Genomic DNA, 72,089 nt, shown 5'->3' on the forward strand with positions numbered 1-72,089 from the left:
ACCAAAAGGGACGATTTTCGAATATATCCAAAATTTGCCTATTTACTCCCCTTTAAGAATTAACGGGAGTCATTATCATTTTAAGGACATCTTGGGACTATCATGATGAGAAAACGGAGACGATTGAAAATTTTCATTTTTTGGCAATAACGATGAGCTAACCCCTTGCCATTTTTGCCAAAAAGGGGCAATTTCGAATATATCCAAAATTTGCCTTTACTCCCCTTTTGGAAACGAACGGGAGTCATTATAATTCTAAGGACATCTTGGGACTATCATGATGAGAAAACGGAGACGATTGAAAAATTTTATTTTTGGGCAAAAACGATGAGCTAACCCCTTGCCATTTTTGCCAAAAATGGGCGATTTCGAATATATCCAAAATTTGCCTTTACTCCCCTTTAGGAAACGAACGGGAGTCATAATCATTCTAGGACATCTTGGGACTATCATGATGAGAAAACGGAGAGGATTGAAAATTTCATTTTTTGGCAAAAACGATGAGCTAACCCCTTGCCATTTTTGCCAAAAATGGGCGATTTCGAATATATCCAAAATTTGCCTTTACTCCCCTTTAGGAAACGAACGGGAGTCATAATCATTCTAAGGACATCTTGGGACTATCATGATAAGAAAACGGAGACGATTGAAAATTTTCATTTTTTGGCAAAAACGATGAGCTAACGTACCCCTTGCCATTTTTTGCCAAAAATGGGCGATTTCGAATATATCCAAAATTTGCCTTTACTCCCCTTTAGGAAACGAACGGGAGTCATTATCAATCTAAGGACATCTTGGGACTATCATGATGAGAAAACGGAGACGATTGAAAATTTTCATTTTTTTGGCAAAACGATGAGCTAACCCCTTGCCATTTTTGCCAAAAAGGGGCCATTTTCGAATATATCCAAAATTTGCCTTTACTCCCCTTTTGGAAACGAGGGAATCATTATCATTCTAAGGACATCTTGGGAATATCATGATGAGAAAACAGAGAGGATGGACAATTTTCATTTTTTGGCAAAATCGATGAGCTAACCCCTTGCCATTTTTACCAAAAGGGACGATTTTCGAATATATCAAAATTTGCCTTTACTCCCCTTTAGGAACAAACGGGAGTCATTATCATTTTAAGGACATCTTGGGACTATCATGATGAGAAAACGGAAACGATTGAAAATTTTCATTTTTTGGCAAAAAAGATGAGCTAACCCCTTGCAATTTTTACCAAAAGGGACGATTTTCGAATATATCCAAAATTTGCCTTTACTCCCCTTTAGGAAACGAACGGGAGTCATAATCATTTTAAGGACATCTTGGGACTATCATGATGAGAAAACGGAAACGATTGAAAATTTTCATTTTTTGGCAAAAAAGATGAGCTAACCCCTTGCAATTTTTACCAAAAGGGACGATTTTCGAATATATCCAAAATTTGCCTTTACTCCCCTTTAGGAAACGAACGGGAGTCATAATCATTCTAAGGACATCTTGGGACTATCATGATGAGAAAACAGAGAGGATTGACAATTTTCATTTTTTGGCAAAAACGATGAGCTAACCCCTTGCCATTTTTACCAAAAGGGACGATTTTCGAATATATCAAAAATTTGCCTTTACTTCCCTTTTGGAAACGAACAGGAGTCATAATCATTCTAAGGACATCTTGCATGGGACTTTAATGATGAGAAAACGGAGACGATTGACGATTTTTTTTGGCAATAATCCCTTGCCATTTTTGCCAAAAACATGTGAATTTTCCCCAAGTTTGGTTAATCTGGGAACTTACGGGGATTAATATAATTCTGAGAGCAAGTTGGGACTGATGATGATGACCTACCCCATTTTTGCCACAAAGTGGCGATTTTTTGAATATTTCCTATTTTCGCCTGTCAACCGTGACTTAGGCCTAAAATAAAAACTTGTTGCATTGCCCTTTGCAACCGACTCACAAATCTGAAAATCTACGGTCGGCATTTTAAAAAAGGTTTTTTTTTAAACCGTTTTTTAGATTTTTTTTTTATTAATTAATACAAAAATATGTATTTTGTTTGTGTAAATGGGATATAAATGCATAAAATAAAATTATTACAAAATTCTCACTCGTGCAAACCATGGATGATTATGAGGTGAAAAAGATATCGACATCGAATGATAACGTTAAAACACATGTATTAAAGCATTAAATACTGAGAATATCAGCCAAAAGAGAGCGGGACAAAAAAACATTCAAATCTGAAAAATATCGGCCCAAAGAGGGCAACAAAAAAAAAGTTTTAAAAAAAAATCTTTTCCGACCGACCGACCCATGTTTTGGCACCTAAAGGGCAATGCAACAAGTTTTTATTTTAGGCCTTATAACTAGACATGTATATATCAGCATTCAGGATGTATATTGCATACATTGTGTGTTGTTACATCAGGCAAGCGACAGTTATTATTTTGAGATACAATACATAGCTTGTGAATGCAGTGGTTCATCGTAAGGTAAACATATTCGATTTTGAATATGGCCTTTTGAGATGTAAAAATTTAATGTGGGTTGGTAACATGTCGATTCATATTATATTGCTATCATGTACTCCGGTATTGGGTGCTATCTAGAACAACAAAAAAGTGATGTGTTTGATTGAAAATATGTGTTGAACAATCTTCTAAAGTGAGTTTGTCATAAATCGTGATGATGCGATATCACTATCTAAATCACACTATTTAGAGAGAAGTGTAATACACAATGCTTAAAGGAAGCTTCTAATTAGAGACATCATGCCTTATCTCTTATCATAGTCTTCATTTTATAATTGTTAAACCTATTCACAGTGTTGCTCATTTCTCGGAATTTAGGTGCACAAAGTAATTTTTTAATTCAGCAATGTATTGTATTCATTGGTTTTTCTATTGAAGATTATTTATGCGTATATATTTTATGCAAACTAGTATTGCTCTTAATACTCCTACACATTTGACTAAATATAATTTGTTTACCCCGAGGAGTCTGGGCTCATATGAAGGTGTATTGTGTATGGAAAGGTTGAAACATATTTGTTTATAGAGATATAATGAAGTGGTGATGTTGACATACAATGGTTTTGGCTCACAGTGAATATTCAATTACAATGTATACAGGGTGTCCCTGAAAAATTACAATTATGACCAAATGAAACTTGCCACTGCGAGCAATAGATTAATATCATTTTTTGACACAGCTGTGACCACAGAACTGTTTACTCTGCAACTAAACAACAAACCTTTAATGAGGTCACCATCTGATAAATAAGTAGAAGCCTATGATATCACTTGATAAGAGCAAACATTTGTTTAGGCCAAAATGATTTTCATGCACTCTTTAGTGTATTTTTTCTCACATGTTTTCAAGCCATAGTTTATCAATGAAAATATCACAATTTGTGCAACATTTAACGCTTAATTTACCATATATCAAGACCATGGAAATATTTCAAAATGTTGGAAATAAAAAAATTAAAGATCCCAACTAGCCAAGAGGTAATAGACTAGCAATTCAGTCCAATTTGTCACAATTATGACCATGTGAAACTTGCCACTACGAGCAACAGATTAATATCACTTGTTGACACATCATGCATGTGACCACAGAATTGTTTACTCTGCCACACTAATATAAACAATGAAACTTCAATGAGGTCACCACCTGAACAATAAGGAAGTAGAAGCCCATGATATCACATGATAAGAGCAAACATTTTTTGAGGCCAAAATGCTTTTCGTGCACTAAATGGTGTATTTTTTGTTCCCACATATATTTTTTTTTCAAGCCATTTTATATCATCTAATACCCATGTTCAGGAAATTGAATATTGCACACAGTCTGTGAAATAAAGAGATTCCGATTCTTTTTAGACAATTTCAATTACTGGTAAACAAAATAATCAATCAGTCTGAAAAGTCATAAAGATGAATAAGAATAAAACAAATAATATTTTGTTTACCCAGAGATAACCTATTACATCAATGCTGTTCTTCATGCGGGCCAGGCTAGAATATAAAATGTATTCTTTGAACACTTTGTTGGCAAGATTGTTTTGCAATCACAGATTGATTAACTCGACTTGAACTTATATAGGGCTACAGGTATCATTTCCTCAATAAAGAGGGAAGTTTTCATAGTTTGATAGATAATATCTCTCTTGTCATGGGATCTTTATCACTCTGTTTCAGTAGTATTTTATTCCTGGTTTATTTCCTCTTTAAAATGATGCCAAAAATCAAGTTAAAATCATTCATTTTGATAAGTATCAAATTGTACCAGCAGAAATTGAAATAGACTTGTTGAACAGATACATAGTCCCACCTGCATTTCTAAACAGAAAAACCCTCTCATGTAGACGAGTATTACAGTGGCAATGATGTCATATACTGTAGAGGCCGATTCCGTCATTATGTTAATGTTTCTGCTGGACTGTATTTACAGAAGCAAAATGAAAGTTTCCCATACTTGAGATTTAACCAAAACAAAACATGCTTAAACCTCAAATGAGTTTTGATACCATTGTTCTAGACATCTCAACTCTGTAATAGGAGTAGGACCAATTTAAAATGCAGGAAAACTGTGCATTACCGGGTGCATTATAAAAAATAAAAAAAACTTTAAAAAAAAAGGTCCCTTTAAAACTTTACTCCTAAAGACAGTTGGGTTCTTAATAATAGTCGATAAAACATTTACAAGTTAAAAAACTAATGGCAATGTATTTTACTCACTACCCATTCATCAATTATTGTTGATGACATTGAATCATTTATAAGATAATCTCTATGGTTATTAATGGCTCATCCTGCTTTCAATTGACACAAAACCAAAACCTCAACCTCAATCCTTTTCATTTCATATAGTTCCCACGAATCATGACATATACATGTATATATGGCAGCCAAAAATGATCCTTACAAAATCCCCAAAATGAAACGCAAATTCCCGTGATGGAAAATCATGCTAGCAAAATTATTCCCTGATGTTAAAGCTAATCTTGAGCTCTGGTATAGAAATCACATTTTGAGAGAAAATTGTTATCATTTATTCCGGATTGTTTAGCCTGCAGTAGATTGGTTGTTTGAACCAGTGAAATAAAAACAAACTTTATACTGGGCATCATCTTCGATAAAAAAACAAAACTTCCCTTTGCACTACAGTATCTATAGCATAGTGACATGTGTTACTACCCATATTTCCTTATCTTTCTATGCTCATTACTCAGCCACTATACATTTTCTACCAAAATTGTTTAGCCGCATCATTTATTTGTAATCTTGAACATTCAGTATAACTTTCGTCGGATTCTGTGAGAATTTATTTTTTACATTCACCAGAACTCAAGTTTATCTTTACAAAATGCAATCACACATTCCTAACAAGAAACATAAACAGTCATAAAATAGGTGTATAAACATATTCAGAGATACTTCCTTGTTTATTAGCATAATCTTTGCATTTCATTTTAATGCCCTGCAATAGAGCTCTCATAAACTATATCAAACTAATGTAAACACAGAGAAGGAATACAAGTACTTGAATATTTTGATCAAAATCGTGTAATCTCCTGGCAGTTGCAGCTAAGCCATTCAGTTGAATGTAAGAGTTCAATATATATTTGGAGAACATGATTTTTCTGCCAAATTTCATACATGTAATCATAAAGCTACTGTCAATGAGCAACTGAACTTTATTTATTATTATCTGCTTAGAAAATGAAGGCATGATTTAAGCATATATTTCATCATTACAAAATAATTTGCATAAAAATTAGTCAATTACCCCTTGATACAATTGTACATAAATTTATAAATTTCTCCATGTAGGCTCCTAAATCATTAATGTCACATTCCTTCTCCAAGATTAGGAGAATAATAAACATGAAAGAATCACACATTCTAACTTTTAAGTCAGAATTACAGTATTAAAACAATAAAATATTACTCATTCCCCACCCCTCTCTCGCTCTCTCTCTCTTCACTATTATTCAACCTCTTTCATTTGCTATCCGTCTATTTCTTTCTCTCTTTCCCCTTCTCTCTCTCTCTCTCTCTCTCTCCCATTTTGTAATATGAACATGTCAGAAGTTTGTGAAAAGTTACTATACCAGGAAACAATACTTAAACACATGATGAATTCTTCCAGACCTTATATGAATCAAATAGCAAATTGCAGTATATGATAATCAAAATATTAAGATACCCTAATCACACATAGAATTGCACAGAATTACGTATATATATAATAGCTAATAAATTAAAATATGTACCCCTGTGTGTCATAACTGTTTTGACATAATGGTATCCAGGAAGTACATGAATCTATTAAGGCTCCTCCTAGCCCTTTTTCATATCCTGTATCACTACCGGTACCTCTTAAACACATGATTGGATTACACAATACTAAATCACATGACCAATCACATGACTGAGTTCCAATAAGAGCAGGTAATAAATATACACCTTGAAAGAAAGTCATTACAGTCTCAAAGATCGCTTACTGCGATAGCTAAAGGCAAAATGGATTCTTTTAAATTACACAAAAGCTCGACATGATTCTAAAAGTTCAGGCAAGATGTATTGAAAAGTGGACTGTAGAAGACAGATACGTTCATAAATGTATGTCTCATTCTAGATTAACATCATGACAAGGGGAAAACTAGACACAATAGGGCTGTTCATGCATGGTAAGGCAACAGTGGAACGGGTGAAAAGGTGCCTCTCAATTCACAAGAGGATAGAAAATGAGCTTATCATTTGCACAGCTCTCTTCCCCCAGGCTTGATTTCCGCATTGAGTTAAGTCCGACGCAGTTAACCGGGTTGAACTGTTTGTCCAAACAGATTTCAACTTGCGATAGGTACACGAGTTGAGTCTTCTACAGAGTAACAACAAAGGAGAAATGGTTGAATGAGTAACAGTTTTAAAACTGAAAGGGATAATGCAGTACGGTAGACGAACTGAAATTAAGCCACAGCAAACTTTCTTAAGTCTAAAATGATTTTAGGTAAAAGCTGACAGTAGTTTTTGTCTTACTTTGTTATCAGCGAGAAATAGTACTGAACAACCCATGCTCCGGTGACTGGATGAATTCTTCACTTGTACCCTGGACACAACCAACACATGCCTCATCCTACCCCTACCCCTAACCTGAAACCTAACTGCTTCTCATTTGAGTTATGCACCACGTAGACGCAATTAACTTTGATTTTTCGTCAGCTTTCAGTTACAACTGCTTGTAAACATACAAAAGTGTAGCCAATATCTAAGCAATATGCTTATTTGAATAGAAGATGATATAATAATACTTACATGATCATATACACAGGTGACAGTAGGATCTGTACCAATCGCACCCTTCACAGCATTAAAAATCGTTGGGTAGTCATAGCTATTTGTTTTAGAAGGGACAATCGCACTAGCTTCAAGCATCCTGTAATTGTACAGTTAAGAGAACAAAAATAAAACAACTTTACTCATTTAAACAAAAGTAATACACTAGCTATTCAAAAACTAACTCATCATGTATTTATCATATGTCTATCAACTTTGGGACACTTTATGACACATTTATATTTCTAGCTATTTGTACATAAATGATGATAAAGAAGATGATGATGATGATCACAACAGAATCAAACAAAATAATGTACCGGTAGACATGATTGTGGAATGTGATAATCACCACATACATTGCATGGGACACATCTATTGAACTAAAGGGAGAAGAACAAAATCCTGAATCCTGGCTATTTAAACTTTAAGATCCTTAGCTAGATACAATGGCAGACCAAATTTGCTTACATGTATATTTGCATTGTTTTTATTTCCAGGAAATCACACACATTTCATGATCTATGAATTTCCCTGATTAACAACCAACAATCACAATGCGACTCAGAATGGAACATGATACATTTTACTTCAATTTCTTTCATTGAAAACCATGGAAGTACAGTAATATATACATATCTGTCACAAGTACCTTTGATTCAAGTGGAAACTAGGAGATCAAATTTGTCAAGTTGCATATCTACTTCCTTGATATCACCAATACAGGGCATCAAGGACATTCAACTTTTTTAAGATAAGAAAATATATATATATAATATACAGTAGGCTTGCGGTTACACCACGTGAGAGAGAGGGAGGATTGGGAAGTCCTGAAAAGGATTGTTGGTGTAGTCTTGAAATAAAGACTGTTGGTTATCTTTCTTAGCTTATAGTTCTAAGGAGAGCCGGTTGAAGAGGATAGGTGGCAGGAGTGGTACCTACCCTTTGATGTCAAACTGTTTCCTAAGAGTGAGGGTCTTTTGGAAGTAATTGTGCTCTCCATAGAGAGCTGGTAGCAACGAAGCACATGTGCCATGCTTATCCCATTCATGTGACCTGATAGAGGAAAACAAAAGACATCTCAACTGTGAGAGAGTGGTACAGTGTATACTGCCTAAATTTGTAGTAAAACATGAAAATAATTTGGAAGAATACCAAGAAAGAAACCTGCCCCTGAAAAGTTTCACTTTCTTTAGATCATGAGCTTTCATTTGACATGCAATGTCTATTTTAAAAACTCGATAGGATAGCAAAGTTCAATTCAGTACTCCCACTACTATTTCTACATGTACTTCAACTACCCGGTACCACTTCAACTAACCAAAACTACTTTAGATACAATTAACCGCAACATGCCCCTGACATCATGCTTTTGGTAATAAATTCCCAACACTCTTTTAGTCAATCCTTATCAGTTATTGTGAAACGGATTCTATGGATTTGGGGATTATTATGTTGGATATTTTGATGCCATTTGGTATTATGTCAGTAAGTCAATCACCCTGACATTTGTAATAAAAGAGGATAGACAATAAACCAAACTGAAAAATGAAAGAGAGCTTTCACTACATTGCACTTTCAAAAAATTATGGCAGGGGGGGAGTCCACATTTTCTCGAAATCAAAACTATGATGCTGTGTTTTTTAACTATGATTTTGTATAAGGATTTTTGCATGAAAATATAGAAGTTGGTTTTAATGCAAACTAAATACATTGGAGACTGGGTACATGTATTTTCACAGGTAAATTACTCAAACAGGAACTATGAACTTCAATACATGTGGCTAGAATGGAATTTTGGCACAATAACAACTTTAAAAAAAGGTGAAAATGAATTAAATTCTCCAATGATCCTATTATTCAATTGTTGTGCATCGTTTCTGTAGTACTGTACATGTAGTACTGTACATGTAGTATGTAGTCATTGTTAGTTGAGGTGGTAGAAGTACTAGTACACCATAGGTGTACCATGTTTTATATATAATGTTATCAATGTCTATATAAAACAACTCCTTATCTCTCTTCCCTACTTTCCTCTTTCTCTTCTTTTCATACCTTACATTTATTTGTCATTTTCTTTGTTATTTGTATCTCTTCTTTCTCCACTTCTCTCTACTCCCCCCCCCCCCCCCCTCTCTCTCTCTCTCTCCCATTTTGTCACAACCATTCTCTTTCCTCTTTCAATTTATCTCTTAGTGAAAGATGCTTTTCTTTCTTTCTATTTTTTTTCCTTATTTGTATACAATCTTAACTGAGAAGGGCAACTGAATTTACAAGAAGTGTTTCCTTAATCAAGCTCCTGTATCAATAAAGAAATAGGGAAGTAAGCTAAGTATATCAATATCTGTAAACAGCATACCCTTTATAGATTAACCTTTGAATACTAAAGCAATAATAAAACCTGGCTGGGTTATAAGGAAACTGCAAGATATACAGACAAAAGGAGCAAAACGTTGTACTTAACAAGTCAGAGGAAATTGAAGATACAATCTTGAAAAAGAATAACTTACCACAAGCTATCATATGCCTCATCTGTAATACAGTTTGGCCAACTTGCATTCATCTCAGCTACAAGGTCCTTTCAAATCAAAATAATATGTTTAAAATGTTAAATCAATGAAATGTGCATATCCAACTTTTGATCAGACACCTGCTTGGGGCTGTATTGCATCAGAAATGTACATGCAGGATAACCAGTAGGGTTGAAATGAGGTTTAAGGTTAGATTTAAGAGTAGGAAATAAGGTTGAAATCTTGGTTGAAGAGCAGAAAATTGGATTACATGTAGTTTATTAGAAATTGAACACAGGCAATTGTTGCCAAAACATGGGTTGTATTATCCTTCATTTACTGTACATGTACATGTAGATATTACATGTCATCCAACATTCTCTTGATATTACCAGCATGTATTTCAATTACAAACAGGTGTTAGATCCATATGAAAGGTGTCTTGTATCAAACGAAATAACATTAGTCAGAGATAGTTAAATCACATTTATGTAAAACATAATCTCACATTCAATCCTTTTCTCTTTCGGCATATTCACAACCAAATCTACACTTTGGTCAGTTTGGTGGTTAATAACAATTTCAATACCTGTGTTTCATTTATTAACTATCATGTCAATTCATGGTATGAAGCTACAATGTGTTGCTTCATTAGTTATATAAATTCATGAAAGGGGGGGGGGGGGTCAATATCTTGTTTCACTTATCAATCATGTAAATTCATTCATATTATCTTCTAAATTCAAGGAAAGGCGATACAATATTTGACTTTCAGTAATTAATCATGCAAATCGTTAAAGGAATCTTTAATGTCTTGTTTCAATTATTAATTCACATATTAAAGATTCAAGATCATAACAATTGAATAGATGATGAGGTTTTGAGTAGTTAATATAGTTTATAATGACAGTCTGGAACAATTTGAATACTTTCTTATAGTGCAATAGATATTAATATGGAACAACTAAAGTTGATTTCTATGGAATACTTACTGATATTTTAGTTACATCAAACTTCCATGTACTGTTGCAATTTTCAGGACCTAGTTTACCAGGATTAGATGGCCTAGTTGCATGAAAGGAAAAATACATATATATTTTTTTATAATGATTTCTTATATTCTTAGAGAGAACCAATCAAACAAACAAAAATGAAGACCAATCAAAGCAACACAGATAAACTTGCTCTGTGTGGTTAAGGTTCCATGTTGATCAAAAACGTTATTCAAAATATCAGCTCCAAATGAAAGTCTGTAAACAGATATTGCAGGGTTCAATACACTCTAAATTTAAAGTATAATCCAACTCTGTGTAGAAATTAACGAAAATTCATGCAGGGTTAATAATAAATCATTTTATCCCCTTAACCTCATTAACATTTTACCATTTCTCATAAAGTATTTACGGTGATATTATTATTTTTGTGAATGTTCCTCCATAATGTCACAGGCAATTTTTACATGTAGATATTAAAGATGAATTAAATACTAGAATTTATAAATCAAATATCATAAATCCTTGCATGAATATACTGGATCAACTGATACAGATACATTTAACAGTCATTCATCTATCATCAGACTACACAAAGATAGCACAATTCAAGGTTACTTATCTTATTATTTAAAAATTAATTGAAATTTCTCCCAGGAAGCATTACATTTATTATCAAAAAATACTTATCTCATGTTTTCTAAATTTCAATTTCACATACATGTATATACTTGATAGTTTTTCCTGCATTTCAGAATTCACAAATATTGTCCTAAATTCTGAATCTTGACAGAATAAATAATGTTAGCTTCCAGCCAGAACAAAATGTTCAACATATAAGACCATTCCAAGACAAAATGGGCCTTGACCTGAGAAACAATGCTGTGTATATATTACAGGTCAATGAACATCCTCATCATCGACAGTGTCAATGCTGCTGTAGCCATTTGCCTTTAAAATTTAAATATGATAATTTTTTTTGTGTGCACTTGCAAAGATGCCCATTAACATCAAAACTTACCATAAGCCATGAATCGTCCAATCATCGATCCCTGCAGGAACTTTACATTCTCCTGCTTCTTTATAATCACGGCCGTCCTTGAAGATAATAAACAACAAAAGCAAACAAAAATTAATATACTATGCGTAGCACAAATCTACCAGGATAAAAAGTATTTTTCTTACATAACAAAGTCCATTATTTGAAACCCACCCTATTTTCATAAGAACCAATGCATTCTGTATTAAGAAACTGTTCCAAATATAATATGGCTCTCTACGCATACCCTGGCTTGCATAAATTACATGTACCTATAACTGCATGATTTAAAGGCTTGTTTGCAAAAGATGCAGTAAACAAGTTTTGTTTTCTATGAAAGTGAGTGTAAAGAACGGTGAGAACAAAATTGCAGCTGTTTGCAACAAAGATCCTACTTGAATCTGAACTCTCTTATCTGTGTGTTGTAAGATACAGAAATGTGAAGCGCACTACATCTCATTTTATTTTTAAGATAAAACCTCAGTAGAAATCCAGTTTATGGCAGAATACGTACATCTATGTATTTAAGAGAACAAGGCATAGATTCTACAAATCCCATTTGTATACAAACTGCTTCTTGTTATTATCTATCAAGATTTGTTGACATGAACGATAAAGTGTGACAAAACTTAACTTGTTTCTCAATATGAAAGATATAAATATTAGAGGCTTGTTTGTAAATAATGATGACACCTTGTGGCCAATGTTTACATTTACATGACACATGTTATCTTGCTGATAACATGCCAGTGTATTATGTTTTAACTTCTTATCAGTGTGAACTGGTGGTAATGATTTTATGTACAAATAGCTGTTGGTTTGAAAATGTATCATAAAAACCAAGTCTCATAACTCTGGTAAACATACATATAAGTGATGACCCACTCATTCACTGAAAATATACATTACAAAACATACTGTATGGTGGTGTGACCAAAGTTCACGCGTGACCTAAGTTCGCTATCTCCAAAAACCAGTAAGATTTTGAAAATCTGATTTCACCAATGGAAAGAGGAACATAAAATTACCCAGATATGAAATTTTCTTTGGAATTGGGTACGAAATTGTGAAAATATTGACAAAAGATCGGCAAATTTTGCAATCTTTTGCGTCCGTTCCGAAAAATTATCAACTTACCGATGAGGGTCTGAAAATCTTCAATTTGAGAGCAGATTTCCTCAATATTGTAAGTAAAAAGTGGTACCAACCGATTGTATGATATCTTGCCTTGTAAATTACGATATTACCTTATTTTTGATGGATCACATTATTTGATAAATCAACTGTAAACCCCCGTGCGTGAACTTAGGTCTCTTTGTTTTTATGACTTTTTTAGATGCAGCGCGCACGCACGATCGGACATCAAATTTTTAGACCACGATATTCCCAAAATCCTTCGACGATAAATTTTCTAGTTGAACCAATCTGTAGTAAAAAAAACTTTGCCCTTCATTTGGTAATAATTGAAATAAATTAATTTGTGTAGAATATAAGAAATCATAGATCGAATATCACATTTTGTAATACGTTCTAAAATGTCCGCGAACTTTGGTCACCCCTTCATTAACCCAAGAAAAATTCACCCCAATTATCTGAGTCTACTTCCTTTAATTTGAAACTAATCTGTGTAAAATAGAAGGGGTTAACCATCCAATTTCTATGAGAACGACTAAATTGTTAGTTTCTAATCTTTAAAAACTACTCTTGTTCAGAGAAGGGAAATAAAAGAAAGAGTGTTACCGTACATTATAATCTAAGCAAAAGCTCTGCGGCCACTGTATTGTCAGGATCAACTCAGTCCAGGTGTCATTTGAGCTGAAACAATAGAGAGAGAAAATAAAAAAACATAAGTGAACACTGAATCATCTGAATGCATCAATGGTAGTCAATGTTACCATTCACTCATAGAAATCTGTATGTAATTTTTTCAATTTTTTTAAGGTTAATCACTAAATCTTTTACATTCTTTCTATTACAGTATGTAGGAGCTAGGCTTGCGCTTGTGTTTCTCAAATTGCTTTTTTTGTTTAGGTGATGGGAACACTTTACCTTAATTGTAAGCCAGGCCAAGGAAAATAAATTATGTTATATCAAATCATGTAAAGAATCTATATTACAAAAATGGTCTAGACGTACTGTTAAGTTTAGTTTTAATGTTAAACTTAGTAGTCTTAAACTTAAAGAAATCCTCCAACAAAGAGTCGAAGACTAGATCTAACTTAGAGTCCAAGGCCAAACAGACAGATTTTTCTTTCAAATTACTCAAATGAGGTTTAGAGTAGACTTTTCTCTTAAGTTATAGGCCTATTATAGACGTACAACTGTAACCTGACAAAGACCAAAAGATACATTACCAATATATACCTTTGCTTGTTTAGACTTAGACGGTCGAATATGAATTTTCCTTTGTCGACTTCAGCAGCACCAGGCGCAGGCCTTGTATTTGTAAACACGGCATTTTCCTGAACGTCCCGAGCGCTCGGCTGCTTGGCCACGGGAGACTTGGGCGACGATAGTCGAGAGACAAGCTCTACCACGCTCCACGCAGAAATTTGCCGGGAGTTCAATAGGCAGAGTGTTATAATTATCGCTGTTACCAGAACGCGGATACCCATCTTGGTGATTTGAAAATCGTTCATCAAATAATGTTTGTGTCACGATACAAAGCGAACAAAATAGACAATACCGTTGTACTTTGCCCCTTTGGAATTGGCCTTGCTCGGTTCCGCATGTACAGTACGTAGTTGGAGAACATATTATTCAAAGATAATTAAATCTATCACACTTTCGTAGTACAACACTTTTGTAGTACAACGTACGTTGGACATGGGGCCCGTATGGATTGAGAGCGTACACATAAGAAATTCCCTCAGTTAATTCTTTGTTGTTTTTAAGTCAATCTGAGTTTTGCACGAAATGAATTAGGTTGGAGAGTTCAGACTCATTTCTAAAGCTTAATTTTCAAGAAATTCTATCACGAATTCCTGAGACTCTTCATGATTTTGAGTTTGACTAAATATCAGCTGCTGAAACAGGGACATGACACGTTTGTGTGTTTGAGTTCGTTGATGTACGTGCTTGCTAAGCTAAGTAATTCATCTGTGTACTAAAAGCTCTCTGACACAAGTCAAATTGTTGGGACCGGATGAATATCGTTTTCGTATAAAGGCACCGTCCCCTGGTGTGGAGCGGCCTACGTTGTGAACAAAGTACGTATAGGACCAGTGGCGGATCAAGGGGGAGGGGGGGGGGGGCGGGAAAAAAAAACGTGTAAAAACACGTTAATCTTATCTTGGCGCTCAAGGGGGGGGGGGTCTGGGGGTGCGATTTTTCAAATCAAAACAAAAAAAATAGTGCTCACTACCCCCCCCCCCCCCCGATTTTCAAATTTCAGCACACTAAATTTCAAATTTGCCCCCCCCCCCCTTAGAAATCCTGGATCCGCGCCTGGATAGGACCTATATACATGTACCTTTGTTTCAGGTATTAAGCTGACGGAGAAGAACAGATACTTTTCTTTCAAGTTTATTGAACATAAAAACTTAACAATTGAATATTTACAATATAACATGGTAGGCTAATACGGTGAAAGGCTAATACGAAATATACTTTACATGGCAAGTTTACATACTTCTCTTTCCTAACTCTACATAATGTAACGAGGTTATAAGGTAAAATGTTAAAATAAGATATGCTTAACATCCCGTTAACATCAAGGTTATATTTGCCTTCTTGGCAAGCATGCATAATTTACTTTTTCAAAACTCAACTATAGGGTAATTACAATGTAACAGTGCATTAAAGGAATGAAATTATTCAAACAAAATGTTCCCGGTAGCTGGTGTATCATTCCAGATTTTATGAAATGATCATACAATGTATATTCTATGTTCCGGGCAAATATAACTTTATTTCTTCCCCAGAGATCGAACAGAATGTTTCCCCCCGAGTCCATATCTTCCTGAATTTATATAGACTATCTCTTATTAGATCGACTACGAGACGTATTCAGATTTCTTCTTTAACTTTCAATAACAACGTGTCTATCAGCGGCCATCTTGGACGCCATCTATAAGAATAACAGCTTTCTGAACCTTCGATTTATACTTTTAGCATGTTATTCCTGAGGTCAAATACTACTTTTAAAAAAATGAAAAACCTTATTTTGGGGGGTCAAACCATATCTTGACCCGACTATTCTATCTTTCCTTACGTAGGCTATTCTTTGTTGTTATTCTTCTTTCATTTCCTCTTCCTATCTACAACATAACACCAGGAATTAAAGAATTATCTGGTGGCCGCACGATAATTCTATATTTTTCCTTATCATGATTATGTTTTACTTTCCACCTTCCTTATGTTACTCTTTGTTTTTATCCTTTCTTCTTTTTATCTTTCTCTTTTTCCGTATGTTACGCTTTCAGGCGCGCCGGAAGCAGTTTGGGATGGGGGGGGCCGGGGGGGGACATTCCAGGGGCAGTGGCGTTATAGCAACAAAAACAATTGGGGGAGGGGGATCGGGGGAGAGCAGAAGAAAGATCTGCACCACCACCACTCTTACGTGTTACATGCAGGGCCCAGCCGCGGAACGGTTTTCAAAATGGAGTATTAGGGTGCGAGAACAGGTTTTCCTGACACCCCCTAAACGTGCCCCCCCCCCCCCCCCGTGGCTACGTGCCTGTAGAAATCTTGATAAGATGTTAAAAGGTATCTAGGCAACTAGGCATGAGCCCCTGGGTAAGAAGCAATTTATTTATTTTTTTCACATTTTTTAGGAAATATTTTGCGCCGAATCATTCAGGCGCTATATAACTATTATAAGCGTGGGGCTGCATGGTGGGGGGGGGGGGGGGGGGGATGGTAAGAAACAATTATGTTGTTTTGATCCAATTTTTTAGGAAATATGTTTAAAAAAATTTCAATAAAATTATGCTTTAAAAAATTATGTCAGGCATAATGCCAGATGCTCAAAGGATCAAAATTATGCCAGAAATGCCCCGAAGCACTGAAATCGTGTAGAGTTCAGTGCCTAGAAGTTGTATATCGCCATCTATAGTCTGAAACGTTATAGCAAAGTCTTAGGCAAATTCTTCAAGATGGAATATCGTTCTGCCTTCACAATTTATAATTTTCAAGTTATTTTTCTTTCTTCCTCTTTTTTTCTTGTTAAGTTCTGATTTTTGTTACAATATCTGGCGTGGGGCTATCTTTAAGGGGGGCTCTAAGTAGAACTATATGTGGATGATGCTGGCGAGTAATCAAGTGACATGAGGCAAAGCAGGGGTTGATGGTTCACATATTGATGACAGTTTTTCTCACAGCTTAGTGGTAATGTATCAGTGACGTAGGATAGATGGAAATAATGTATATTAATAGTATTAAGGTGAACAAAATAACAGTTGCGTAAGTCATACACGGGCGCTGTTGGGGGGCGGGCGGGGCGGAGGATCGGGAGGCAAAACATCCGGGCCAACATGACAGGGCCATGACAAGAAAATAACTTTTCCATGCCTTCATAAGCAAAATGGCTGGTAAGTCGCAGAGTTATTTTCGTTTATCATTATTTAATTTCATTTAGTCATTCATTCAATATTTACCGAATACTGTTTTGTCATCAGTATATAGCTAGCAAAATTATTGACCACTCTCCGTTTTAAACAAAGGTTGGACATTTGCATTGCGATACACGCAAAACTAATTGATTTGTATTATCAGAGTAAAGTTCACTTTTGATCTGGTAGGTCTTTAATGTGAGATGTGCCTTCAGATTCCCTCCTTTTTATTTGTATAATTGGCTTCATAACTAATATGATATAACTATATTGTTATAATAACCGTTGTGCGTGGTCTCATTGCGACCGTGTTGAAGATTTTCGAGATAGTCATAATCACTTTGATAAAAAATTATAATAATTACCTTCGTTGCATAATATTTTTTGACTTGGATGAAAAATTAAGTTACCATGTTTTCCTTGTTGGAAAACCCTCGCCCCTACAAATAGGCCAATGCCAGTGCATCTCACTAAGCGAGAGAAATGTGAACTGGATCGAGGCCCACTGGACCGTGATGGAAACGGACAAAGTGATTTTGATATCTGTTTTTAGAAAGGGCTTTTAGTATTGGCCTTCACCAAGATTGCAAGGTGAGATAAAACATTAACTACAATTTTCATCAAAACAATGCAAATCTTCATCACAGTTACCTTTTAAATCAACACAATCTAGTTATTTTCCCGTATCGACGCTGTAGAAATATATTTCGTTAACTCGTGTATGAAAATAATTCCCCAGTCACACAAACGAGTCCGACACCATGACGACAACATACTGAGAGAAAAAAAGAAAATTTACTCGAAAGGCAAGGAATGTGAATTAGCGAGGGATTAGTTTGACGGTATGTCTCAGGAACAAAATCATTTCCAAAGTAATAAGTTAAATCACAGCAAAAATATGCATCCAGCAATAAGGCCGTAGAAAAAAAGATGTTGTGTTGCCCTTTAGGTGCCAGCACATAGGTCGGTCGGGGGGGGGGGGGTTGCTTTTTCCTCTCTTTGGGCTGAAATTTTTCATTTTTAATGCTTTAATACATATTTTTGGATTCATTAATAATTTTTTTCTTCTAAAAAACGGTTAAAAAAATAGAATAATAAAAAGCAGACCGTAGATTTTCAGAATTTTAGGTCGGTCGCAAAGGGCAATACAACAATTTTTTTTTAAAGCCTTAATGGTCTGAAGCTGAAGGCACTGGTTACATAAGCACAACGTAATTCTGTGTCAGAAGCTTGATCAGGGGTGCTTGAAAATGTGCCAGGCATGCCTTTAAACTTTAGGCGTCGCTTACTGACATAACGAACTATATCAGCGACTTAAAATGTCTTTGACGCGCTCTCAAGTAAGCCACGTCATAGAAAAATAATTATTCTCAAAATCTAAATGATTTTTGAAGAATACGAATATTAACCTGTTTTAGAATTCATTACATTGATAACTTTGTCTTCATTTATCATGATGCATCTTAGTTTGTGTTTATCATTTCTATAGAGGTTGAATCAAGATTTCTCTTTTTTTTTGGGGGGGGGGGTGGGGGGTCTACTTATTTTAAAGGACAATTTTGGGATGAGAAATTCTTCCATGTTCAATGAGAAATTCACCCTGTTTTTGTGTTCAAAGTTCTTTCTGTCAAAACGTACGCAATTTTTTTAACAAGAGCATAAACATGTATTATTCTGTAAAACACTTTACCTAAACTGTGAAGATTTGAACGCAGACGAAATTAAGTCATAGATTAATAATTATGTTTACTTTTAAAGTCGTCTAAATATCCGTATAAGTACTTTGAAAAATTTATTTTATTTATTTATTTTAAATGTACACGAAATTAAGTCATAGATTAATAATTATGTTTACCTTTGAAGTCGTCTTATATATAAGTATACTTCAAAGAATTTAGTTTATTTATTTATTTTAAATGTACTTTGTATCTAATTAGGTCATCATTTAAATTTTACTAAGGATGTCTTTATAAACATGTTTCGAGTTTAATGAATTTTAATGAATAAGTGATTCCTTTGGAAGGCTACAAATATGCATGGTATATAATTTAAGGGCCAGAGTGAATTGTAAAACATTTGGATACAAATTACCATGCAACCTTATCATTCAATAAGTACAAACTTAACAAGGGGAATTCAGAGTGGAACAAATAAATAACTTGTGGTTTTCTGTTTTTATTCAGTGTTTGAGCTCCTCAGTTGTTTGAAACTTTTTTTTGTATTATTATCTTACTACCTTGAATGTTGTTGGAACATCTGACAGCCATTATAATTTATATAGAAACAAATATAATTTTATATAACTTATAATCTCTCTCTCTCTCTCTCTCTCTATTCAGTTCCTAAACTTTCTGATAAATTACATAACTCGGTTGCATATTTTCAATAATTTCACCTATCTACTGCACACTCACTTTTTCAAAGAGGAATAAAAGAAGAAGAAAAGAAAGATAAAAAACAGAAAAAGAAAAAGGAGATGCTAGTGATTTAGACTTTCTTGCCAAACAGGTGCCAATTTGAATAACACCTCTATACAGGTGTCGGATGGTGAGCTGGTATAGGTGCGTTTCAGTTCTATATTAAGTTTTTATTTTTCATATTTATCTCATCGCCATGACAATCTGACTGCCAAATTGAATGACGTTACAAAATCACGTAAGGTGCCAGCTACATCTTCGTTAATTAGGCCATCTTCACACAGTCAAATGTTACACCAGCACTCAATCAAGGTGTTTATCATTTAATGGTGAGAGATGGGAAGGGAGAGAGAGAGAGAGAGTGAGTGTGTGTGTGTGGGTGTGTGTGTGTGTGTGAGAGAGTGAGAGAGAGAGAGAGTGAGAGAGTGAGAGAGAGAGAGAGGGAGAGAGAGAGGAGGAGCTATGCCTATCTCTCACATTCTGCTTTCTTCCTTTTTTGAACTTTTCATTATTTCATAAAATTAATAGCTATCCAACATGAAACACCTTGACCTAAATAAGGTCTAAAATAAAAACTTGTTGCACTGCCCTTTGCGACCGACCCAAAAATCTGAAAATCTACGGTCGGCATTTGAAAAAAGTTTTTTTTTAAACCGTTTTTTGAGATTTTGTTTTTATTAATGAATAAAAAGATATGTATTTTGTTTGTTTAAATGGGAAATAAATGCATACAATCAAATTATTCCAAAATTCCCACTCGTGCAAACCATGGATTATTATGAGGTGAAAAAGATATCAATGGAATGATGACGCTGAAACACATGTATTAAAGCATTAAAAACTGAGAAATATCAGCCAAAAGAGGGCGGAAAAAACGGGAAAAAAACAGGAAAAAAAAACTAAAACATTCAAATCTGAAAAATATCGGCCAAAAAAGGCGACCAAAAAAAAGTCTTTAAAAAACAAACTTTTCCGACCGACCGACCCATGTTTTGGCACCCAAAGGGCAATACAACAAGTTTTTATTTTAGGCCTAATCATGATTCATATCAATTAAGTCCTTCACTGAATTAAAAACATTTTCTGACACAACATCAAACAATTGCCCTTAATAAAACAAAAAACCCTAACCTTTCAAAATAACTCATAATCAAGAAGAAATACCAGCTAAAGATATCAATCTGGTTTCAAAGTGTCATTGAGTAGTTTTTTCTATGGTTTCAATTCCCTGAAATACAAAATCTCCTAATGTCAATGCATTTAAAAAAAAAGTATATTTGGAAAGAATGCAGACGGCGAAGAGGGACATATCAGCACAACCATCTCAATACTATTTACAATTACATCCGAACGTTGGACACAAAAATCTACTCAAAACACTTAAAATCTCAGTGTCATTGCAAGAGTGAATTAAAAAAAAAAGATGAATTCTTGGCCACTTGAGGTAATGTAGAGTTTTGTTCAGTATGTTGTCAGTGTGGTGTGAGTTTTATTGGTGTGTCACTTGGGCTTCAGATACTGCTTGCAAGGACATTGAGTCTCACTCTCATTCATTTCTTAACAATAGGTTTAATTCTGTTCTGGTATGAGTTTTTATATGATGTATTTTGTACTTCTGGGCTGTAGCCACAAAATATGTATCAGGAAACAAATACTGTCATGACGGCAAACTGCATCAGAGAGAATCGGTGACCTTCTCACAGTGTTTTCAGAATTGTACAAATTAATCTGTTTCTAATTTCAAGATGAAACGAATGACAAAAATACCATGTCCTTTATCCCACATGACCACTGAAGTATTATTATAGGTGCCTTGTATTTGCAGCTTGAAATATCCATACCTTTTTTTTCTTCTATGCACATTATAGTTTAAGTGTTTTTATCTTGAAGCTTGACTTGAGATTTGTAAGATACTTAATATAAGATGGTATCGAAATGGCATGACGCAATACAGACATAAATTGTGTATGAAAATGATTTATTGTCCTCCCAAAATGAAGGATTATACAATCAATCAATCAAACAAAACAGACAAAACCTTTGGCTAACATCGATATATATATTCTAGATTACATTAAACACTATATTCAGCTACACAATCATAAAGAAGGACATACTAATGTCGCTCATCATTGCCTGCCCGCGAGAAGGCCCTACCATGTATTTTTAATGGCAGTAACGACCTTCTTGTGGGCAGCAGACATTATGTCCTCGAAAAAGATAACAGCACTTTATTAACAAAACTTCTCTCGACACTCATATTAATCCCTTGAATCTAACTCTCAGTATCATATGGCTTCGATAAACACGAGGACATAAAGTCTTTTTCTCTTTTATATCTGAACTCGAGAGTAACCTCTTTGGAAGAATACTTATGATTTAAATCATCCATTGAGGGCGAGAAGGACGTTCCATCTACGTAGATGTACATGAGTCAACGCCCTTTTGGCTCTCTAGAGATGATATGGCCCTACTTTGAATGCTCAAGAGAGCTTATAGCTTGTTGCTTAGCACTTCACAATCAATCACTATGTTCAGTTTGCTCAGCTGCATGATGGCCATCGACATAAGGGTTGAGGGTGGCTGCTAAAAATGTCATGCTGTAAAGATTGTCTGATGTTTAGAAGGGGCGATTGTCACATAACGTGCCAAGAATTTATTTCTTGTTTTATGAGCCTCTTTCTACATTTTCTTCTCACTGCACTGTCTGTACCTCTAAATGTCTGCAAGAGAATAGAGTAAAGAAACAGGAATCTTGTCAGGGGAAACTTCAATTGCTTAATCCAATAAAAACCTCAGAAATGCTATTGTTCATGTTGTTAAGAAATACTTGAAATAAGTTGTATCAAATCAAAGCAATCAAATAGTCAGGATAAAAAACTAATTGGTTTTTGTTATGTACTAATGAAAATGAATTGACTACTCAATTCACAAAAAAGGGTTAAATGACTTGTGTTTATATACAGGCAATATAAAGTTTTGGTAAGGGATTTCAAAATTCCCATATGTCCCACAATTCTCTAATAATCTTAACCATGAACAGAAATTTCTAAGAACAAAAAAATTATGATCGAGATTCAGGAAACATAAGATAAACAATGAATAACATAAGATATATCAAACCTAATAGACCCTGCACTATCAAAACCCAATGAAATATTATATAAAGTATGTTTCTTAAAATAGGAAATTCAACACTTTCCATCAATAAGTTTATAAATAAGTATATGTGCTTATAAAAAAATTAAAAAACAAAATAAAAGGTCAAACGATCTTCTCTCTTCCAGTACAAGCTATGTATTCATATTGTAATGCATTAACGTATACATATATTAATGTGAAAAAATGGGATATGTTTTATATGTAACAGTTGTTAAACCTATTGCAAGAGGTCACATTAAAATTAGATTTACTAATTTTACTGGAAGAAAGGGGTTATCTCCAAACGTATTTGATTTTGTAGCTGGCACAGCAAAGAATTTTGAGGCATCTTCAAAACTGGTAAAATGGTAAATTCTTTCTTTCCATGAACTCAACCTCCTCAAAGGGGGGGGGGGCAGTAACTGCCTCTTCTGCCCCCCCCCCCCCTCCACCTGCAATTGATGACCCTGCTCACAGCATACAGTCACAAATCAGACCTTCCAGTAACTTTCTCCTTCATAAAAGATCAATAGCAGACAAGGTAATTTAGAAACAGGTGCTCCCTTCACAACCAATTTCATCCCAGTCTTGCCTTTCCTTTCAACTGTACGCTGGGCAGCTTCCAATGCCATTTCAACATAGCATGGGAGGAAAATATAAAGAGGTTTAATGAAACACTATTCAAATATTAAAAGACACTCAAAAAAAAAGCTTCAGGCAAAGAGACTGTAAAATTGTGATACTTTTGTGGAACAACATTTTCATCCGTCTTGAGTTTTGATCAGATCAAAATAAATAACAAGGTATGATATCAATGCCAGCATACCGGTAGTGATAATTGTTTTATTAGCACAACAACAAAAAAACACACATATAACAGAAATCATCTTCTTCACTCAATTGCTCCGTTACCTCATCAGAGGCCTGTAAGAGGTTCTGGGTGGTCAGGTCTTCACGTGCCACTCTATTATAGACCAATTCGTAACGACGAGGGAACTTTCTAAGAATTCTCACTCTACCACCTGCACAAGCCAATGATCATCAAGAAGCCGTCACACCAAAAATTTGGTAGACAATGATGTCTATGATTTATTCTACTTTTTTCCACTGCTCTCTGTAGTATTGTCTGCTGAGAGCCATAAGGGCATTAACTCATCATCATCATGTCGAGGGTTCAGTGACATAAAGACGTAACTCCATATTTTGCCAAAATGAGTATTTGATATCAAAATGTTCACAAAAATGTGGGCTTTCCAGGAAACACAAAATTAAACTCCACCCAACTCCCCATTGAAGTCAATGGCTAGTGAAACATAGACTTAACTCCTTAAGGCCCAAGTGGACCTCTATCTTTAAACTTTTTCTCAAAATGGCCAAAATGGAGTTACATCTTTGTGTCACTGACCCCTTGATGTACTTCAATACAAAGTTAACACCCTTCTGGTTCTTAACAGGTGCTCTCATTTCACTCAGAGCAAGAATTTTGATGTGACAATCAGGAATCGATCATAGTCAATGCCATTGTTGAGCTGTGGAAAGGTCTAGGACAAAACCCCTCATGGCTAGTTTCTCCCTTTGTACCTCAGTCTTGACGATCGATAAAAGCTTGCTTTCAACAGCCGAGTGCAAAACCCAATTAGCATACATTATTAATACGTCTATTTATTATGAAATCAATCAAAACATTCTGCACTTTTAGAAAAGCACAACATACACTTTCAAGGTTGGTTGAGGTACATGTCTGTTGAGAGCAGAGAAACACTGACAAGTATTTTTTTTGTTTTATTAAAGATAACATTTCTGAAGATTTTTTTCTTCTCTATTTAATAGTCATGATACTTTCTTGATATGTTTTTTTATATTAAAATGACACTTCGTATAATTTTGAGCCAGAGGAACATCAAATCAAGTGATAAATTTTGTGTTTTTAATGAAACTGTAGATGCAAGAGGCAAATGAGTGATGGATTGACAGTGTATTATCTTCTGTTCATGTTGCCTCACCCTCCTCTCTCTCTCTCTCTCATGCCCTCTGTAGCTATTCTTCTGCAGACTGCTCCCCTCTCTGTTCCAATACTTGGTATGTCAGGGATAAAGAAAGTGCTAGCTCCAGACTAGAGCATAAAACTTGGTAATTTTGTTAATTTTGGGTGTATAGCTGGTGCCATTATTGGTTTTGACATAGGAGTCTGAACACTGGATTGCAACCAAATGATGGCAGACTGTTAAGGGATTCTTTTTTTTTTTTAAAGTAATAATTCTTGACACCATTAGCTTAAAAGATGCACCACAAGAAGAAAAGAAAGAAGACAAAAAAAAAACAAAAAAAGCCAAATCTATTGCTGCAGTTTATCTGGAAACTTTACAATAGCCTCCTCATAGAGCATTAATGGGAACATTATTTTCAGCACACGAAAAAACCTTAACGAGCATTTGGTTTCAACGGGCAAGTACTGCACTCAATAAAGGAACAATATAACACACATTAATCTTAAAACCAAAATCATTCTAAACTACGTGTATAGTGACTCTTCTGTCAAGCAAAATGCACATAATATAATACTATGAAATGTTCAGCCAGTAAACATACTCATTTATGATTTCACTTGATTAAAGTACATCTATGTCTATACAAAAGCAGATTAAGATCAAGTGAAGTCCTACAATATTTTTGTATGGCTGCAGGACCCTCCTCTCTTTCTTAACTTTCATCTTGATTAGCATCTTGATCAGCATCAGTGTTATTGTGATGTGCACCATCTCCTTGTGGCACTGCTCTTCTCTGAGGTACTTCAGCATAGAGATCGTTACCAACCATACTGTGGGTTGGAACCTCACCTTCCGTCACTTCCTCATCTCTCCTTGCAGGACTGTTCTCCACTGGACCACCCTCTGCTGGCCCTGCATCCCCAACATCAATAGGGTCTTCATGTTCCCCATAGGGCGGAGGAGGGGGAGATGGAGGAGATGGAGGAGTTTGCTGATGGCTTGCACGGCCCCGTCGTCTAGAGCGTCCTGACCTTGCAGATGAGTTCTGATTAGGCGGAGGGTGTGGTATCGGAGGGAGTGGTCTTCCCTGCACCGATGAGCGGTTCTCCCCTTCGCCACCACTCGGACTCAATTCATTACCATCCCCACTTGAGGGGGGCGGTCGGAACGGAGGAACGTGGGCAGTCTGGATCTGGGCTACCGCCTCGTCGTATGATGGCAACACAACACCGATATCATCCGTCACTGCCAGGAGAGCCAGGGCATCAGGGTCACGATGAAGCCGTGCAAGCTGAGCACGTAATACCGGTGGGTAGGTCTGAGCCATGCGATGACGACGGGACCGGCATTGACGACTCGTGAGGATTACAGTGACCACTAGGATACCTAGGATGGAGCCAGTGGTTGCCATGACGATGGTTAAGGTTTCGGTGTTGAACATCCTGCTGTCTTCAGGTGTAGGAGGTGTGGTAACTGGAAAAGGATTAGTGAAAAGGATTAGTGACACATGTGACATTTATTAAACTTTATTGAGTGCTTGTTGAAAATAAAGTTATCATTCATTGGTTGAATAGGTAGTCGAATATTTAAATCTTCATCATGCTCAACTACATGCGTAACTGCCAGGATTCCAACATCCTTTTTTTTTTTTAAAGAAAGAAAATTAGTTGTTGTCAATGTATATGATCAAAAATAAGTAAAGAATCATTATCAGATAAAGTTATTTCATGTCTTTAATTTTTCACATCTATGTAAATATATATATATTTTTTTTTGGGGGGGGGGAGATGGGGGGGGGGGGGAGATGGGGGTGGGATGTCTGTTTTGAAAGTCACAAAGGGGGTATGTCTGTTTAAAAAATCATGCATGAGGGGGGAGGGGGATGCAATTGTTGTACTCACTCTTATTACAGACCGGCTGGACACCAGACCACTGCCCGCTGGGTAGACATGTCCTCTCATCATTACCGCTGATGTTGTACCCCTCATTGCAATAGAAGCTCAGCTTCACTCCTACATAGAAGATATATTGACAGCATCGCCGGGCATTCACTGGCCATCCAGGGTCATCACAAGAGGCTTGCTTAACTGTATTGATAATCATATTGATGATGATAATGACAATAAAAATAGAAACAAAGATTTAAATATTGATGATGAAAATGACAATGATAATGACAGTAAAAATAGAAACGGAGATTTAAATCATACTTCTACTTCTATAACAGTAACTACTACTGCTGCTACTACTGCTGCTACTACTTCTATTACTACTATTACCACTACTACTACTACTACTACTACTTCTACTACTACTACTACTACTACTACTATTACTACTTCTACCACATACTTCTACTACCACTTAATGTACTACATGTATCTATAGCACAGATATGTTTCTTTGCACTGAAAATAAATATAAAAGATATGTATTTTTAAATCAAACTGCTTGCTTTTAGAAAAAGAATGTAGGCAAGCAAACATTTTTTTTGTCTTCATTATTATTGATAAAAAATGAAAGTTGATGGTGTTTTGAGATTTGAAATAGCCACCACTTTTCAGAGACATATTGAGCTTCTAAGCTTAAAACCCTAATTGTTGCCATACATATGTAGGAAACAAATAATCTTTTATACACAAGTTTATAAACAACTGATGTTTTATTAATATTCAGTATTAACAAAATCACTCATAATTTTGCCCAATTCAATTGCACCAGATTTATTCTTTCTTTAAAAGGACCAGTTTATCAAAGAAGATACTAATAAAGTAAGAATACCTTTAAGAATACCGTGAAATGATTCATAAACATTACCCCCTACCATCCATTGTCTATATGAATTTCCCCCTATAATAATGTCATAAGAATGTCAACAAGCATGAACAAACAGGCCTAGGGTAATAAAACAATAACCTATACCATAATTAACACAAGAGGGCAGTACAAAAGTAAATTGGGAGGTCTCCTAGTCTCAAACTAGGGACTTTTAGATTTGCACAACGATAACGTGGATTGCTATGATCGACGTCCTTTTAATGCACTGCCTTGAATGGACGTCACACGTATCAGTCCATGCTAAAAGTCCCTATTATAGGCTGTTGTCACTGAAAGAATGTGACAAATAATGAATGCTAAATGCCAAAGTACATGAGTACATAGATACAAAATAAAAAATAAAAATAGACTGTTCAAACCTCAGCATCCATTAAGGATTCAATATTTCAGCAATGTAATAAAACATGCATCACTTTTTTCAAAGATAAGTCCTTGGTTGTAGTTTAAGTAGGGTCCTTTCCTCCGTACATTGTGTTACATTTTCCCTCTATTTCAACTGCTACATGAAAAGGCAACGAAGATACCATAAATATATCATGTGCAATCACTCAAAATAAAAACTACAAGCCATACACAAATCACATATGAGGGCCCTGTTTCACAAAACTTATTATCATCAATAACAAGTAACAAAAATGGTTATAAGCTACTGAAATCATGGCATTTGATTGGCTGAGAGCAAAACTGTCATAGAATATCAGCATTTCATATTGATAACAATCTTTTTTTTTTTTTAAATAGGCGGATGAATATGTGTGTGTGTAAACATGCATCCTGGTCTCATACACTATTTAACATAATGTAGGGACAGAAGAAAGAAAGAAAGAAAGGAATATTGCATGGGAAGTTAGAATGACTAGCCCTGTCTTCATCAGCTCGAGATTGCCAAATATCCCGCTATTTAAACTATCCCGATCGCAAATTATCCAGTTAATTTGCGTCTTCATCAGCCCGACGTTGCAATAAGCGGGATATTTGGTCGAGATAATTATTTCAAGATATCATGCGTGAACGCTGAGCAAAATATCTTGAGCTAATTTCTCGAGCTTGAGTTTCAAGTTTAGAGGTCAACTCTCGAGCTGATGAAGACGCCATTTGTAACTTCAGGATTATTTCCCAAATCAGAAATACCAGGCTATTTGGCAACCTCAAGCTGATGAAGACAGGCCTAATGAATGTTATTCACACCCAAGGAGCATCTGAAGTGGTGGTCAACGCAATTTATAATTTATTTGTAGGACTTATATTCACAGCAGTGTATATTATACGCAAGCTGAAGGGAAGTCGCTATGTATCTCATAATTAATTTTTCTGAATTATGATCAAATGTAAAGTTGCCAAAAGCATGGACATTTATTGGAAATGTAGGTTGGGGTCATCCCCTGCCTGCCTGTCAACATATGCTGACATTTCCAACAAAGGAGAGAAAAAGAGTCACAGCTTCGATAACTAATTTTCAAAATTGGTAATTCTACACTGTGAATTAAACATAGGGAATCAACCTACATTCGTGATGATGAGAACCTGGCCACAAAGAAGTTCTGGCACACTAACATACCCCCAATCATACAATGATTGGCTCATTTTTTGTTAATATCCTGATGCATGTATGCACGCCACATTCTTGCGCACACATTTTCATGATGCCGGCCGTTCAGAATGGATCGCTCTTTTTCCAAAGGCGCAAACATGATCATGCAAACAATTCTCCCTTCTTTTTATTCTTCTTTCTCAATCCTCCCAAGTACACATGATGTCAAAAGTCTCCCAAAACACCAGAGAGCGCTGGGATGGCATCCCATGCATTCTGAATGGATCCCCTGTCAACCACACAGATGCCATGATCCATAATCGGACAAAAATTCACCAATTTCTCATCAATTTCCACCAAAATAATTCAGGGTGACATATGTGACCTGTGTTAAAGAGACTCAGAGAGATGGACTCCCTCCAACATGGGCCTGGAGATGCATAGATGCTATGTATAGCTTGAAACGACCACATGGAATTTGGAAGGAAAGAGAGTATTTTAGTTTAAATTTCTTGGGTATGATGAACTGAGAGATGGAAAGAAGAAAACATCTTTTGTAATGTCAAGTTACTGATAGCCATTAAGCTCTCTCTCTCTCTCTCTCTCTTATTAACTGGAGAAAAAAAAGGCAACTTCATTCATAAATCTAGGATGGTTCATTTTTGAAGAAAAAAGAGAATTCAAACAGAATTTTATTTACATTGGGCATCTAACAAATTTCTCTTAAATAATTTTAACACAAAAATGGAGTCATAGGTTGCTCATATCTTGCTTCAATGTAGCACAACTAAGTGTTGCAGATATTTTGACAAAGTCAATGATGCAAATATTTTTGCATTTAGCCTATGCAATCGAAAATTTGAATAATTGCACCGTTCCATAAAGAAAAAAGTCTTATAAAAAAGAAAGTCACTCATTCTCTTGAGAATCTACAATTCAGTCTACAACTAAAACTAAAACATTTCACTGAATAAATACACAACATAATCAAGAAAATGTAAACCAATAAATAAAATATATATCTAATAAGTGATCGATAAAACTAAATGATGGAGTGAGTCATTAGAATACTATCTAATTTTACTGGAATACAGAAAAAATTAAGATAGTGTTCTTTCTTGCACTGTCCAGCTACTATCCAAACGCAAATCATAAAAAATAGAGAAATTCTGGGAAAACTGTCTGACAAATCCATCAAATCTGTCCCTTTTTCCTTTACTTTCTCTCTCCTCTGAGGTTTCCGGGCAAAATTGAAATAAGACTTGTCCATTTAGCAACCGATGAAAAACAGAAGTCAATGTGATTGCTTCCAGATATCTGTCTGAAGCACTAATTCTAATAATGGGATACGTCATAATAAAGCTGAAGAAACATTTGTTTGAGAGCAAAAGGTCTCCACTCTGCTTCTTGGTGATCTGAAAAGGTCCCTTCTTCTCTCAGAGCCGGAGACACGAGTCACAAAGGTCATGTCCAAGGAACACAGCAAATATATTGATTCCACACTTAGTTGCAATTTTCATGCAAAGTAGTTTAGTTTTATTGCAATGGCAGACACAAAGTCTTTCCACCACAAAAGCCTCATGTTATAGGTGGATGAAGGCGCAATTTCGTAATTGGCACTGGAAACATTGGAATTTCAGCAGTCTAGATCCCAGACTGCAGAAAATTTGACATTTGACCACAATATATCTCAAAAGGACACCTCAACCTAAGCAATAAATCCTTCTTAAATACAGCAGGGAGGAGGAAAGGGGTAAGTAGGAAATCTTTTCTAAACAATGGTGCAGCACATGCTCTGGCAACTATTGCTCCACAGTTAACTAAACAAACTTCAACTCTGATATTTTGAAATCAATGCCAAACAATATACCCTAAAGTTAACCTTAGACACAATTGCAACCCAAGCCCTAACCTTACATTTTTGAGAAGAAAAAAAAGCCTGTTGCAAATGTCACAGGAGCAAATGTTGCCTGAGCAAATGATCATCTTTAATAGCCCCATATACCTACCACACTGTGGTTTCTCTCCGACCCAGTGCCCACTCTGACACTGTCTGGTAGGCAGGCCGCCTTGCATGATGAAACCAGTATCACACTTGTACTCCAGCATAGCACCAGGCATGTACCATCCCTCGCTGTCCGATTCCTGCCCACGCACCGTGTAGTGACTGTTAGGGACTTCTTGATCCGAAGGCAGAGCACAATCCATTCCTGCAAGAAAAATCCAATTCAATTCAATTTCTGTTTTATGATCTATAAAAGGGCAAAAGTATGAAGACCAACATTTTCATATTAAAAAATATAGTAAAATACAAAAAATGTGAAACAAGTTTATGGAAATGTACATGTACCTTAGTACATGGTTGAAATGGTTGAAATGGTTGAAATTTTGGATCAACGATGGTATATTTTTTCTTAGCATGTTTGGTGAAGCTATGGGAAGGGGATATATGCACCCCCTCCCCATCTGAATGACAAAAAACAATTGGCTAACTTGACATAGGAAACAATTCATAAATAGGAAGACAAATACACTAAAGGTCATCATTTTCCTTTTAATTTGACATCCCTACATTTGAAATAAACTTTATGTATATTTCAACTACAGGGAAATCCTCAAAATGTTTTGGTATACCACAGCATATGGAAACCATCATAATTTGTAATGCAACAAGCAGTATTCAGGAGTTTTGTTCAAAAACATATTCACATCTGCAGTAGACATCTCAAACAACAATTTCCCATCTAATTCAGAGTTGACTTTTTTAATAATGAGAAACGACAAGATTTACAATGTCATACTTGGTATTTTACTTCACATTTGAACTCATATGTTCCTTAAATTTGATTGCCTAGGATCATAACTGTGATGCAAATTTCCATGATTGGCACATGTGGTGATATAGTGAGTCCATTTATAAGATATGTGACTGCACAGAGTTCCGAATGAAAAACAATCATATCTTTTTACTTTTCAACAAAAGTCATGAACAAACACACAGGAAGTTTAGACAAATCGTCGCTGTTTTCACGAAGTGACGGTAGTGAAAAAAAATGCATTCACTTTGCGTTCCGATTTTCCTCACTACCGTCACTTCGTGAAAATAGGGACGAAATGAGACAACATTGTCAAAAATCCATATGTAATCAAACAAAAAAGACATAGACAATGTACATGCAGAGAACATGAGATGTTATTTACAAAAATGATCAAAACGAACAGAAATGATGAATTACACTACAAAGAAAGAAATCCTATGTCACTTTGTAGAGTAATCCTAGACAAGTTTTTTTGTAATGATCTTATTATTGGCGAGTATAAATCTTTTAATTTTAAAAATTGCAAAGAAAATTCAAATTATAATCAAAGACATTCTGAATACCTTCAGAGGGTATATGAAAAATCACAATTGAAATGATGTGTTAAGATACCATTCCGATACAGCTCTTTTTGATTAATTACAGTGCCATTCTCAGAGGTTCCCCCAAGCTTTTTGCATCAAAAATATAAAATGTAAACATTCTCATTTGCAAATTACTCAAAGGTTTGCACTTTATATCCCAAACAGCTGAATCAAGTGAAAGAAGAATTATTACATTTCCATTCTCAGATATTCATTCAAGCTTTTCTACTTAAAAAAATCTCAGAAAATGTAAACATGATTTTCTAATTTAACCACCTTCCCTTGAAAGGTTAATGAATTGTGTAAATGCTATACTCCATGGAAACCAGCAAATACGTACCACTATTAAAAGGTACGCACTTTGTACATGCATCTGAATCAAGTGGATCCTCTTAAACCAACCCACTTTTAATAGTGGTATAATCAAAACTACTTCTTGAAAAGAGTATCTGCGCCACTTGATCTCACATTTTTGAACTTATATAGCATCTAATTCATTAATGATGTTTCTAAGCATTTCTCAGATATCATCTCTCCCTGTCCTTAGATTCAAGCTTGCTCACAAACTTGTCTTAAAACTGTGGCATCAAGTGCAAGGGACTATCCCTTGGCCAGAATCTGCACTGCATAGTTCAAGGCGGTACTCACTAATCAAAGGGAATACCGTATCATTGCTAACGCCACTATGAACAAAGGCATACAGGGGAATACTAATATAGGAATATTGTCGTATTAGCATATGTACATTTGCTATGGTCTGGTGACTGACAACTACAAGGAATAGAGTTCAAAATCCTGCAGCAGCACTTACATCCTTTGGCAAAGACTTAATCTACATTTGCCACACTCGACCTGGGTGTAGTATGTGGGTACCCGGTAGGAATTATTCCTTGAATGGACTGAGTGCTACAGTTGCATGAACTGCAGCCGGGGTAATAATGTGATATGCGTTATAGAAGAATTATATATTATATATTATATATTATATATTATGATGTGAATAGGGCTGACCTATTGTCTCAATATAAATCATGTCTGATTAAGATTTCTGGTTCACTGAAAAACCCAAGTCTGACCAAAGATTAAAAGATTGGTCACAAGTGATGAGATATGGGGCTAAATCTTTACACATGAGCTTAGCATGAAACCAATGATAGAAAAGCATCTTACTTGGTGACACAGTTATGTCAACAGTAAGTATTATCTTGATATCTTACATGCCTAATGACGGATCTGCTAGGTATACTCACTCCCACACATAATAACAAGAAAGCTATTACAAAAAGCAACCTGCGGCAACAACTATAACCTACCCATCAAAATAAATCAAAACTCTTTTCACCTTTAATGACAAATCATTTGAGATACATTCTCAATAACTGTGTGATCCTTCATGATTAATGATGTTCTTGATAAATACAGATGAAAATAACTACCGGTACAACCCTGCATGGCAAAAAATCTTCTTTTAATGATCTTATTATCGTTCTTGATTTTCCTTGGTTGAGGAAACTATCCAGTTCTGTTCCAGGGTATGCTTTAGGCCACAAAACCTGTTTTCTTTTTCATTTTAAACAAAAATGATATAATTTTTGTTTTACTGGTCAAGATTGATTACTGATTAATTACCAAGACATACAAATAAAAACTTCTTTTTATATTTTGGTAAAAGAGAACATCCAGATACGTTGAAGGACCCATATAACTGGTCAGGAAGTAGTATGATGGATCACCAAAGGCTATGTGTTTCGAGGACTTTAAAGAAAGACAATTCTGGTATGTCAAAATTTCCTATAAAAAAATTGGGGTACTGCACATAAGATACATGACTACGTCAGCTTTCCTTCATCTCCATCCATCAGGTTTGTAAGTGCTTTTTTTTAAATAAATGACAGCACCTGCAAATTCATATTAAAAAAGTTTAACTTTTATTTGGCATTACTTTCTTTTCTGACAATATTCCACAGATTTTTATGGAGGATTTATTCAAAAAATCACAACAAAGCTATATTTTCAAAGAAATATTACAACTGGAATTTGTTTTCTTGTTAGATATATTGAGTGGCAAAAAATTTAAACAGCAACTTTAAAGGTGAACAAAGGATGCATCTACAAAGAAATTTATCTTCATAATGTGAGTCTATTGTGATTTGATGGAATGTCAGAATTATAAGTAACATTCTGAAAAAGTTTCAGTGCTACTTAATGGGATCTTCTTTTTTTCATTTACCTCTTTAAGTTGTACACATGTGCATGACTTAAAGAGAAGGTTGAGTTTTGGGAGAGGTGAAAAATACTTTGGATAAATACTTATATGCTACATGATCAACTTTTCCTGATTGATTCCACACCGTTTCTTTCACAATGCAATCGCATGACCAGAACTCAACTGAATGTTTAAATACATTAAATAGGGTGGTTTTCATTAAGCGATTAACCAAACTTTTCCCCCAGTAGACAATCTGTAATATTCTTCTTACTCACTTACTCCATTTTCTAACAATTGTTCAGGGACACTGTAATTGAAAAATATTCAACATCGAAGTTACAAACTTTGATTCTGAAAGCTTTGTTACATGGGCTTTCAACTCACCACACATTCTCGATCTAACATGGACAAATTCTCCTTTATCTGCGGGCCTTATTTTCGTTTTTCCAACCTAGACGATGCAAAGTTTATCAATAATTCCTGGCCTCCTCCCCCACACTACTGCAAATTAAGGACCACTGTTTATAGATAGGTGATTCATTGTTAACTATGCCATCACTCAGTATGGCTTTGTATAAGACCCTCGACACCAATCTAATCGTTGCAATCAAATGGGCAATTTATCAATGTGCAATCAAGATTTTTTTCTTCTAAATATATAATTGCTCTGGCCTTAATTTGCCCTGATATAGCCACTCCACTTCAGATCATATATATTTCATCATCATATTGTTAAGATGTGCGTAATAGAATCTCAACTTACATTTTGCCTAGTCGGGGGAATAAAGTTCTCTGGGTGTACGAATTCAGCTACAGGATAATTAATCCAGGGTTTTGAAACAAAAGTTCACGGACTTGATATCGACCTAGTATTAGGTACTCTGTTGTCTAAGCAATCTGGATAAATAAAAGACCATTACTGCCACCTCCAATGAAGTTGCCGGAGATATGTTTAAACAAAAAGGAGACCTTCAAAAGACAGAGAAGCATAACGGACAGATGTGGAACAAATCGAGGTATACCATAGAAAGCAAAACAACATCCAAGAGTCCATGATAAATAAGCAGTTGATATTACATGCATGATTTGAGGAGCCTGATCTTAACCTTTACATCCATTTTGATATATCTTCATGAATCCTTATTTAAACATGAGCGCACATTCCATCTCAATAATTTGCCACCTTCATCTCAATCCGTTAGACTTAAAACCCAACAGAACAAATATATACCAGTAATTGAAAAACTGTAATCCTGTTTTTTCCTATATATATCTCGCCTGGGGCAGATAAAAAAGTTTGAAGAACATGAAAGTCAGAGTAGAATTTTGATGATCATATTTTTTCTCCTGTAATAATCTCCATTGACTATGCATGTCATTACACATGATATTCCATGGAAACCCTACATAAATCTTGACCTTTGTATTCTGTAAAGAAGCTGTACAAAACAAAAAAGTTAATACACGGGTGACGTGTTGACATGATGATCATGATAAAGGACTAAGTGCAGGATAATCCACAAATCCTTCCGTCACGGAGGGATTTTCCGACAGGGATTCCGCTAAGGATATTCAAACCTGGCCTTATATTCTTCTTAAAAGGGAAGGGGGGAATGGTACACTTTGAAAGGGAATTAGCTGATGCTTGCTCAAGATAGGAGTGAATTTGACATGGTCAGATCAACAAGAGAACTATGATTTTCCTATTTTCTCAACTTTAAAGTTTGCTCAAAATTTGCTTGATTACATCCCGGCAATATCCTCCATTATCTCACATCACATGAGATGGGCTTCTTTGGAACCTCTAAAGGATGAGTTCATATTAAACTTTTACTCTTGTTACACCAACAGGACTGACACAAGACCCACACCAGACCCATCCAAAAATTGCATTACCCTGATGGCCAAAAATTGCTCAGTTTGGTGGTGGCAATCCTTTTTATACCGAGAAAAGATGTTCAATATTATGAATTTGTTTCAATGAGTAAGAGGTTCTGTCAAACGATAGAAATACCCTCACCCACAGTAATATTTACAGTATGTAATCTAAGCATTTATTAGATACAAAAGAGACTGGACATTTTAAATTCTCTGGTAAATAAGCAATTTGCCATGTGAATATAAAGAGGGATCTATCAAAAACAGAGAAACAATCTAGCAAACACCATAATCAAATCAATCCAAAAATATGCTCAATAAGATCAATACCATTCAATACCATTCAATGCTTACTGGAAGTGTTTTGTACGAGTCATCATTTTCCCACAGAAATGTATTCCTTAAAGAAATATCACTGAGATCATTCATTCTTTTAAAAGAGTGATATATTCATAGGAATGTTAATAAAACGTCAATGTAATCGTTCTAAACATTCAGTTGTATGTCAGTGTGAACAAGGCAACTCATTTCCTGTGGAGAGGTGAGGGGGCATGTTAAGAGGATTACAGACAATCAAGACGTCTATCTGCCACTCGGCCGAACACACCCTCCTGCACTTATACTTCAAGACATCCTACAGACAGACAAAGAACTATAAGAAGAAACACCAAATTTCTTCCTTTTAAACAGCGAAAGTCCATGCCTAATGTAAGTTACAGGTATGTCTCTATGGCTGACGATTCAACCTGCGGTACCAAAAGGGTTAACATCTACCATAGATGGTATCTAGACCCAGGAAACTCTTGAACTTTTTTTTTCTTCAAGCAGAAACAATGTAATCTTCTTCTTTTTTTTGTTCTTTTTTTTGGGGGGGGGGGGGTCTGCAACATAAAATTTCTGCTCACTTTACTCCAACAAGAGTGCTCGGCCGTATCTCATCAGATTCAGATTCTGATTATGCTGCTTGACACAACATAATTCTTTGTTTACATACAAACATGCTCACAATCATGAATCTGAAGCATGAGCTCTAGAGGTTGCGTGACATTTGTCCTAGCAAAGATTGCTCCATAACCTATTTCTAACACTTTACCAATTCCTGATTTCAATTCTAGACCATATGCTATACCTAACCTTAACCTTAAACCTTATCTAGCCTCAAATCACAACTCTAACCCTATATACCCTGTGAGCAAAACTAACCAGAACAAATGTCAGATATGGATATCTCATGAAGTACAATATGGAAATGGACAAGAATCTGATTCTCGAAATATGCACAAACCCTAAACGATCAGCGTTATAAGTTATCATTTTCACGCTTAGTCTTTTACCTCACAAGTTTCACATTGAGATTTTGATGAAGTAACCTTCAAACAGCTAACACACCATTTGGAAGTTTCCCTAACCACTAAATTATCCCTAGCAAACATTATTCTCCTCCTCAGAATAACGAGAAAGGTTTGTAATAGATGCAAAATCAACAGAATTTCCACCCTCTCTTTTCACTACTCCGAGAAATGCCCGAGTCAACACCATGCCGCTGACTTCATCTCTTCCTTGCTAAATATTTTAGGTCAGAAAATCAAACCGATTTCAATTATGCATCCATCAAATATGCTGCAAAAACCTGTGCTTTGAGCTTCGATGATTGATACCATCACAGATGTATTGGAAGAGGATCAAATTTGTTTAATCAAAACCTAACCATTGTTCCCACGGTAGGTAATAGCACAGTCCATAAGACCGGAGCTATCTCGGATATTGCAAGCTTGAGTTAGTTGATTGAGACTTACTGCAACAGGGTGAAATAAATGACCTTTCTTGACAGGTACTTGATAAGCAGAACTTCTCTCCGTGATTAAAAAAGCATATAAATTGATCGCTAATGATTGACATACACGAGGTCCATTGTTTATGCATAATTATACGATGCAAAATTTGTCATTAGAAGGTACTTTGCATCATTAAGTATTACATGAAAGAATGAGAAGTATTCAGTGGGAAACTGACATTATAAGCCTTTCTACTAACTATGACAGAAATATACCAATATGTACTTAGCTGAACCCCTTTCAATCTTTTTTCTTCTTCATTCATTCTCATGTAGGGAATAACTAACGTCTATGAAATAGTAAGATTTACAATTTGTAACTCATCCTAGTTTTTCGAGAAATTGAAATCTCTCTCTGAATCCTATTTCCATATTTTATATGCTAAAAAACAAAGCACATAAGAAAATTCTTTGAGATGACGGGAATCTCCCCGCTTTGCATAAAATAAAAAAATATTTCTTGAAAAACTGAAAATATTACAGCCTTTGATGATTTCTAATACACTTTTTTTTCAATATGATGTTGCATCCATTATCTTTAGCTTGTCATTGCCTTATCATTTGAGCTGGTAGGACAAATATATACTTGTAATATTGATTAGAAAAGTTCAATCAAATTTCACATTGGAGCAAGAAACCTGCAATATCAGTATGTGTTTGCTCTTACAGATTCTATTTCTCATCAATTTCTTGCCTGTTTGCACTCTTCAATCTCTTTTAGAAACTACGATTTTGGGGAGGTTTTTAAAACAGCCTTTCCACGTCAATGTTTCTGATATTTGTGAAATAAAATGTTGATGCAAATCTTTTAATTACCTGAATATGCTTGTTTGCAAAAATATATAACTCAAAACACAGGTAATTTTGTTATCACTCATTTGGCATAATACTAGCTCCTTAGAGTCTGTAGGGCATTAACACATAGACTTTTAAACAGATAATGTCCTTTTGGTTCTCTATCTTTTATCAAATAATAATAATCTAAATAACCCTGAGGGATGATGATGATCATGTCAGAAGACAGTTATATCTAAATGCCAAATCTACATTTGTAAAGTAAAAACTGTTGTCCTACCAGTGTACAAAATATTGCTTTACCATCTTCTGTTAAATCAGATGAAATTAACTGTTCATACACACACAAACAAGGAACACCTAAAAATCTATCTGGACTCTCTACTTTCTCAAATATTTTGTTCTGGAAAGATATCTTCTGAAATATATATAATATTAAGTATGATAATAATCCCCTGGTTGAAACTAGAAAACACTCATTAAGCATCTCTCTATCGAGATATAAATGTCATCACTGGAGCCTGTGTATTGATTTTTCAACACGCATCCCCCACGAGCAAATTTATCTTGTGTGTTTCCATTCTCCAAAACCAGGTTAACGTCTCACTTAACCGAACGTCATCGAGCAGATACAGGGTATGGCTTTGTGACTACCCCCGGTCACGATGCCGACCACTGAATAAACTGACTTGTTAGCAGGGTAGCGTTGAACAATCATACCTAAAAAATAATCATCTGAAGATACATGCGGTCTGTAAACAAGCGAGATTTTGTTGCCATCCTTGATTTGTCTTGCGGGAATATGCCACGAACATCAATTTCTTGTTTGCTTCTGGACTGTTTTCAGAAAGAAATGCTATTTCTGGTGGATTTTTATCCTGCATTTGGAAAGTATGGAGGTGGATTTTCATCATTTGATCATTTGATGAATCACCCTAAACCTGGGGGAGTTTTATCAATTTTACAAACTTCTGATGGGGTTACGAAATGATTTTAAAGCAAATAGACCGATGATCTACTTAAACAAAGCCATGCTCCCATTAAAGATGGTATTTGCATGAAAAAGTGTTTGCAGAATAGTAAGGTTTACTCAAATGATACCTACCATGTGCTGTATTCTTTTCCCTATTAAAACAATTATAACATTAAATGCTTCTGGTGGATTAATACTGCAGAAGTAATGTGTTTGCAGTTGAGAACTATTATGATGTAAACAAGTTTCAATGAATTCAAGTAAGCCATATTCCAATGGTACAATTGTTTATTCAACTGAATTGAAACTAAAATGTTAAATCCTACTTCTTCTTCCTTTCGTTTATCCCTTTCTTCTCTTCTTCTTCTTCTTCTTCTTCTTCTTCTTCTTCTTCTTCTTCTTCTTCTTCTCTACTCCTACTCCTACTCCTTCTCCTCCTTCTTCTTCCTTGTGTTCATCCTTTTCTCTTCTGTTCTCCCTCATGTTATCATGTCCTTCTCCTTCTTCTTCTTCATTTTGTTTATCCTTTTCTCTCCTGTTCTTCCTCACCTTATCTTCATCTCCCCCTCCTCCCCCCCCCCCCTCTCTCTCTCTCTCTCTCTCTTTTTTTTCTTCTTCTTCTTCTTCTTCTTCTTCTTCTTCTTCTTCTTCTTCTTCTTCTTTCTCTTCCTCTTCCTCCTCCTCCTCCTCCTCCTCCTTCTTCTCCTCCATCTCTTATTATGTCTGTTGAGATCCAGAAGTGTATTATTCTCATATACTTTTACAATGAATTTACACTTGCAGCTCTGATCAAAATTAATCATTACTCTTTCTCTCAAAAATTAAAAAACGGGAAGGGTATTTATTTTTGGCAAGTATAATATTCTGTTCACCTTGGTCCCTGAAGAGGATATGAGGGCAATAGAAGTAACATCTGATAGCTGATGTATAGTGTTCACACTGGTAACTTACTCTGTTCACACAGATAACTGATCTTTAATTATCCTATTCGAAATGATCTCATGGCACTTTTTTTGTAACTGATGCACACTTAATATGTTCATACAGGTCTCAATGGAATATAGGAGGACAATAGAAGTTACATCTGGTAACATATGTTTTGTGTTCCCAATGGTAAATCATGTATAATTACTCTGTTCATACTGGTCTCCATGGAATACTGGAAGGCAATGAAAGTAATATCTTGTAGCTGATGTACAGTGTTCACACTGGTAACTTACTCTGTTCACACTTTAATACTTACCCTGTTCGATTGACATAAAATAGTGGAATGCAATTGCAGTGATATCTGGTAGCTGGTGTACACAGTTACTCTGTTTCCTCTGGTAACTTATGTATACTAATACTCTGTTCACCCATGGAGATATAAGAATATCTCCATGGTTCACCCTAATACTGATGTATACTTACTCTGTTCACACAAATACTGATGTATACTTACTCTGTTCACCCATGGAGATATAAGAATATCTCCATGGTTCACCCTAATACTGATGTATACTTACTTTGTTCACACTAATACTGATGTATACTTACTCTGTTCACACTAATACTGATGTATACTTACTCTGTTCATACTAATACTGATGTATACTTACTCTGTTCACACTAATACTGATGTATACTTACTCTGTTCACATAAATACTGATGTATACTTACTCTGTTCACACTAATACTGATGTATACTTACTCTGTTCATACTAATACTGATGTATACTTACTCTGTTCACACTAATACTGATGTATACTTACTCTGTTCACATAAATACTGATGTATACTTACTCTGTTCACACTAATACTGATGTATACTTACTCTGTTCATACCAATACTGATGTATACTTACTCTGTTCACACTAATACTGATGTATACTTACTCTCTTTACAATAATACTGATGTATACTTACTCTGTTCACACTGGTCTCCATGGAATATAGGAGGGCAATGGCAGTGATATCTGTTAGCTGATGTGGTAGTGTCCACACAGGTTGCACCATTCTGACAGGGGTTATGGCTACATGGATCCACAGCTGCAAGTTGAAGAAAAAAAGAAGAAAAAAGAAAGAAAATAGTTTGTTATGAAAGGATTAACAAACTGTCTGAAAGAAATTATTTTTTTCTTGCAGGAGTTGTGGGAACATAGATCCACATCTGAAATAGGCAAACAAAACTATTATAATTTGTTATGAAAATAATCATTAGTGTAGCTATAGGGGGCTTTTATTTTACCTTGTAAAAATACAAATATAATATTCCCAATTCAAAAGGAAATTTAGATAACTGGCAGAGCTATCAATAGCAAAACGTGGTCCAGTAATATCCTTGAAATTAGTAAAAAAAAAATCTCTTTTAACAAGTAGTTTAGATAGTGCTCATTGTTTACACTCTGCATTTTTTTTAATATGTAAGATTATGACATGTACTGTTTATAGACCAAGAGTATATGTAAATACATTATAGACTAGTTAATAAAAACGCTATGACATAATTGATGCCGTCATCAAACAATCATGATGTATATAGAGAAAAATAAAAGAGGATGATTGAAAACAATAATGCTCTGTTTCCTGGCAAACTGCTGCATAATGACTCTGGTGCCTCTAACATTTGACTGCACAGAGAAAAAAACAAATCATATGGAGAGAAAGAGGCCGACACTTTTCAGTCCCTTTTCAGAGTGTTAATTAACAATCTACATGTAATAAAGGAATCTCACAATACAATTGCCTTTTATAGCTGGATAATAATGAAGCCAGTCGTGCGGGCATGCCTTTCACGAACACACATGACGCACTTGCACTCACTGAACAAAAACAAACAAACATTGATTGGAATTGTAGGAGAATAGGTTTCATCTAATTAAATCATGAGCTTTAACTTTGGTTTCTTTTAAGCTGTTTGTTTTGAGGTGGGTGGGGGTTGCCCCTGGCAAAAAACTTAAGCAAGAGTATTATTTTTGTTATCCTAATAATGAACAATGATCCAAGGGCTATTTTTGTATCTAAAATGATGATTGTGGCTAATGAAATGGTGAATGAGCTCATTGGAGTTGGATAGTGAGAGAGAAAGAGAGAGAGAGAGAAAGAGAAAAAAAGAGAAAGAAAGAGAGAGAGAGAGAGAGAGAGAGACTAGATAGAGAGAGAGAGAGAGAGAGAGAGAGAGAGAGAAAAGATTGGGACAAGTATCAGTAATACTGCCAATGTATGGCAGAAAATGATTAAATAAATAAAAGATCTACGTGTTGAGGGAGGTACCACATCTATTTTACATCTGGAGAGAGAGGATAAGAGAAGATGGGAGAAAGAGAGAGGAGTGAGAGAGAGAGAGAGAGAAATATAGAGATAAAGAAAAAGTTGGAGGGACAGATAATATACACAGATCATTGCTAACAAAAATTATAAGAACTGCAGTTGAAATTAAGAAGTTGATTTCAATTTGTTATAAGTTTTGAGAGTTGTATGTTCTTCAAGTTTGCCATACCATCACACTGAAGTACATGACCTATGACATCATCATTGTAAACACAAAAAAACACTCTCGTTTGTTTGAAATATTTTTATTTAAAATCGTCCCTTCCTGTAAGAAAGGAGAAAAATAAGGCAAGTAAAAACATCATTCCAGATAGATGGAAAACATGGTTACAATCATATGACATTCTGGTCAATCATTGGGCGTGGAAAGCATTAAGTTTTCATCGGCCTCTTAAACCATCTCCAGACGAGGCTCCATAAATCTCACAGTCAACCGGCTCTCAAAGTACTCTGCCCCTTGCTCGCTGGGCACTTTACCAAGCTCTACACGAATATTGATCACCATTGATTCCCTCCCGTTCACTTCCATTCAGCCAGCCTCTTCCCAAACTCGCATCAAAACTGCACGCCTTCTCATGCCTGCCCCAAGCTCAACATCAGTTAAGTCAAGCCTCGGCGATTACCAAATTGGCAATAATTGAATACATTATGCCTCATGATTTTCCGGCTCAGTTGAACCAATTTTCATAAAGGACAATGTGAAAAACACCCAGTACTATTTCAGAGGTAGAAGCATTACATTCAGCGTACATTGTTTCCTTCAGAAGAAAGAGGGGTTTTGGGACATAGAAAACAAAAGGGTGATCCTGAGGAACGATTGATGGTCACTTTCTAAATACAAGGGAGACTTTTATATCATGATATAAGCTTTTAAGCAGTGTCTGAAATATAAGATGTAAAGAAAGTACACTTTGAGCAAGAAGATATCATGATTCCACGAAAGACTCATCATTTTATAGAAGCAAACATAACAATATTTTGGACAAAGGATTAGTTCAAATATTTAAGTTTTGTTCTTATTTTTCTTTTTTTCTTTTTTCACTGATTACACTGATCGGTGGCTGAAAGATCTACTCCTCTTTTTTCAGATGTCTTGAACTTCTCACTTAAAACATAAATTCTCACAATTCCTTGAGTTCTCCTCTAACAAATTTCAACTAATAGCACTAATGTGAAGCATTATCTTAAATATCAACACATCGGATTCACCTCCTATCTGTCCCAAGCTGTAGGTCTATACTTTTCATTTATTTTTCTTTTAATAATAATAATAATAATAATAATAATAATAATAATAATAATAATATTTAGCTTTTATATAGCGCTTAATACAAATGTCTCTAAGTGCTTTACAAATGTACTATTACCCCGGTCATTGGATTCAGTGCTTGCCCGCACACATTGGGTGCACAATCTCCACTCCCTGGGAAGCATTCCAGCCAGGCGTTACTTTTAATACTGTATAGCCTCATTAGTGATCTACTACTCTTCCGTAACCTATGACTACCTTTGTTCTACAAAGGGGCTCTGGCAGTACATCTTTTGACAAGACATTAATCTACATTTTCATTCCATTCCAAGGGGAGAAATTGGAACCCTAAAGGATGCTTTAAAGGCTTGTGATTAGAATTCAATATCTAAAACCATTCCCTCACATGAAAAACATGATAGCAAAATTCCCCAGGGAGAGGAGAAAAAGCACTTTGTGTGCCCGTATGAACGTGAAGACCAACATTTTAACTGTAAATCCATTACAGATATTGGTATGGAGGGCTATTACAGTAATAACAATTCAGACGGTCATTATTTTAAACATATTAGTAGTGAATGGGAGACAGTCAAATAAATGAAGAAGAAACTCCATGTACATGATGTAGGCTCACAGTGCCGATCACATACACTTTCTTACCCCCCCCCCCACCTTCCCCATTAAATATCCCTTTAAAAATGTTGAAATTGTAATTATTATACTCCTTAGTTCTGCCTCATTAATCTGAATGGCCTATAAAAATGTCTGGAATAATTCAGAGAAAAAAGAACTCACTTGTAAACAACCTTTCTGAAAGTATACTTGCTGCCTCAGACAAATCTCAGACAACGATGTCACGTAACTGAGGATTACCTGTGGATCTGGAAAGCTGGGTCAATGTACATTTAATCCAATTATAATTGATCCACCCTGATCACCCAAACACTATAAACAGCATGATTATTACTAAATAGAATGTGCTTTAAATAGACCTCTAGATCCTAACCACACATTTTCTGGAAATCTTCAGTAACGATATGTCACATGAGATGACTAAGAGTGTGGAAGGAAGGGGTTTAAAGTTCATTCAACAGAGGAAAGATGTTCTGTGACAATAACATTAGTTCCATGAGTAGCTTACAGCATCATCAGGATAAATATCTTTGAATGAATCAGTAGTGAAAATTAAAAGGAATTTCACTCTTTTAAAGTAAAAAGTAATGTATTTCGAGAGTAAACAAAATTTAAGTGGAGTAATACAAAACAGTTATATTTTTTATTTTTTATTGTAATAAAAATAGAGTTTATAGAGGAATGTTAAATCCTGAATTACTATCTTCATTTGTGCATATATGCAAAACAAATCAGCATCAATCCAGCTTGGGTATATATGTACGGAGATATCATATTACAGCAAATAATGGGAAATTTATCATATACAAATATACTAAGTAATTGGTTAATAAAAGTGAGGGAACATCACAAACCCATAACTGAGTTGCCAATTTGCCCTCAAAGAAAAATTATCTCTATATCATTGAAAATTTAGGAGACTTTTAAACGTTGTTCTCCTTTTCTCTGTTTGTTTCTATCTTTATCTCTGGTTTTTCTGCTGTTATTGAAATCAACTAATTTTGGACCAGAATTTTGTTTCAATAATCCCTTCAACTGAGTCATATCGTTGGCATAGCCAAAGTCATTCAGCAAATATCAACGATATGCACTGCTTTAAAACCCAAGTGTATAGAAAGTGTTGATGGCAATTGAAACTGATTTATTTAAGGTGGGTGTAAAATGAAATATTCTTTTCTATAATCTATTCTTCCTGGAAGAGTTGGGAATGGGAAAAAATTAATCCATTTGTAAAATGCAAAAATTGATTAACAACAGGAAACACTTTTGCATTATTCATAAGAATTCATTGTAAAAAATCTATTCTCGGGTTGTCCCTGTGACAGGGTAATGACATCCATTTTGATATCTCTGTATCCAAATTAATTCTGAGATCAATTGCAAGTGACAAATGTATGCCTAATTATTGACAATTCATTCAATGTAAACCTCATTTTGCATTTCAGCATAAGGATGGGTAAATAAAGCAACAAAACTTTTGTAACAAGTTGAATTGACTCATTAAAATATCATAAATTTCCGTCTTTTCTCTGAATTTCTCTGAATGAAATTTTCCCTTTGCTCTTTACATATAAGCACATTAAATGTCCTCCAATTAAGAAAAGAGTCTGCATTACGATGTAGAAAAGGTCACTTTGTGTGTTGCAGCAGTGGGAGAGTTTTTTGACGTCATATCACAATGAGATTGCACAAGGATTAATTTAGAATTCCCATATCTGCATGGATTTAATTAATATTTTTCGTATTATTCACATTCATGTCTTTTTAAATTATTTATGGTATCATCTTTCATATTTTCTTAAAATCTTATTTCTTACTTATTATTGATGCAATTTTATTAAAACTTTCACTTATATGTTATACTTATCTAAATACTAAATTGCTAAATCACTATTTAAAAGAGCAGAAGAGTGACCACTTTTTCAAAATGTCTGATTTACACTTTTAACATGATAGATTTAATCTTAATAGTGTTGGATCCAGCATGTTTCAAACGTAATCTAACATTTAGAAACAGTGGTAACTCCTTGGCTCTTTTAAATGGTGATTGAATATTTGATTATTTCGAGTGATAGATTGCTACAGAGCAACATCAAATATGAGAAAGACAATGTCAATGGGATCGATGTGTGAACATAAAGATGAATATCACATCAGCAATATGGTATAATTTGCAGTGAAATATCTAGAACAAAAAAAAGCAGATTCACCTTGAAATACTTCTTTCACAAATACCGGTAGTGTTTGAAAGTGTGGACAGAAATCGTTGCAAAATGCCCTGATACTTTCTTGAAAGTGAAAGAATGAAGTACAACGGACAGAAAATTCCCCTTGAGAATAGGAATTGTGTCGCAATGAGTCATAATATCCAACTTGAAAAGAAGAACTTCAAAATCACTGAGGTGAAAACCAGACATTTTGAAGAAAATAACACCAACAGCAATTAAAGAAAAAAGAAAAGAGAAAAAAGAAAGAAGAGGGTGAAGTAGAGAATGCATGAGGAAACAAGGATGCAGAAATAAAGAGAAAACCGAAGGGACATAAACAAAATGACTAGAATATTCCAAAATGTCTAAGATGAGGGTGAGTTTGACTCCTTTAAAGAAGGGCTACATGTACATTGCTAAAAAGAACAGGATTCTACCCTTTAAAGTCACTTCTACTAGCACCACGATCCGGCGTAATTCACGATGTTCATCCGTCGCTTGGGAGGGGCTAACATTAACTCAAGGAAGCTGGTCCCTATTGTTTTTTTAAACACTGGGGAGGGAGGTACTTGTACTTTTAAGCTGACATCTCCACTATGGGTGAACTAGATCATATCTCTATTGATTGTATTGGAAGGCATTAACCTGATTTCACGTCATATGAAGTGAAATGTGCCTGACAAGCTTAAAACCAATTTGATCCTATCCTCACATACCTGTGCTGATGTGTAGTAGGGATGTGAATTTATTTGTGATATCATACAGGCTTATAAGCTGAAAGGTAATATGTACTATTTAAAGTAGTAACAAACAAAGCCAGCTAAAACAAAAATTAAAACAAATTGCTGACTCAATATTCATAAAAAGAAAAAAAAAATGTGGTCACCTATAAATTACTATTTATTTTTTTTCTTTTCAGAAATATAATGGTACAGTCAAACCTGCTTTAGCGACTACCTGTATAAAAAGACTACCTGTCTATAAAGACCACATTTTTTGTTTCCCTTGAAAATGGTTTGTCATTGAAACATGCACTAAAGAAACCTGTATATAAAGATCCTCTGCTTTAAATATAAAGGCCACTTCTCTTGTCTCCCTTGGGTGGTCTTTAAAGACAGGTTTCAATGTACATAGATATAAAGATGCGCACCAAAGAAAAAAAGTACCAGTAAACTTTTAAACCACTATATACTAATTACATGTTTATTGCTTGAAACTGTACACAGAAAATTATCATCTTCATCTTAAATAAAACAATAGTTTGGGTTTGAATTTCATAGCTGGAGATGTATGACTGACAGAGTATGGATGGTTTGGTAATCTCTTTCCTGTTCAGCCATTCAATTCATGACAGTCAAAAATTCAACTAGAATCCGATATGAAGTATCAAACATTTGCCTGACCTACATCTACTATCAAATCCTGAATTAATGACCTAACCTTATACCAAGGGTGAAAAACACTATTTCCTTGATCAAACATCGCTCAAGATTAAGGGAAAACGATGAGGGCACATAAATACTACAGAAAAGTCATACCACTCCATCACGTTGGCAGGCCTAGCCCGAGGCTATCCATCTCATATTGCGATACGCAACTGGCAAATCTATCCAATCTCACATCAAATGTTGCGTGACTGCGAGGCACCCAGCGGACCCGCCCGTTTTGTGCATCCTCGCCCACAAATATTGACACTCGGTGCTTCCTCAAAAGCAATGACGAAAGCCACAATTAACGCTTCATGCGCACAATTTGTTGTCTGGGAATTCCGTGGGGGGTTGAGTGACCTCATTTCACGGGGTCTTTTACTACGCTCCCGGCGGGAGGTGCCTAATCGCCCGCCTTGTTCGTTCGGTGAAACAGCTTTTCTTTCAGGATCTCTTACTGGAATCTGATACAAGGAGCTATGACGGTGGAGTGAAGAAAAGAGTGATATCTGGAAGGATACTTTGAAAATGGATACAGTATTTTAAACTTTTAGGTGATTTTCGTTGAGATATGAAAAAGGAAAAATTAAAAGTTTTACAGAAATAAGTGAATGGAAATCTTGTTTTTACTTGATTTGTACAAATAGAATAATTTGCATTTTACTTTTTCTAATTTTTTTTTCCTTCTTCTACAGATAATGGTGTGGCATTTCAATCTTCACTTTCAAATTGTTTTGATAAAAGTCTTAACCTTTCTTCCTACTACCACTTTACTTTGTATAAAATCAAAATTATGTTTTAACATAATATATGCATATATTTTTATGATAAGCGAATCAAACAAGAACATAAAATATTGTTTGGAAACCATTCACATAATGTTTCAATTTAGATTTGAAAGGGAAAGTCACAGTACTAATTTTATGTGTGGTTTTTTTCTTCCATAAAGGCAAAACTTTTACTTCACATCTGGACTTGCTTAGGAACATGAGATTTCCATAATGATACTACAATCTACTCAAACGTTACAATCACAAATTTAGGAGCTTCTTTCGGTGTTGAAAAGAAATCATTATAATAACTATACGCACCAATTCATGCAGAATTATTTTAAGATAGAGAGTGGAGTTGCCATTTTGTGGAATTAAATCTCATCAATTATTACATTCTAATTCATTAACCCATATCAGGCAAAAGCCTTTCAATTTGGTATTGTTTACACAGAATATTAAAATCACAATGTTGGGAGCTTCTTTCCTTTATGAAAAGAAATCGTATTGATAACTATACGCACCAATAATTCATGCAGAATTATTTTAAGATAGAGCTGCCATTTTTATGGGTATTGAATCTCATCATTTATTAAAATCTAATCCATTAACCAGTACCGACAAAAGCCTTTCAATTTGTTATTGTTACAGACTGTTAAAATCACAATATTGGGAGCTTCTGACATTTTTGAAAAGAAATCATATTGATAACTATACGCACCGATAATTCATGCAGAATTGTTTTAACGATAGAGAGATAGAGCTACTGTTTTTGTGGAATTAAATCTCATCAATTATTAAAATCTAATTTACTGACCCTTACCAGGCGAAGGTCTTTCAATTTGTTATTGTTACAGACTGTTAAAATCAAAATATTGGGTGCTTCTGACATTTTTGAAAAGAAATCATATTGATAACTATATGCACCAATAAGTCATGCAGAATTGTTTTAAGATAGTGAGATAGAGCTGCCATTTTTATGGAATTAAATCTCATCAATTATTCCATTCTAATTTATCAACCCCTACCTGGTAAAAGCCTTTCAATTTGGTATTGTTACAGACAGGAGCATGCTAAACTTGATGAAAGAGACCAGCTAATAGAATATACAGCTACCGTGCTCTGGTCTAGTGGATAAGCAATCAGACTGGATCAAATTATGAAAGGGGTGCAAATTGCAGTGACAGCACTTTCCTCCATGGAAATTATTTTAATGTATACACTCACCAACCTGAGTCTGGACTGAGGTGAAGTATTAAAATGGATATTTTATACAAAGAATTCCTTGGATGCTTCTTGCTTTGCCCTTTTTAAAAATATTAAAATTGACTTGAGAGCAAGTTCAAGCATAACATCAGCTTTTAATTTGATGAGGATGAATGCAAAAAATGTTTTGTATTGTCAATGATGATAGTTGGACTATTTTCATGTGTTTCCAAAGAAGGGATAATACCAAGGGAAGAGAAAGGGAGGGAGAGAGGGAGAGAGGGAGCGAGAGAAAGAGAGAGAGAGAGAGAAATCACACGACTCCTTGTTTTATAAATGGCAAGGCACTGTATCAATGTTTCAATTAATCCATCAATGATTTCTATATTGGTGACATTAAAGTGATGTAATTCATAAATATTCCATCTCTTGTCCTTGATTAAGAAGTCACCTTGCTTGCTTGCTGGGCCATTTCAATTAATATTATTCCTCATTGCCTCCATATCAAGGGCAAAAATGACTTCAATGCCATAGGCAGGGCGTTACAGACCTTTCCTCAAATGTCAAGGGTCGTGGTGAGGGTGACATGAGGGTGTTTCACAAAGATCCTAAGTTGAACTTATCACCAAGTTAGACTTAACAGTTATGGAAAGCCGTTAGCACCTTTGAAATTATTTTGTGAACGTTATTTTAAAGGCATACAAAACATTGATTCAAATCATTCATATTTTCTATTATCAAGAGGATTGCATATTCTTGATGTTGAAATTTTGATTTTGAATACATATTTTTGTTAAGACTACAAACGGCTCTCCATAATTTCTAAGTCCAAATTAGAGTTAAGTTTGACTTAAGATCTTGGTGAAACACCCCCTAGTGTAGTAGTTCATTAACTTGGCTCTCAATCCAATGGTCAAGGGTTCAAATCCCGGCCCAGTACCGATGTCCTTTGGTAAGACATCAATCCACATTTGCCGCTCTCCCCCATAGATGTGAATGGGTACCGGGCAATCGTTGGGGGGTAATAGTAATTGCGTGGACTGCAGGTAGAGCAGTGTTTATATCGATGTTGCTTATGTGGGTAAATAAGACCAGATTATTTATCTAATATTGATTATTATTTAGTAACCTCAAATTATCTAGATTATTTGCCGTTGATTTACAAGTACAGTTCTATATTGATCAAAGTCATTGAATCAAGTCATTCTTATATATAGATCATACCTGTCTCTAAATCATCATCAAAATTATAAACTCAGTTTTACCAGTTAGAAAGAAGGAGGTCATTTAATATATTTAAAACAGTCAACATGTTGATTATTTGCTCATCAATGGGATAAACTAGATCATGAGGGGGGTTTTGAACAAAAACTGGAAGTTCATTTATGACAAGTTTTTTCTCTCAAAATAATGGTGGAGTTACATGTTTATAAATCATTGTTTCTCAGCAGGGAAAATGCAAGTTCATCTATTAAATGCAACAACATTAACTGTATCAAAAACAATGTCCAAGAAATATTAAAAACCCAACTGCAGTTTTATTTTTATACAGTATAATTTGTATCAAAAGTCCAATATGGTGTAACTAATGAGATGCAGAAAAGAAGAAAAAAACATGTTTGCTATGCAGCCAATCATTGAAGTGAATAAATCATTATACATAGGTAGGCCTACTACAAAAAATAAATATTTCATGAGTGAAAAAATTAAAAAGAGAGTTCATGCTCATTATAATATGAATGAAAGAAGAAAAAAGCAGAGGTTGTTTACATACACAAAAACAACAACAACAAACAGACAAGCGATATTTGTTGATATGGGCAATTTCACCCTTCAACACATTTTTGGTTATCCATGCTTAACAAAAAAAAATTCCAGTACACTAATAGGCTAGTTCACACTTCAAGAAATTTAAACAAAACTTGTATAAAGAAACGTTGTTTTAAGCATCACTGTACAGTGAAAGGGGGTAAACATGTGAGAAAAAATATTGTAAAAATGAAACATTGCATAAAGAAATGATTTTGCGACAATCTTTTCTTATCTTGTGTTTTGGCTCAAAAATGTTTGATTCAGAGCCCCTCCCCCCCCCCCCCCCCAAAAAAAATATATATCGTCCTTGTTTTTACGAAGTGACGGTAGTGAGGAGAATCGTCACACAAAGTGAATGCAATTTTTTTTCACTACCGTCACTTCATGAAAACAGCGACGATATATCTATTCACCAAATACATGAAAAGAAAGGGCAAGAATTTCTGTACATATTGTGTTCATATTTGTTGCATCAAAAAAGAAAAAGAAAAGAAAATAAGCTTTAAAAGCCTTATATTGGCAATGCAATGACAGGTTCAAAATCATAATTCCTATCACTGTACATTGCTGAACGATAAATTTTGCTAGTCTGAATGGAGTTGGACTAACAAAACCATGATTGGCCTTAAACGATCCATTATTTATGGATGAAAGGCAGTAAGCTAGCCTCTACAAATGACAAGATGATTGGACTAGTCGTATTTCTATCACTTAACATCAATTATGTATGATACACAATTAAACGGTTCACGGGTGATAAGCCAACATGGGACATTTATACCATCTAGCGTCAGATATAGATAGCTTCAAGCTCTTTGAACCATACATCTTACACATACTATATACTATGTATCGTAATGTCTAACATGGGGATTGTTTTAAATTGGGTTATCCTGTACAGTATATTCTTTTCCAAGTTAATGAGTTAATCTAGTATGCATTTTACATACCAGGGTACATAGTTATGTACATTTGTAAGGACTTCTCTTTATTTTTTAAAGGATGAAACCTTAATATTGAAATTATTTATTTATTTATTTATTATAGTTTTATTTTAACAGGGTGGTCTCATTCAAGTTCATTTCTGAGCCTGCTCTCCCAGAGAGCCCTGTATTCACATAATAATAATAACATGAATTCAAAACATACATACAAAGGTAAAATATACATGGTATATACAATAATTAAACATGGGTAACGAAAAACACGCATTAACAATAAATTATAAGGAAAAAAAATACAACTATCAAATTGAAAAAACTAGATGAATGAAATGTAATAAATAAAGGTCAAATTAACGTGAAAATATGTTTACAAGGGAAACTGAAAGGTTTTGACATTCTTTTTAAAACTTTGCAGCGACTTACAATTTTTAATATGATAGGGTAATTTATTGTATATTTTAGCTCCTGAAACCGCTAAGGTTTTCGTTTTAAAATTTGTTTTACACTTTGGAATGAATAATGGACTGTTTAAAGCATAACGAGTAGAATATAATATCGGTCTTTTACTTATACATGGATTAAGATATGGTGGTGATAGGTCGTTTATGATTTTAAAAATCAAGATGCATTTCTGATATTTAATTCTTTCCTCTAATGACCGCCATTTCAATTTACTCATTAAAACATTTTGGGGTGTAAAATATTCGGCACGAAGAACTAATCGTGCATATCTATTTTGTAATTTTTGCAACTTTGTTAGATTTTGTTTCGAAGTATTTCCCCATACTGAATTACAGTAGTTTAAATGCGGTAGGATAAGAGAATAGTATAATGTAATAAGATTCTTACGGGAAATATAATTGCGTATACGTCTAATGCAGGCAATCGTACCCGATACTTTCTTAACAACTTCTTTTACATGTAACGACCATGTTAAGCTTTTGTCTAGTGTTACACCTAGATATTTCATACTTTCGACTGAGTCGAGTACATTGTCACTGTAACGAATACAAATATTATTATTTTGAATTTTTCTTTTGGAACCAAATAGTATTGTTTTGGTTTTATTTGCATTTAAAAACAGTCCATTGTATTTTAGCCATTTCAAGATACGGGTAAAATCTTTTTGGAGATTGTATTCACAAACTTTATAATCCTTTCCATGATGAAATACTGCCGTGTCATCTGCATATAAGGAAATCTTTGTCTTAGAATGGAGTTGCAGGTTACAAATATCATTCACATAGAGGCAGAAAATTAATGGCCCCAGTATTGATCCTTGTGGAATTCCTGATTTCACAGTTAGAAAATTACTCTTAGTCCCTTGCAAGAATACACATTGGTGCCTATTAGATAGATAGGATTCGAACCACTCAAGTTCAACTCCCCCAATACCATACAATAACATTTTCTTAATAATCAATGGATGTGGTATAACGTCGAACGCCTTTTGCATTTATTGATATTCTTGTGTATACCAATTATGGATTATCATATCAATTCCCAAACAATTTCATCAGGATGGTTTTAAGATATTAGAAATGAGTTCAGTCTGCCAGTACACATCTGAGGAAGGTTTTTAGGATGCTGAAACTGTCAAAAGAAAATGATTTTTGGATGTGTCAACTTCATTTTCAATGCTTACAATCTTAGAAAATGGAAGCAAAGTGGACATCCAGTTAATTCAAATATAAGCAGACATATCAGAGAAAAAAGGCAGTGAATGTTTACAGACAAAAACAATAATGAATGAGGAAGGTATGACTGTCTTCCAAACACGCCAAAAAATGCCAAACCGGAGCCTGACCGCGATGTTACCAAGGGCAACTACGCTTTACCGGCAGAAATGCCAAGCCCGAAACATTCCAAAGCGAAGTGTGATCTTTTGGCGTGTTTTGGCGTGTTTGGCAAGTATGAACGCTCGCAGTTGTAAGATCGCGATGTTAGGTCACGTAACTTTAGGAGCGGAGCTAGCTGTCGTCCTTGAAGAAAATGATAGAACGATGTAAACAAAGAATAACATAAGAGAAGGTGATACATAAGGAAGAAACAAAGAATAACATAAGGAAACACAGAAAAAGAAAATGATAGAAGGAATAAACAAAGAATAACATAAGGAAACACAGAAAGAGAAGGTGATAGAAGGAAGAAACAAAGACTAACATAAGGAAACACAGAAAGAGGAAGTGATAGAATGAAAAAAAAAAAATAAGATAAGAGAAGGTGATAGAAGGAAGAAACTAAGAATAACATAAGGAAAGACAGAAAGAGGAAAATTTTTTGCATTGGAGTGCTGCGCATGCGCATTACCAACTAAAACACGCCAAAACATCACTGAGCTTTTCAGTCGGCGATGTTTCCGCACAAGTGCTAACGGGTGCGCGAAACATCGCGACTTTTCAAAATGAGGTATTTGACAGTATAAATGCGCATACTGAAAACAACTTCACTGGATATCCTTTGTTTGTCTTTTGCAGAGTTCCCTGGAATAAATATACTCTGCCTAATTCAAGATTGCATAAAGTACTTTAGCACAGATTTGTGCATTAAATTTAATTAGATTACAAAAATGGCCCATTGTAGTAGAATACAGGCCAGTGAGCTTCTTTGGCCAAACAAACTTTTAAGCGGGTCTGCACTATTTGTATGTACTTGCGCCCTCTATATAGCCATTAATGCTTAAGCGGTACCAATGGTCCCCCATGATCCCCTTTTTCTTATGTTAATTGAGAGCTGATTTGATGAGATAACCACCTGTCAGTGACCTTGCATGGTGGTCTAATCCCTACTGGCTAAACTAGTGCAGATGGGCTTTAAAATGTTCTTTTTTAATGAAATGCCTAAAACAATGAACAGTGATGAAAGTAGATTTTAGCTGAGAAAAACCCAAGGCTATCAAGAGATTGCTAATTAAAAATTCAATGGCTGACATGACAACAGGAACGATGTTTTCGACAAAGAAAACTGAATTTTTTATGATCAGCCACTTTCTGGATAGGTCAGATGCGTAACAATCAAATCACCAGGTGAGAATCAGGGGGTTGTTTCACAAAACTTGTCATCAGTGACAAATGACAAGTTTTGTTATAAGCTACTGAAATCCTTGCTTCTGATTGGTTATCAGCGGATTTGTCACTGATTTTTGTCATTTGTCATTGAAAAAAAGCTTTGTGAAACGGGTCCCAGAAGGGTGTTTACTCATTTCATTTCATACAAAGTTAATACGCTTCTGGCTTTTAACAATAGTAGACTATAAAGCTATCAATGAATATTGGATGGTAGTATCTCAACGTGAGAGTTTTAAATCCCTTTTGAGATATGGTATGATGAATTGCCTTAAAAGAAAAAAAAAACAATGGCAAAATTTGAGTGAAATGAATGGCAAAAGACAATGTGTGGTGGGTAGAACATTTGAAAGCTGCACATAACAGTGGTTTCTAGGATATGAGTGGTTTGATGGCCTCAGGTATGAATGAACTCACATCGATTTACATGTAAAAAGAGTTATACATCAATCACACTGCCAGACCATTGCAATTCCAAACCGATTACAAGCCGACCGATTTATGGCCATTTTGGGTAATGCAGTTTTTTGTTCTGCCTGTTACTAATCTGGTGTTGGTGTCCTTAGTGTGACTGTGATATCATCTTTCTGGATCACAGCAGTTGATAATTGAAATTTGTTTCTCTAAAAAAAGAATAAATTGATTTATACTGCAAGCAACAAGAGAGCAAACATTTAAAGACCTTTCTATGATTCCGTATTTTGTTGTTGGAAAGCTTTGGGCTATGGCTTTAAAACTGATTGAATTCAGGTGTCATGCTATTCACGGCTAAAAATCTAAAAAATAATATCAATTGAAGCTGAAGGTAAAGAGATGACAAAAGATAAGATATACATCAAATTTGCATAAAAGACGTCTTGATTCTAGAGTCACCCATGATCATTAGGCAAGATGGCAATGAACCAGAAAATCACAATTATAGATGCATGACATCACGAGATGTCGATCTATTCGGACCCATTCATCAAAGAAATTGATGAAATATAGAAATTGAATCACCATAAAGAGGGTGAATGGATACATTGATGAGATAGATGTATATACTGTACCTACTACACTGTATGAATACACTCTTCTACACTTTGGTGGAAAACTCATTTGAATGTTACATTACAGACATATAACCAATCTTGAAATCTATTTGGACTCATTTATCAAAGAAATTGATGAAATATAGAAATTGAATCACCATAAAGAGGGTGAATGGATATATTGATGAGATAGATGTATATACTGTACCTACTACACTGTATGAATACACTCTTCTACACTTTGGTGGAAAACTCATTTGAATGTTCCATTACTGACATATAACCAATCTATTCCAAGGCTCCTGAAAATAAGTGGGTGCCAAGAAGGTATAGTAAGATAAAGCAGAATTCTGAAAAGGTAATGTGTAGAAATCCATATTATCTTTGAAGCTATGTAATTGGATTATGTAATATGCCATTAGAATAATTATGTTTTACAGCACGCTAGAGACTCCAAAAAGTACTTCATATAAATAGGTGCATAGCAAGAGGGCACTTTATGATATGCTTCTGACCAACTTTCATCAATTTCATGCTAGCAGGGTAATGCATTGCGTCATACATCATCAGTAAAAACCAGGGTCAGATTTTGTAGGATGCAGAAAAGTAAAAAAATTATGGCACAAATGACCAATTTCCAAACCAATGACTGACCTCCTCTGGTGGGAATGATACTTTGGAGACTAGGTTGCCTTTTTCAATGCATGACTACCTCCTAAAACACTGTACAATTATTGTATAACTTGGTGTCAACGTGAATGCTGGTATCTACTATTTTGTTTTTAGTTGCTGTGTCACAAATCTAATAACTAAACTGTAGGTGATTGCAAAACATAATTTCTGATTACAGGTGTACCCAAACTTTTTGGAGGGCAGAGTATCACTGCCGAAAAAAAGCTTATGAATAATACACTTGGCTGCTTTCTCTTACTTTCATTAAGAAATATTGATAACATCTTTAAAAACACTCCTGCCCTTTCATGTGAGAATGATGGTCCTAGCTAAGCTAATGGGCCACATCCCTCAAAATCTAAACACCAAGCAGCTATCAGCACAGAGCACATCATCTGCTGAGCACCAGAAGGGTGTTAACTCATACGCTTTATACACAGAGTTAATGACCCTCTGGCTCTCAGTATGTGACATTAAAGACCACTATGTCACACTTGGATGGGTAGGTTCATCCTTCAAACCCTGTCAGCTTAGGCAAAGCATATTTTATTTACCCAGTTGGAACAAAAGAGAGCACTTTAGAGCCAGGATACCATGACAATGACATGACCATCTGTGTCAGTCCAGGTATGGATCTTGCGGATGCATCCCACATTCCGTGAAGGATGCTCGGAATGGGTATCCCATTGCCGAGGGCTGGCTATAAACCGTGGCAAATGCGTTATCTGCGGGCACAACCCTGCCACATCTCAGACGAACCGCAAAAGCAGGTGAGGGTAACACGAGTATGTTTAGGTAGTTGCTCTTTCTCCAAATGCCGGCTTGATACAGCAGGTTTGCCCCCAGCATAGGGGTGGAGAAGCATGTTGCGTCATGGGAACCTTGACAATGACCTTTAGTCTATATCAGAGAGTGCAGGGAAGATGCTTGAGGTGAAGCACTGGTGTCAACTTCCATCAAAACAGTCAGACAAAGTGAAAAACACTGCTTGAATGTGAGATGTTGAAAATAAATGTGACAAACTGAGGATGAAAATGGGCAAAATATTTTTGCCCTATTTTCTAGGTCAGATAATACTTACAAATTTTCTAAAAAATATGAGAGTTCTTGAGATAAAGACATTAGGGTTGGTGTTTGTGATATATAGATATATAGAGGAAGAAATACTGGAAATCATAAACAGATAACATAGATGGCACAGGCATCAATTCAAATGAGGTCTTTATCTCCTTTTGAATAATTGTATGTCCAATTAAGCAATTTCACAGTTTATATCTATCTACCCCCTCAAAAGGATGATCTACACCCTTAGAGGCAAATAACGAGATAAAGAGAGAATAATTCAGAGACAGACATTGATAACAATGGCATGGAAGGGGTGCACAAAATGGAGAGATATATAAAAAAAAATTAAAAAAATGGAGAAAGATATAGGACAGAGAGAGTGGGGAAGAGACAGGGAGAGAGAGAGCGGGGGAGGAGAGAGAGAGAGAGAGAAAGAGAGAGGGAGAGAGAGAGGGAAAGGGTGAGAGAGAGAGAGAGGGAGAGGGAGAGAGAGAGGGAGAGGGCGAGTTAGAGGCACAGTGAGAGAGAGAGAGAGAGAGAGAGAGCGAGCTGTAGAGTGAGTGAATAAGTGGGGTCTGTGTGGAGAGAGACATATATCATATATAAAACCCCAGTTATTTCTCTTTTTCAAATGGAATTAATGTAGTGCCATTGAAATAATGTCATCCAAACAAAAAGGTATGGACACTTGACTTAATATAAACATAACTCAAGCCAGATTTAACACTCCCAACTCCCAACAGACTGACTATCTTAGCCAGATGTGAAGGTACTATTTCATGAGTGGTAGACAAATATCAATATTCTCTTATCACATGCACTGAAAAGATAAAGAGTACTCTTGTGTATTAGAAGATAGATACATATCTCTTTAAAAAGTTGACAAACATGTATCAACATATGAAGTTGTGTCTTTTCATAAGTCAACATTTTGTGAGAAAAATCTCAGTGGTTTTTCTTCATCTTAAATGTCTTCCTGTCAGACAATGTTAAAATTGATATATGTATAGCTCTGAATATATCAAACATTGGTTTTTACTTCCATTGATCAGGGAAAGATCCTCTCACCAATGTTGTACCTCAGCCTGGCCACCAGATAGAAAACACTTCCTTTCCTTTAAATCAACCAAATTAGTATACTAATTACAGTGTCAAGTACTGGTAATATAATTCCATTGTAAAAAAGACTACCAAGACATTTCTCCAAATGGTTGATTATGTACTAGATAGGAGCAATTGTGTACTAAAGAGTTTTAGAATCACCAAAATGACACCAAATTGATCAAATTAGGTTTGAAAATCACAAACCATGAAGAGCATTCAACATGGATATGGGTACATGGTATTTCATTTGGCATGAGAAGTTTGTCCAAAGTTGTCAACTATTTATGGTCAAGAATGACATATGAAAGTAATTTTACATGCAATCCTTTTATAGGTCATTATCTTCTATGATATTGTTGTACACCCGAATACAAACAATGAAGAAATTGACAAATTTCATCTTTATATTTGTTACCAGAACTCATCCTTCTCCTGTTAAGTCTGAAAAACACACTATCTAAGCTCATCTAACCATTACTCCCCTTGGGAAAAAGTGTGAGACGATAGTCTGTATATTCAAGGAACTAATAAAGAAAGCGTGATGATATGATATTGAAAGCACGCTTCTAACCCATGTCCAACAAGGAAAAGAGGCAAATTTTAATGTTTCCTCACAGCATGAGCACGGGTATTGTTTTTCGGTCGGATTCGATTAGCTGCTTTTCAATTACCTGCTAAATGGGAAAACAAGAAACAGAGAATAGGTTAGATTGGTAGAGCTACCAAGGGAACCAACTTTGCTTGGTTAGGAATGGGTCAAGTAGCCTTCGCTGACAACCTGTTTTTTCTAATCTCCGGTGGAGAGTGCGGTTGATAATGGATACCGTTGATTTGAGCTTGAACCTATCTCACCGCTTACTTTGCACTGCAGGAGATACATGCATATACTGAAGGAGGATGAGACTCACTTGGTGAAGATGCCTAATTGTGTGGCTTTTTCTTTTCAGAATGTCACACAAACCGTACAAAAACTGACCGTATTGTCCCTTGGTAAGAAGAAAGAGATTCTTACTCTTCAGTAAGATCTCGTCACAACATGGCCATACATGTATGGACATACTAGAAAATACATGCATTTCTATTTCAATAGTATTTGAATAGTACTTTTTGTTAAATGTTTAAACAGTTATCATTATTGTTATTATTGTTTAGCAAGAGTCGCAAAGCGCAAACTATTCCTTTAGCATGTTAATTATTATAGAAGAGGCAAATAAATTACAGAAGCTGTTCAATTGATGATAGTAAATTTAGTAATTTTAGGTTACTGTAAAATCATGTTAAGCAGGAGTACTAGTATTATCATCTCAAAACTAAAGGTAATATTTGATTATCCTACAATAAAGTAAGCAGATAAAACACGTGTGGAGACTAAAATCCTAATAAAGCTGAGAGCAGATTTTGCTTTTCAATATGGATTGCCAAGTTTGATATTGTGATAATAGATAGTCATTACAAAGTTCTACGGGGAATTCATCCCAGAAGCGAGGAAAGAGATACAAAGCGGAAGCGTATTATTCAAACGCTGGGTTCAGGCAGGTAGGTGATGAAATCTCAGTTCATTTGGCGGCATGTTATCATCAGGATATTTTGTATAACTACATCACAGTCAATGAATCTGTAAAGTGATTTAAAAATGTGTGCCTTTAACACTTTCAAATCCAAGAGACTTCATGGACCCTTTCTCACTACACACTCTCATTCATTCATTCCCATTCAATATGGAGAAGAAGAAAAAAACTCATACAAAATGAAGTGAGCACACCGGAAAAAAATATAGAACATGCAATATTTTTTGCCCTGTGTAAACACATTACTGAAAGAGTAAGGCGGCCCATTTGCACAGATTCGAGTCCCATAGGGAACACATTCTAGTCATTGCTCAAACACAAGTGTGGCATCTTGTCACTGATTTTATACTCGAGGGACATGAGATGAATTTATCACCACATCCACATTTCCTGAATATATGAAATGCTAGAAAACAATCTTCTAGAACTTACACCACATACATCAAACTGATGAAAGTGAATTCATTATTAATCACAGTCATCAGTATATCTTGACATTTCTGTTAAAATATTAATTGCATGAAGCAAACACGCAAAAAAGTGTAGCAGAATAATGACCAAAGCTCTGCGGAAAGAAAAAAACAAACCCTGACATTCTTTTGAGATGTAACGTGTAAGCCTATCATTTTTAAAAGACTACAGGATTACAAATAATGAGTCTCCAATCATTTTGAAACATGACACTATGTTCTTCATTCTTTTTTGACCAACATGCAACCCAGAAGAAAACAAGTGACCTTATTAAGTTTAATCGCTACATAGATTCGATCAAGAATTGATCAAGCGATAAGATTCTATGTCTCTTGTAGCATTTCCTTTTTAGAACACGTTTAAGATGGTCATTTTCAATTCTGTGAAGAAAAAAAAATTAGTGACACTCTGACGAAAAAAACCCAGACATTCTGTTGAGATGGAAGCCAATCTATTAAATAAAAAGAGCTTCCAATATTTTAACATACCACTATGTCCTTCATTCGTTTTACTAATATGCAACTCAGGAACAAATGAGTGACTTCATGAAGTTTAATTGCAGCTTTATAGGGATCCAAATGTTTTCTAGATGTCTTTGATTAAAAAAAAAGTGATGAAGCAATAAGATTCTATGAGGGTTTATAGCATTTATACAAAGAAATATTTTAGTTTATTGCAATATCAAGTAGTTCCTAATAAAACAATTTAAAGTAATATCTGGACCCTAGTGGAATCTACAACTCCAAAATTCTGAACTGCCCAAATCCTTCAGTGGGAAAAATGTAAACATGTTCAAGATAATCATTTTTCACCTCTGTAATTGCTTTTTAATATCGGTCTCCAACACCATATCTCTTACTGGTCTACTACTCTTTAAGAAACACACAAAAGAGAGCTGATGAAAATAGGTTAATACAGAAAAAACCAACACTTTCCCTAGATGATTGAAGGCAATGTGGACTTTTTATAGCTCTTGATTTAGTTTGAGGGAAAGAAATTGAACTTCAAAGTTTAAACTCTCTCCCCTTAATGGATTGCAGATTCTGCATTCCTTCATTATGACACCAAACAACCTTTACCATGGCAACCAAACCGTCAATCGCATCACAGGGTCTACACCACCGATGGCCTGTTACACCTGCCTCAAAAGCAATGTTGGGTGACCCTCCATAGCGCTGGCCTGATGTATATACTGCACTACCAAGGTATGTTCAAACACAGACCTCCATCATGACTTGTATAGGGATATGTGCAAATTGTGGTGCGCAACCGTGCCTGAAGGCCGTGGGAACAGCCTGCTTGGCTCCAACATGGAGTCGTTCCCATACATCATCTTCCCGTGTTAGAGCCATACTCTCATTATGACCTGTCACATGGTTCACCACCTTCACTCCTATGCGGCCATTTATTAGTAATCTTTAATTAAGCGCATCATTAGCATCTCTCCAGTATGTGTTTTCTTTTCCAGCTTCCGAGACTAGTTTTTGACGATAATGTTACTCTCAAAGTTCTCAAAGTTAGATGAGATGAAAGCATCAGTCTTCTCACCCCATCAACATTGAATGGTTAACACTTTTTCAAGGCAGAGAAAACCCTAAGGGCAGAAATATACTAGTAAATTCATTTAAACCTGACACCCAATCTAAAGTCATACTAAATAAAAGGAAAACTTAAACCAGACAAAAGTACTTTGTTAACCAAGATGTTAAACAAAAGTTTGAATATGGCGTTGTATTTTAAAATCACTCTGTAGAATATGGGCCTAATGGTTTTAGTCCCAGGAATATTCAAATATTCAGGGGTATTATTTAGATACATAATAGCTGAAACTATGTTGTCTTTCAAGAAGAAATCTAAGGTCACAATTTAATCAAGATTTCCTTTGATTTTGTTAAATTGAATTCCACTGCATAAATATTTGAATCCATTTGATACAATTTGATTTTGGTCACACATACATTTTCCATTTACCCCAGGATAAGTTATCTTGGGCTTAGTAATAAACAGTTAGAGTCACTTTACAAGCAGAGTAAAAATTACAATTTTTAAAGAAATATACAATGAATCTGAATCATGCTTTTCTCCATTAATTTTTCTGAAATAGAAATAAATAGCACCTCGTACTGAAAAGACATTTCTATACATATTAACTAAAATTAATGAAATCTGACTAAAACCTGAAAAATTGCAACATCATTTGGTCAAATGTGAGTGATATTTCTTGCATAAAGAATAATATGGATGTTTTATCCATGCAGACGATCGGTATAAAGAATTTAAATTCTTAGTATTCAGTATTAAAAAAAAAATGATCAAAAAATGACGGTGCGATGGAAAAACAAAATATTGTGATTTTTACATCACCATAAAGAGGGAAAGTCAAATTTTCTAATGCTTTTTCCGGTGATGAACTAGGTCGATCCGATCAAAAGATGTAGTTGACAAGGGGGGATTTGGTCACATTTTTAAAGCTTTTCACGGCGGTGCGCGGTGTGTTTGAAAAGGTTGATGCTTAAGTGTATGGGTAAAATCCATATGTTCATGGAAAAACGGTTGGGAAAATTAAAAAATGGTTGGCAGAATTAACTGTTATAGGGTGTTGCACAGTGACGCCTTCTAAGAAAACCATAAATATCTTTGTGGTTAGAGAATTTGTTCTGGATTTTTTGCATGTTAGAGGGTTAGTACACTAGAAGGAAGATAATAAGTAGCGGTAACATTTCATTAAAAAAAAAAAATTGTTTTCATCAACCTTCAACAATGTTACCAAGTCACTTTAAATAAATGAAATTTCCAGCAAGTTTTCGTTTAAAAATACTTTCCTGGTCTAAACAATCAACCTACAGAATAATGCCAAATTACTTTGGTCCAGTTTCTCCACAAAAAGAAATTGAATACCACATCCGGAACACAAACGTATCTATAGAACACAAATCTGCAAAATGATATTTCCATGTTGCCGAAAGTGGATATATCATTGCTGGGACAAGGCACTATACTTTGAGCAATCATGGACTAAAACCCTAACAGCTGTGATAGCAATGAGATAACATTTCAATTTCCCCTGGTTTAAATAACATATCATATTACTCATTTATTCCTCTAGTTTTAAAGCTCTTGACGCTGAAAATATACAGGTGCCTAGGGTAATGATTGGGTCAAATCACACTTTGCTAATAAGTACGATTAACTATCTGAAGAGTAGACCTCTGGGCAATTCCGCATGGCGTAAATGTCATAGTGTACCTTTTTTCACAAATGATTTATCCTCTGATCAATCTAAGAAAAAAGGGCTCTCAGGAGAAAATGTGAAAGCATCAGGGTCTCACAAAGCCCTTTTTCAATGACAAATTACAAAAAACAGTGACAAATCTGCTGATAACCAATCAGAAGCAAGGATTTCAGTAGCTTATGACAAAAACTGTTATTTGTCACTGATGACAAGTTTTGTGAAACGCCCCCTGATCTATTCAAGGCAGATGCTGAAGACTCAGAGAAAGGCCATTTTAAGAAACGTGAAATGTCCACCTCAGAATGGGAAAAACAGACACTTAACGATGATGATGACGATGACCATGTCAATGATGGCGATGATAATGATAAAGATGATGATGATAATGATGATGATGATGATGATGATGATGATGATGATGATAATGATAATGATGATAATGATAAAGATGATGATGATGATGATGATAAAGATGATGATGATGATGATGATGTCAATGATGATGATGATGATGATGATGGTGACTACAATGATGAAAATGATGATAATAATAATGACGATGATGATCAGAACACAATGTTTCAATGATGTAATTGTCTGAAATGTTTTAGTAGAAAGTTTTTGTGCAAGTTGAAACACCAAATATCCCTCTGATATATCTGATTATCAACATTCTTTTTGATGCTTGAGCATGCCGTTTTAAAGAAAGGCTTTTTTTTCTTCAAAATGCAAATACGATGCAAGTTTATCACTTGATCATAAAATGGCTAACAATCTGTGACTACATATTACCAAATGGTGAAAAGGTTAACAAAATATTGCAAATCATGTGACATTTCTGTTAAAACTTTTAACCTCACGTTACTACACAAAAATCTGCTTTAATATATTGATTAATGGGTTAAATCATGTCTTGATAAAATAGCTTCTATTCACTACCTCAAGAGAGACGCTCCACTAGCTATCATTCTCTTCTGGGTTAATTATACAAATTATTGATCTTGGATGGTAAAAAGAAACTTGCTCCGACCAAGGACCAGATAGTATATCCTTGCTCTGACAATGATAAAGAAAAGAGAGCAAGCAAATGATGGAGAGGAGTATGCCAAGTCTGAACAAAAACTGCAATTTTTGCGATGGTGTGGCGACAAAAGAAGAAGAGGAGCAGCATGGATGCCGCCAACGTCTCCGTCTGATCGACAGAACCACTTGAAGGCCACGAAGCGTGGAGGTGGGAGACTAACACTTGAACATCTGCCCTAACAAGTCATAGTGGATACTACACTGAATTAGCTTTCTTGCAGCACAATGCTATTTAAAAATAACATATACAAAAAGTAGGAGTGGGAGGGGGTTTCCACTCGAATTATCGACCATCTGAGATGCCACTACAAACTATCTCATTTAAAACCTTCCTAATTGAAATGCAAGTTTGCTTTTGGCATTTGGTGAGCTCAATAATAATAATTAATATCCTGTTCTTGTATACTTCCCTATGAGCTTTCAGAGAGCTTTGGAAATGATTACCCTAGCTTTAGCTCCGGCAGCCGTTATCAGCGCACAGCGCATTTCAAGGAGTGGAATAACCTTCACAAAATTATGATTTCTTCAGTGTTGATTTCTGATTACAGACATCTGCATATTTCATGTGACAAATGGTGATTGTTACTTTTACATGAGTCTATAGACAGAATGCATGATTACAAGTGGTTCCACTCTCAGTAAAATTAGAAAATTATTTTTAAAAAATACCTTAATTTAATTTTGAGGTACAATCCCTCTTCACATGATAATACTACATGTGTATCCTTTGAACAAATCTATCATAGCCCAAAAGTGATTTTCCCCATGAGTTTCTATTTGAAGAAAAAAAAATTAAAGCATTCAAACTAGAAAATAATACGAGAATGTGAGCTCCTTGTTTTTTTTCCTCAAAATTACAATTACCAAAAATGTGGTTTATTAGCATGGGTCCCTCTGGTTTCAGCCTCCAGTTCTTTGCACATCAGGCATTATCTGAGCTAGCCAATTATGACATATACCGGTATTGTTAAACATGTATTTTCATCGTTTAAGCCTTTGCTTGTTTAATGTGCATTCTATTTGTATTGTAGCATGCACTGGAGTTATGAGACAAAATCTTATATCAAGATTAATTTCATGTGGTTATTGTCTACGGTGCCAATGGGTAAAACAGAGTTTCCCCCAGAAAAAATCTTATATATCCTATATATTGCCAAATGCAATTGATCACCGCAAGGCCCAGCAGCTCCAAAGCCTAATATAAATAATAATGCAACATGTTGTATATATTCTTACACTGACCATACTGCTAATGGCTAATGACTCTTCAGCTGAGAGTCAAAAGGGCGATAATGAACACCACTAAATAGTATAAAGAGTTAACGCCCTCCTGATTCTCAAGTAGATATATTGAAGACTACATAAAGAAGAGGAAACACAATGTAAGCAATGATTATAAAGACGTAGTGCAGCAGCATCATCATTTCCGTTTGAATCATAAAAAAGCATTTTTGATTTTTTTTTTTTCCTATCTCCAGATTCTACGTCCTGTTATCTCAGTCTGGCCACGTGCATAATTCATCCTTGAAAGACAATCAATACTTTCTGTCTTTCAATCAATGATAGGCTTTTTGCTTTATCTTTTTTGATTTGCTAACTAAATACAAATGAACTCATTAGAAAGGAATAAACTAATTGATTTCTTCTACATACAATCAAACACCTGGCTACAACATTTTCACTCTAGTTCTTTAAAATGTTTCCTTTAATTACTTGTTATATTATTCTTTGTCAAGTAATGTATTACTTAATGCAATAAAATGAAGGGCATCATCTATCTTTAATATATCCTTGCTTTTTTTTCTTCTGCAAACAGTCGATAACAAATTTCCTGGAACTTGTACTCTATAATTTCTAAATATTTATCATTTAAAAAAAAAAATCAGCCTTGACAGACTAATCTTTTCTGATCTTACTACATGTTATGGGGTACATTTTCGATATTTTTGTTGTGAAAGCAAATTTGGATTAGGTTGATCTATTAATGAACTGACTGGTTGTAAACTTTGCATTGTATGTGTTTTATTTGTTTGTTTTGGTTTTTAGTTTTTTCTTTTTGTTTTAACTGTAATTTCTCCTATGATTGTTTGTAAAAATGTGATTATGAATGATCAATAAAACATATAAATTAAAAAAAATTAAAAAAACTTTGCATTGTCTGTTAAATTGATGTGACATGATCACTTGGACTTGGGGAACAAAAATAATACAATTCAGTCACAGTAGGAAATGATCAACATTTCTGTGCAAAAGATAAAACAATGCTTTTTGAAAGACTGAATATTTTCATCTTGCTGTAAGAGCGACCCCTTCCAATAGCTGGAGCTTCAATAGAATGTGAACACACTTATTGAGTCGTCTGACTGTTCATCACTGTATTCATTCTCTTCTCATAACAATCTCATTCAAGGTAAAGATCAGGTGGGAGTAGGTGTCCTCTTGTCACCCTACAGACTCCATCACCACCTGTCAGCAAGACCCGCAATCCCGGGCCCCGCCTCCTCTCTGCCCTCATCTCTCAGGATTCCACCACCATAACCATCAAGAGAGACAATGGGAAGTAATCTAGACACTTCTCTTCTTTCTCTCATGAGCAGGACAGAGAATAATGCTCCCACAACTCCAAAAGCCGCCTAAGACTTGGCATGATTTTTGATGGTAAGAAAAATCAAAAGAAATCAGAAAAAAAATTACTCTAAATTTTATCTCTGACACCCCAATTGCAATGGGTTTATCCTTGTATATTTCTTTATATTTTCTACTTTCATCTTCTCTTTCTGTCATTTTTCTAAAATTACATTTTTTCTCCTTTTACTGTCTTTCATCCGTCTTTCTACACTTCTTTATTTTCCTTCTTTCATCTTCATTTGTATTCTTGTTATCTTGCCAACTCCAGCAGCTGTTAGCAAGATGACCCCAATACCCACCTCCTCCCATTTCCTGTCTCAAAGATTCTACAATGACACAACACAATCAAGAGAGACTTTAGGCCTGTCCTCATCAGCTAGAGTTTGCCAAATAACCCGCTATTTTCAGACTCGGGATATTATCCCGAAGCTCGCAATTGCGTCCTCACCGGACGGGTATGCTCATCACAAACTAGCTCAGACGAGCGAAAATCAAAATCAGCGGGATATTGAGGAAACAAGACCATTTGCAACTGCAGGGAAGTACTCCAGACATTTCACTCCTTTCTCTCATGAGAGAGAGACAACAAAGATTATGCTTCCACGACTCCAAAGGCTTCCCAAGATTTGGCAGGATTTTAAGGGTATCCCGGCTGCTATCAACTCAAGCTTCCTTGCTTATGATAGTTGGCCTCTGCATTTATCTTGATTATTTTTACTTACCTCCATACTTTCAAGCTTTCAATTATGCATTTTTTTTAAATATTTTATTTTGTGTGTATTAAGTTGTCACTCTTGATGTAAATCAATTATATTATATACTTTTATTGTTATTTGAATGTTTTATATTTGATTTATCAATAAATGCAGAAACATCTGCTAAAAAAAAAAAAAAGTAAGAAGCTATCTCAGAGATACACACAATTCTAAAAGCTGCCTGAGATTTGGCATCAATTTTTTTTTAAGAGCATGAGAAGAAAAAAAGAAAAGGAAAAGTAAAAGCTCCCGCACGAATGAGACTCCAAAAGCTACCTGGGACTTGGCATCATTTTTCATGTAAAGGAAATATTGAAAAGAAATCTCTAAGATACATGCATCTATTCCCCATCTCATCTCAAGAAAAAACCAAAACCTAACTGGGAGTGCATCTCAGCGATAAGCAAAGGCCAGTAGAAGTCAAGCACCATCGTCTCATGGCTCTTGTCAGTTTTCTGATCTTATCTTTCACTGCTAAAATCTGCAGCAGTCATGTTTAATACATACAGTACTTTATTTCTTTCATTCCTCATCTCCTGCATTGGTATTGCTCCAGCTGTTTCATGCGTTACTTTGGAGCAGATATTTTACAAGCAGACCCCTCCTCTCATATCAACACATGGACTATAAAACAGGTATGGCATTTGCCACCGAGCTAGATGTTTAAAACTGAAGCCAATCTTACAATAAAACCCAAAGCGAAACTCTCACAATTTGTTAGTAAAGGCTACTTTTGAAAATAGAAACTTTCAAGACATAATATTTGGTACAATTGTTTTGCAGCAAGAAAGTTAAAACCAATTGCAAAATCGATAATTCCTACTATGGAGAATGAGAACTGCTGAATATCAAACAAAATCTAAACAATAGAATACTCCCAAAGTGGCTTGCTAGACAGAAAGTATTATATACCTAGCAATCATCAGGGGAGTGATATGAAGGAAAATTGTGAGTTACAAATCAGACACATATCTCTTCTACTTCCTCCATGGCAGACTTCAAAATTAATATTTCTTTAAAATCGACCAACACAAAAACCTGTTATTCAAAACCATGCACAGTGGGAAATGTCGGTCTAAGACGATGACACGCCTGGTTTCATGCAATTTGAGAGTTTGATTGTTTGATTGAAATCTTTTATCACATCACTCAGTCAATAACTCATAAAAAAGCAATTAAAAACCCTGTCCCCAAACACCCACACACACACCTACAGGAACTATACTTTTTCACTTTGAAGCTCATTAATAAATTCATAGCATATCATTCATTACTCTGATAAAATATTAATCACTATTCCATATTTGGAATTCATTTTGTTTTGTTGTTTATTATAAGCCCTGACATTCAGTATTAGAAGAAGAAAAAACTTTATGAGGGAGAAAGAGAGAGTGTGGGAGAGAGAGAGTGTGGGAGA

General features: G+C 35.1%; 2 protein-coding genes across 2 annotated transcripts; both read right to left on the minus strand.

The window, feature by feature from the left end:
- Nucleotides 1-5,409: 5,409 nt before the first annotated feature.
- On the minus strand, nucleotides 5,410-14,648 carry LOC574796 (ribonuclease Oy). Its single transcript, XM_775194.5, has 8 exons — nucleotides 14,244-14,648; nucleotides 13,625-13,694; nucleotides 11,862-11,938; nucleotides 10,841-10,913; nucleotides 9,849-9,916; nucleotides 8,281-8,394; nucleotides 7,318-7,438; nucleotides 5,410-6,883 (listed from the first exon to the last, which is right to left on the minus strand). Exons 1-8 carry the CDS (start codon nucleotides 14,516-14,518, stop codon nucleotides 6,728-6,730), a joined length of 954 nt encoding a protein of 317 aa, XP_780287.3. The 5' UTR covers nucleotides 14,519-14,648; the 3' UTR covers nucleotides 5,410-6,727.
- Nucleotides 14,649-24,555: 9,907 nt separating this feature from the next.
- LOC752039 lies at nucleotides 24,556-42,470 on the minus strand. The gene is made up of 4 exons (XM_001175735.4): nucleotides 42,347-42,470; nucleotides 31,356-31,556; nucleotides 26,879-27,064; nucleotides 24,556-26,450 (listed from the first exon to the last, which is right to left on the minus strand). Exons 2-4 carry the CDS (start codon nucleotides 31,552-31,554, stop codon nucleotides 25,690-25,692), a joined length of 1,146 nt encoding a protein of 381 aa, XP_001175735.1. The 5' UTR covers nucleotides 31,555-31,556; nucleotides 42,347-42,470; the 3' UTR covers nucleotides 24,556-25,689.
- Between the last annotated feature and the right edge of the window lie 29,619 nt (nucleotides 42,471-72,089).

This window comes from Strongylocentrotus purpuratus, unplaced genomic scaffold (genome assembly GCF_000002235.5).
Source record: "Strongylocentrotus purpuratus isolate Spur 01 unplaced genomic scaffold, Spur_5.0 spur5_scaffold_5, whole genome shotgun sequence".
Classification (NCBI taxonomy): Eukaryota; Metazoa; Echinodermata; class Echinoidea; order Camarodonta; family Strongylocentrotidae; genus Strongylocentrotus; species Strongylocentrotus purpuratus.

Excerpts from the sequence above, each read along its gene's own strand:
- LOC752039 (XM_001175735.4), bottom strand. The coding sequence starts at position 31,554 with ATGGATTGTGCTCTGCCTTCGGATCAAGAAGTCCCTAACAGTCACTAC. Across the intron at positions 27,065-31,355 it reads CGGAGAGAAACCACAGTGTG|TTAAGCAAGCCTCTTGTGAT; the intron begins GTAGGTATATGG and ends TTATCAATACAG. Across the intron at positions 26,451-26,878 it reads CCAGCCGGTCTGTAATAAGA|TTACCACACCTCCTACACCT; the intron begins GTGAGTACAACA and ends ATCCTTTTCCAG.
- LOC574796 (XM_775194.5), bottom strand. The coding sequence starts at position 14,518 with ATGAACGATTTTCAAATCACCAAGATGGGTATCCGCGTTCTGGTAACA. Across the intron at positions 11,939-13,624 it reads GCTTTTGCTTAGATTATAAT|GACGGCCGTGATTATAAAGA; the intron begins GTACGGTAACAC and ends ATTATCTTCAAG. Across the intron at positions 7,439-8,280 it reads AAACAGTTTGACATCAAAGG|GATGCTTGAAGCTAGTGCGA; the intron begins GTAGGTACCACT and ends GTACAATTACAG.